The following is a 72,089-nucleotide window of genomic DNA, read 5'->3' on the forward strand; positions in this document are numbered from 1 at the left end:
TACAAGTTGTACAATCTTCCTGATGTGGCTACAGTTATACAGGTATAAAAATGCTTTAGAGTGGTATAACTTCTCCCATCTGGGAAGGGTACTAAATGTAACTAGCATAAGGCACCTTTATATCATGCTATAACTGTGGCCTCAATAGGGGTTGTACTGCTATAATTATACAATAAAAATAACACACCCTTAACAGACACAGTTATACTAATACAAAAACTATGTGAACACTGACTTAAAGGAATAGAAATAATGAATTAAACGTGAAAGAAGAAAAATGCAGGATCAGTAGCTCAGAACTTTTTATTAAGAAGACCAGCCAAAGAATGTGGCTGAAAAGCTTATTGGAATCAAAATCAGTAGACATCTCCAAGTCATAGATCAAAAAACACTGACTGGTGATGTCTAACTATTTACTTAAGAACTCCTCCAAATACTGGACCAAATCTCAAAGTCCTTACTTAATTTTGACTCAGTGGTTGCTGAAGTGAATGGGAGTTTTGCCTGAGTAAGAAACTGAATAAAGAATTGAGTAAGAACTTCAGGCTCTAGTCCTCTATTATCAGTGAGCAGCTTTTCCAGACCTTAGTAAAATGCATCTTATTGTATATGGCGGAGCAGAAGCAGCAGCAGCATTCACACCTGTTGAAGCAGAGAGAGGTCAATATAATGTAACAGCTCTCTCATGTTATGCTATTTCACTCTTGAGATTCTTTGGGGTGATTCATTAACAAGCAAAGTCTCCTATGACAACTTCAAGAATATCTTCCCAGCCCCCCATGCACAGTGTTGTATATCAGGCCAGAACAAACTCTGGCCTTGCAACTGTCTAATTTCATTTAATTGTTTTATAAATCAGGAGCAAAAAAATGCTTTGACTGCCTAATAAATGCAGGTATCTTTGTTATTCTTTCACAAAGTGTAGAGCATTCAATTTCATTTAAAATTTCATTTAATCAGCTCTTCTGGCAAACATAAAGGAAACATATTTATGAGATAGCCATCTGAGTTTTACTGTAGCATAATCATGGACTACATCATAATGTTTATTGAAGTGTTAGCTTTTGTTGTACATATTTCCCTACATGAGGTTTAATGAAAATCTTAATAATGTATTGAAAATGTTACCCCTGGGTTTAATTATGACATAAGCCACACAGAGTTTAGCCATAACAACAAATGACAAAACCCATATTTTCAATTTAAACATCCTTTCTTTAATTTCCACAATTAATTCTGCTTGAAAATTCCAAAGAATTTATTAGCAGGTGTGAAAATGTTAAAAACAGCTTGTTTAGCATGACTACCAGAGGGGAAAAAATGTAAAATTAATAGTATTTTTGACAATTACTTTGATTTTTTTTAAATGATGGTATTCTTAAAAAGACAATCTTCTGAAACAAATCTATGCAGCAGAAACTCTGCTTATCATAAAAAAATTGTTTTACATCAGGCTAGGGCATAATTTATTTCATTCCATGCCTTCAAGTATTCTATTGTACATTTACATTGGTGATCTGGATGCCAATTTAATTATCTAATGTCAGCCTTTGTAAGACTGATAAAACTATTAAAACTGAAATTCAGTGCCAGGCTAGAACGGTGCTACTAAAATGGAAAAATAGCCTTTTAGCTCTTTCAGGGCATTACTAAATTTTTTCCAATATACAAGGCGTTAGGTTGAAGTATTAAGGGATGGAAGCTCAGGACTGCACTATAAAGGTACAAAACTAAATATGTGGGCTGTGCCATCAAAAACCATTCTAAGCCAGATATTTTTTATTGTGCATAGGGCTTTGATGATAATTTGATTGACTGCTGCAGACATCTTCCTGAAAAAGAAAAAGAAATCTATTAAAATGTTACAGTTAAATAAAGGCCCCCAGCAAATTGCTCACTGCAGAGATGATGTTTACATGCGAAAGAAGCAGGAACATAAGAAGCTCTTTCAGACTAGTGGCATATGTTTTCTTCATAAAATGCATAATTCTGTTTTCCATTGTACATTTTAGTTATCATGTTTAGCCATACGAAACTCTCACTGATTTTTATCAGTTTGATTTAAAAACAGTGTTATTTCAACAGCCAGCTTTAGTAATAGGTTCTTCGGGAGCAGCTTGTATTTTGTTTAATCAGTTACACTGATTTCCCTTTGAATATAAAGACTGCACAGTTCAACTTCCAGTTGCAACAATGGCATCTTTGAGAAAAAGATTTTGCCTGGTTCGTTAAGGTCTCTTCTTTAATAAGTCACCCTTGGTTTAACAATACTGTTTTATTTCACTTCGAGTAGTTGCCGACAACATATGTGAACACCTTCTGCTTAATAATCTGTCCCACCTTCTATGTAGCTTGGTCACACTAGTTTTCTTCTCCAGTCCTGAAGAACTCTGTGAAGCTCGAAAGCTTGTCCTTTCCATGAACAGAATTTGTTCCGATGAAAGATATTACCTCACCCACCTTGCGTCTCTTCATAAATTAATGTCTTTTTGCTTTTAATAATGAAAACTCTAGTATGTGTTAAAAGAAAGAGTTAATCAGTTTGCAATGCCAAATGTATACATATTCTTTCTCTAATGATCTTTCTTTTAATTAATTGTCCAGGTCCAATATTGTATGTACACATTTAGGACCTTATGCTCACACCTTTGGGTAACATTTATGTAAGTAGTCATATTGAGTTTAGTTGGTAAGGAAGTATTGCTCAGTGTGAGTAGGGTTATGGAATCAGGTTCATGTTGAGTGTATGCATGTGTGTGGTGGAAAGAGTGTGGTCTACTGCTTAGTGCACAGTACTGGAAAACAAACTCTTAATACTGCTACTTAGCACATCTATGACTTTTATCTGTGAAATGCGGTATATGCTTTGATTAATTCATATTCACAACACTCTTCTGAAGGAAGTAGCTACTTAAGCACTATCCCATTTTAAAGATGGAGAAAAATGAGATACAAAAGGTTAAGTGGTAAGTTTAGCCACAAAAAGTCAATATCGGAGATGGTATGAGAACTCAGAAATGCCTGGCACCCATTCACGAATGCTATAACCAGCTTTTCCACGAACTTACTGTGGGAGAGACTGAGCTGTAAGGTTAGCATGTAGCACCGTTGTCCAAGGAAGATCTCATGCCTCAAAGGGACACAATTCCTCGTATTTTCTACCCTTGCTTCTAGGAGGAAGTGACTAGTGACTACAGCTGAATGAAATTTTTTCTACTGAAAAATGAGGGTTTGACAAAAAATGTCATTTTAAATGAAAATTTTCAATTATTCAACAGAAAATTTTGAAATGAAAACTTTTTTTGTTTAGTTTCAAATTGCACTATTTTCTTTTTTGTCTAAATCTCGTTTTCAATTTTTTGTTCTGGGTTTGTTTCCTCTTACTTTCTCCTTTCTTCACTTTACCTCCCTTTTTCCACTGGAAGAAGGTGGGCTGGGAAAGTTGAGAAATGTGAAAAAAACCCACTTTCTCTTCTCAACACTTTGGAAAAAGTTTGGGGAAAAAGTCTGATAAAGTATGGGAAAAACACTTTCTTGATGATTCTCCCCCCCGCCCTTTTTTTTTAAACTGGAATGTATATGAAGATTTTTTCTTTCCCCACAACTTTTTCAAGTGGTAAAAAAGTCTGAAAAAGTGTGGTTTTACCATTTTATTTTACTTGTTTATGCTTCACCTCCAGAACTTGAAGGCAAAACTAACTTTTTTAGATTTCATAAATTGTAATGAAACCAAATTTTTTATTAAAGTTGAAACAAACAAAAATGAAACTAAAATTACTGTTTCATTTTTTTTTTAAATTTGCTGTGAAAGTGAAAAATTTTCATTCAATTTTTTTCATGGAAAATTTCAAAATGAACGTGGAATGAAAAAATTTTCTCATGGGAAAAAGAAAACACAGTGGTCAATCATCTCTGGTTGTAGCATCATTTTACAAGCAGGTGCCTGTGCTTGGTCTTTTTATCCTTTGTTTAGACACAGGGTGACACACCTGGTGCAGGGTAGATCTTTCACCACCTATGTCCTGTATACCATTGTCAAAGAACTCTGGGAAGCTGGAGAGGAATTCTTCAGTGCAATCAAAGCGTTCACTTTCAATTTACACCTCAAATAAGTGATTTCAAATCTGTAGATTTGTCAAAAATGTGTGAATTGTTTTGTCTAACCCTAGAGAATAATAAGCTACTTTTCCCTTCTTGTATTTTAATGGATTGTCAGACTGTTATTATAGTCAATGTCACAAAAAGTTAGCTATAAAACATCTGGTAACTGCATGAAATTCATCCCTGTACAGAGGGAAGGATTAAAAGGAATTTAAGTACTAGTACAAGGCAGATGCAGCAATCTGTGCAGGGATGATTTTCATCCAAGGAGCATTAAGAATATACATAGAGGGAATATAAAGCAATGAATTTACTAAAGAAAAACCATTTTGGAAAATGCCAGAGAAGATCTAAATCAAAAATAATAGTAATCAAATGATGAAGCCAGAATATCAACTTTCTGAAGGATAAGCTATAAATATTTACCATGGTGACATGAATTATTGAATATTTCTGTTGGAGATAGCGTGGCACAAATAGTAAGTAGTGCATGGTCAGTGGGTTACCATTGTTTCCAATATAGATTTCCCACAGTTATTCCAAAGACTAATGTAGTATGTTCACAGGAATCTGTAAATAATCTACATCACTCCTATGTATTGTGTCTGTGTTTAATGTTGGGAAACATGTAATTTGTATCTACATATAGATATAGATGAATTATTTACTGTGCAGTTCAGTAGAGAAGTTAAGTAAAGAAGCAACAGGAAGTCTGTCATGAACAGTAGTATTCCAAAAAATGATACTGGGCAGAACAGAACCTGTGAATTGCTACTTCCTTGAATATTGGCTTAATGGGACAGTTAATCAATGTATACTTGCTGAGAATCTGGTCCAGTATTTTTAAATAAAGAAGTGAACAAATGGTCTTCATAGAGGTGGAAATAAATTCTTCTACAAAGATCTCTCTTTTTCAATGCTAATGATATGGGAATAAGAAAAGAACGGGCATACATAAATAGTTAGAGAAAAGCCTGCATGGTTTGAGGATGATTTTAATTTCATCTTTCCATGTTTATTCAGCATATCAATTTCACTCCCTCTCTCTAAACAAGTATATCTATTTAACTCATAATCTTTGCTTCAACTATCATCCTTGGTAATTTATACATTAATCTATTTATTAACTTTATAGTAAAACAATTCCATATTCAGTACAACTAAATTTCCTAGTTTTTAGATTATAGCTGCTTCCTCGGTACAAAGAGTTTTCCTTTAATGTAATGTATTCTCTATATCTCTAGCATGCATTTGATAGTGCATATCTAGAGGGTAAACTTAAAATCCCCACTTATCCAATGAGGAAAGATTAATATTTTTCCATTTGTAACTCACAGAAAAGTGTTGAGGCTTTATGTCAAGGCCTGAATGCAATCTCTGTCTTTGAAATAAGGTAATTTAATTTACATGTAAAACAGTTAATATATACTGAGATTCCCCCTGTTTAAATGGCAACCATATAGGAAAGAGGGTATGGGAATCAGGAACAGACCTGAGTGAACAGCTTTTTTGGTTCACTGGTAATGAAAAAAAAATTAATCAAAATTTCATGTTGTGTCATCCTGAAAATATTTTTCAAAATTTTCAGGAAATCAAAAAGTTGAAAAAAAAAATTTTGAGTTAAAGGAAACATTTCCTTAAACCCAATACAAAACATTTCATTGTGATTTCAAGCACTTTTTAAGATTTTTTATTTAAAAAAATATTATTATTAAAAGAAATTTCAAAATTAAGTACAATTTTGAATGGAAAAATTGAAATGTTTTGTTTGCAAAATGTTTTGATTTTTTCAGAATTTTTAAAAAGTTTTTTTTTCCTTTTGAAAAATAATCTGCTTTTTTTCCAAAAAAAATTTTGGTTGAAAAAACTTTGCCCAGCCATAGTCTGGAGACCTACTTTACACTCTCTTGTGACCTTCACTGTCTTGTGGCTTTCAATGAGTCACTTTGGGCTAGATATTTAAAGGTATTTAGTTGCCTAAAGATGTTGAGAGACAGTGGGATTTTCAAAAGTGCCTGGGCCCTTTTGAAAATCCCACCAGCACATATATGCATCTCTTACCTTTAAAGAGCTGGCCCTTCATTTCTCTTTCAAGAACTCCAGCTGAGAAATATACTGTATAGCAATAGAAACAATACTTATTTCCTTTGTAAAGCACCTTGTGATCCATGGATGAAAGTATGCAATATAAATGCAGTGATGAATATTAATAATATTATTCCTTTATCTATTAACTGTCTTTGTGATGGGGTACTCTGCCCCTTAAGGGCTTAGCAGTTGTGCCCAGGGCCTAGAGCCTTGCAGAGAGGGTGGGGCAAGGCTACCCTCTCACCCAACCAATTGGGGATGAACTAGGACAAGGGACCAGTATAAATGCTGCCTCCTTTCTACTAGTGGGACAGATACCAGCAGGAGAAGGTTGCCTAATCCTCTGACCCTAAGAGTAGCTGGGGGAAAAGAGGCCTGCTGAGGGAGAAGCTGGCTAAGGCCCTCTAGCTGGTTAAGGTACACCCTGCTCCAGGAAGAGAATTGGGGACTCCTGTACTCTGGAAGGGGACTGGAACTTTTAAGGCTCCTGGCTGGAAGGCTTGGCCATAGAAGACTCAGATGGAGTGACCAACAGGAGGCAATGACCAAGGGGAAGGCCCAGGAACCCCACACACAGTCACAAGAGGGTACTGGCTGGTGAGTTGCTTCTGTGCCCATGGGGCTTGTTTTTGGCTGGGCTCCTATGATAGTATTCCAGAGAAGCCTACCTGGAATCATCTCGTTGCCATTAGGATAAACCTTGGCCAGTGGAAAAATACCCTTTCTGTAGTAGAGTGAACAGCTGTGGTGTTCTCCATGTCTAATGGCGTATATTCTAATACTTTCACCTTTTTCTCTTCTCTCATCTTCTATTCCATTTTACTTGGTGGTTTTTTTAAAGCTGTACAGTAATCTAATGGTTTTCACAATTAATGATTATAGTGCATTCTGAGTTTGACATCCAAAGAAACAAAGAGCTGACATTTTGGATTTTCAGATCCATTTCCTCTATTACCCATACAAAAATTTTCCTAATTGCTTCTCAAAACAAACAATATATAATTTCCTGGCAAAAACTCCTTTGTTCTTATGTGGATATTGAAAAAACTGTAATATGTGCTTTTTTTCCACACAGAAACAAAACTGTAGACAGGATTTAAGGTTTTTCTTAATTCTGCTCTTAGTTCCAGTTGCAAATGAGTTATAATTTTTATGTCTTTTAAATACTCTATACCGTTTAAAAGAGAATCAGTTATCCAAATCCCGTAGGCACTGAGAAATCTCAGCCTAATAACATGACCCTTTTTTAATCACCGTCCATCAAAGCAGTTCACAACAATTGCTTGCTTAATCCTCACAATTTTCCCGATATGTCAGTAATGTAAGAATCAGCCCCATTTTAACCGATATGAAATCTGAGGTAAGGAGAAGATAGATGCCTTCACCAAGATCGCACAAGAAGACAGTGTCAGAGCTGGAATTAGAAGCTAAAAATGAAATCCTGGCCCCACTGAAGTCACTAGCATATCTCCCAGTGACTGATTACTAGACTTATGACTCAGCTACATTAAGGGATGGGATGTTAGAGGAAAAAAGCAGTAGATGTTTCTTGACTTTAGCAAAGCTTTTGACACGGTCTCCCACAGTATTCTTGTCAGCAAGTTAAGGAAGTATGGGCTGGATGAATGCACTACAAGGTGGGTAGAAAGCTGGCTAGATTGTCGGGCTCAACGGGTAGTGATCAATGGCTCCATATCTAGTTGGCAGCCGGTATCAAGTGGAGTACCCCAAGGGTCGGTCCTGGGGCCGGTTTTGTTCAATATCTTCATAAATGATCTGGAGGAGGGTGTGGATTGCACTCTCAGCAAATTTGCGGATGATACTAAACTGGGAGGAGTGGTAGATACGCTGGAGGGTAGGGATAGGATACAGAAAGACCTAGACAAATTGGAGGATTGGGCCAAAAGAAATCTGATGAGGTTCAATAAGGATAAGTGCAGGGTCCTGCACTTAGGACGGAAGAACCCAATGCACAGCTACAGACTAGGGACCAAATGGCTAGGCAGCAGTTCTGCGGAAAAGGACCTAGGGGTGACAGTGGACGAGAAGCTGGATATGAGTCAGCAGTGTGCCCTTGTTGCCAAGAAGGCCAATGGCATTTTGGGATGTATAAGTAGGGGCATAGCGAGCAGATCGAGGGATGTGATCGTTCCCCTCTATTCGACATTGGTGAGGCCTCATCTGGAGTACTGTGTCCAGTTTTGGGCCCCACACTTCAAGAAGGATGTGGATAAATTGGAGAGAGTCCAGCGAAGGGCAACAAAAATGATTAGGGGACTGGAACACATGAGTTATGAGGAGAGGCTGAGGGAGCTGGGCTTGTTTAGCCTGCAGAAGAGAAGAATGAGGGGGGATTTGATAGCTGCTTTCAACTACCTGAAAGGGGGTTCCAAAGAGGATGGCTCTAGACTGTTCTCAATGGTAGCAGATGACAGAACGAGGAGTAATGGTCTCAAGTTGCAGTGGGGAAGGTTTAGATTGGATATTAGGAAAAACTTTTTCACTAAGAGGGTGGTGAAACACTGGAATGCGTTACCTAGGGAGGTGGTAGAATCTCCTTCCTTAGAGGTTTTTAAGGTCAGGCTTGACAAAGCCCTGGCTGGGATGATTTAACTGGGAATTGGTCCTGCTTTGAGCAGGGGGTTGGACTAGATGACCTTCTGGGGTCCCTTCCAACCCTGATATTCTATGATTCTATGATTCTATGCACCTTTGTAGTCACATACCTTCCTGTTGTGCCAACAAACAGGCATTTGTCCATGCAAGACAGATATGTTAAAAAAAAAAAAGAGTGGTTAAGTGTGCAGTTATCCAGGGTGCATGTGCAAATGCATGTTTGGGCATACAAATTAATGCTTTTGCAGGTGCAAAACCCACACCCATTTTGCTTTCCTTGGAAAATTCAGACCAATGTGATTGCTAGTGCACTGAATCCTTAAGGCTTGACCTGAATCCTTTGGTCCTGTGAGTAAATTACTTTGCCTTCAGTGAGACTCATGGGAGCAAAGGCTGCAGATTTGGGCCCCTCAGCCTCTCTCTGACAGAAATAATTATTTAGTTATATAAAACAAACTATGACGAGTGGAATTACAGGTTGAGTGACACAGATATATTACCAGCATTAAGCATTTCTCTTGTAACATTTAGTGTGTTGAACATTTTGCTGAAGTCAATGGAGCTACAATGATTTACTCTAGCTGGAGATCTGGCTCATGGTCTGTTGTGAAGTCTCAGATTAACAGAACAGTAAGCATGAGCCTGCCGTTCAGCATTCTTTCCATTCAACTCCTTTGTTGTATGTCCTTCCACTTAGATCTGAGACCCTGGGAATTATCATCAAACCTTATTAGTATTGCTTTTGTAGCATGACATTTTTGATATACTAAAATGCAATAGCATTTAGTTGGTCTATATTTGACATCTGAATTGTATTAAGAAAATAAAATCATTATAAAACCAATATGGTGAGATTCCAGTACTCTAGCTCATGCCCTACAGAAGGCTGTTCATGTGCAACTGCACTCAAGGACAAAGAAAGGACACCACAAATTTCTATAAAGCTTCCTTTCAACACAGTCACACTACTGGAATTTGAGCAAACTCTTGTTTACTTTGTTCAATGCCACAATTAGTGAAAATCAAAGTGTCTGAGGATGCATTTTGTGATGTAAATTACTAGGTAATTAGCCTTAATGCACTCTGTTTAGAATCCCCAACTTACTGAGGGAGTTGAGAGTATTTATCAAATGCAACATTATATATGTCTGCAACACTGCTTAATTATAAATAAAACAAGTCTGTAATACAGTGTGAGGGATTTGGGATAGTGCTAACGGAAACTAGAGCAGGAGGGTGGGAGAAAGTGAAATATTTATCAGAGCAAAGAGATAGAGATTCATATCACAATGATGCAAATAAAAGGTTTAACAGAAGGCTGCTCTGCTGCCGTACTGATTTATTTCATTATGCCAATTCTCTTTCATGAGAGATTGTGAAGCAAAAGCTGTTTATATTGGTCTCAATAGCAGAGCTACCCTACCCTGTTCGTATAGAGGAAGTGGACAATATCCATCAGGGTCACATTTTTCTTATCTGAGACAATGAAACTAGTACTGTCACTAGGATTTTCACAGAGTGGCAGCTAATATGATTAGCTTTCAAGGCTGGATAGAGGAACCTGGATGCCAACAGCTAGTTGGCATTTGCAGAAAGGAACTGGGACTGTCTAGATTTTGCAAAGTAGAAGAAAGTGCAGACTGTACTCTTGGCTCACTGAGCATCATTGCTATAAAGATACCATGTACATGTGATGGGGAAGGCAAATATTAATTATGTTTTTAGCGATTTAGTTTGGAGCAATATTCCATGTATAGGGTGACCAGATGTCACGATTGTAGAGGGACAGTCCCGATTTTGGGGGCTTTTTCTTATACAGGCACCTATTACCCCCCCAACCGCTGTCCAGATTTTTCACACTTTCTATCTGGTCACCCTATCCATGTAGTAGGTCAAATGTGTGAAGCGGCATGAGGAAGAGAGTTTGAACTGGAACAGTGCTAGCATTGAGTGAGCGTGATATTAATGGGAGTTAGGTGCTAACCTGCAAAGGCACTTAAATCCTGTTAGGCACCTATCTGTATTTTCAGTAATTCTAATGTGTAAATCTGGCCCTTAGAGCTATTTCATTGGTTTGGGACAGGATGACTCAAAGCAAACCTCTTTCCCTTCAATAATCCCATACAATGCAGGAAAGGATTAGGCCTGTAGTAATCTGTACAAATATCTGTTTAAAGTTAAATTATGGACTTGGATAGACACATAGTAGGCAGGTTGGAAAGAGCATAAGGAACTCATTCTTTCTGTACCCATAACATAGCTCCTTGCATTCTCTGAACACTGTGTCAGGAGCCACAAGAACTACCAGTATCACTGAATGAGCAAGAAAGGGCCTCAACATCTATAGGTGGGCTCATCCCCTTTCTTCAAATGAGAAGACAGACACAGATTGAATGAGTTATCCAATGTCACGCAGCAAGTCATTGTCAGAGCCTGACTGCCATTCTCCTGCTCCTCCAACCAAGGGACCATATTGTCCACTGTTTTTATGAAAAAGCAAATCTTTTTCTGAATCAACTCAGTGAAGAATGGAAGTGTCGCCATTTTGCTTATAACTCTGGCTAGTAGCAAAATTAAGGCCCACGCCAAAATAATACTTGTAATAGGAGAAGGTTTTGTGTTGTGTTATTTTCACAGCAAGAAGCTGTTGTCCCTTGTGGCATTGCTAAAGCATTGTACTTGGTCAGAAAACCCACTTATATTCCCAAAGCCACACTGCTTTCCACGTGACTCTTCCTAAAGCAAGTATTGACAGAGTTGTACAGTTTGAAAGAAGAGGCAAGAGGAAAGGGCTCTGATGACACAAATGAAATGTGTCATTCAATCAAAGCATTAAAAATAATAATTTAAGATCTCTCTGTGCATGAGAAGACCTCTGAAGGGGTATCCTCCTCTCTATGGGCATAAATAACTCCCATTGACATTAATGTGATGGATTTGATTTATGTTGAGTATAGCTCTAGGGTTGGGGCTCACCCTAAGTAAAAGTGGTGAGGACTATAGAAGGAATGTAATTTGAGAGAGATGTTTTGAGTTTAGCACAAGTCTTGCTCTTGTATACCCTTTAAAGCAGACACGATGGCATATTAGCCAGCTACAAATTGACAGAGACCTGAGATTTATATGAATGCTTGTGTGTTAAAATAAGCACCGAATTTTCTGCATGCAATTGCCACACTTTTGCAGACCGAATGGTTGTGTACAGAATCATCGTAACTACATATAAATGCAGGAATGGATATGAATGTGAAAATGTAAGAAAAAATGCCTTTAACTAAACAGGCTCTTTATCTCTTTGGTTGGCAGATTTGTCTGGTGTGTCACCAGCATGACAACATATTTAAAAATACTGTAAAAGACTGTACTAAATTCCCCACTCATTTACACATCCACAAAACTTTCTCCATAAGGAAACAAAAGCATTCAGGGTAAATGTAGGGATAGCCCTAGGACTTGGGCTTGCCTATTGAACTGCTTTTGGTTATATATGGGGAGGAGTCTCAATTAAGTTCTCTATTCCACATTTAGTTCTATTTGTGGGTAGAATTAAATGTCATGTAGTAAGGCATGGATGTGCTTGTGATTGAGGACCAATTAGTTGGAGGCGGATCAATGTCCTTGTCCTCAGTGGGAGTTGGGAGTATGATGAGTTGGACCCCTCTTCTGGGATGCCAACTGATGTACTGGATTTCACTGAGCCTCCCCTGCTTAATCAACCTGGGCTCCCTCTCCCTGCTTTGCTGAATTAGACTCTCTGGCCTCTTGCAGCACACACACACAGGTAAGGCCACACCCCACTGCAGGAACAGCCTGAAGTCAGCTCTGTGTGAGGACTCACGTGCACACCCCTTTGGGTGAGATAACCCAAAATAATATTGTCTTGTGCTGTACAGAAAAATCTGTAGAAGAGAGATGTGAAGAGAGATGTGCACACTTCTTGCCCCCCAAGTTAGAAGTTGCATTAACTGGGTTTTATTACAAAAAATAAGTTTATTGACTACTAAAGGTGGATTTTAGGTGAATATAAGAGATAACAGACCGAACAAAGCAGATTACTGACCAAATAAAGCAAAATAAGCAAGCTAAGCTCAATATACTTAAGAAACAGGTTACAAAATATAAATTCTCACCCTAAATGTCATTTTAGGCAGGTTGAAAGTTTCTGTGGTTCAGAGTTCCAGTTATATTCCTTTTCAGACTGGACCCCTGTCTCCGTATGGACTCCCTCTTGCCTGCCCTTCAGGTGGCTTTTGCAGTCTTTCTTCTTGGGCAGATAGGCCATGGAGAGGAGGAGTCCTGTTTGCCTTCCTCCCCACCCTTAAATAGGATTTACATATGGCGGAAATCCTTTGTTTCCCAAACTTGACTCCCCTTCCCTTCCAGTGGAAAGTTACAAAAGTCCCAGTAATGTTTTGTATCTGGTGACAAGATCACCTGACTCTGTAGTATCACAGCGTCCATGAGTCAGTGGCAGTATGGAGCAAGAAGGCCAAGCTTTTCAAAGTCCATTGTCCTCACAGATGGGCCATCAGCCCTGTCTGGCTTTTCCATTGTTGTACCTGAAGTATGAGCAGTGGGTGTCACCCAAAGTAGCATAGTTGAAATACAGATACATAGTCAATATTCCTAACTTCAGATACAGAAACGATACAGGCATACAAATTGGATAATCACATTCAGTAAATTATAACCTTTCCAATGATATCTTACAAGACCCATCTTGCATAAAGTACATCTCAGTTATGTCATATTCATATCATAAGTATATTTTCATAAAGAACACAGGGTGAAATGTCACAGGGAGGTTTGGTCCAGGGTTCATATTTCAAGAGGAAGGGATGGAATCCCCGTGATTGGGAAGTGAATATTGTCATTAGCCACTGGAGAGCATAAGCAAATGCCTGGGGGTTCTCCGCAACCCTGGATAAATGTCCCCCTTTGTCAGTGGGAGAGGATTTGTGAATGTGTTACTGAGCAGGAGATGTGTATTTACTGCATATTTACTTGAGGTTTTGCTGGAGATGTTAAGGGCAGTTAATTTTTGTGAGAAATGCAGTGTTACCATACATCTGTGTGTAGAGATATATTTAAAGTAATGGAGAGTGACTCACTAAGATATGGCATTTCTTGAAAAAAATCTTTGCTTTGGGTTTGTTTTCCTCTTCTCTCATTTATACTGATGTAAGCCAAGAGTAACCTCACTAAACTCAAATGAGCCACACCTATATAAAATTGCTGTAAGTGAAAGACAAATCAGACCTTATGAGTCTTGTAGTGTATTGTGCTTAATCCCTTGTTGCGTAAATTCTGAAGGCCAGATCCTCAGCTGGTATTAACTGATATAATCCAGTAACGTTACATTTATTTGTACCAGATGAGGATTTGGCTCTGACTCTGCTTTATGGACTTTTAATTTCTTCTTGGCTACTGGTATGTCTACAGATTCCTCAAAATTCCTCACCATCCACGGAAACTGACCAAATACTAGATCCTGTTCATACTATTAGCTCCTTAAAAGGATCTCTTAATGGCAGAACATACCTCAAAGAAATCAAGTTTGATCTTGTGCACTGGCAATTAAAAAGCGTTTCCTCCTTCAAACCTGCAAAGATCAAGCTCTCTCACTTAAGTGAGAGCATTAACCTCTTTTCATTTACAGAAGTATCAATTTAAAACATAGTGGCTGTTCCTCAGTTGCTTCCATTTAACAATATTAGTAACAGGCTCAGCCAAAAGAGGGATAAATGCCATACGAGTAGCCAGCAGATCCCATAACTCTTGTCTATTCACTATTTCATCAGTGAATTAATCCAAGATGGGAAAATCCCCATACTTCTTCTATATCCAAAACATACATTTCCTTGTAAGAGGAATTTCAGAGGGAAACAAAATGCGGCCTAGTGGCCAGAACATCTGGGATCCATTCCAAGCTCTATCATTGAATTACCGTGTGACCTAGAGCCAGTCACTTTACCCAAGTATTCCTTATTTTACTTACCTGTAAAATGATGAGGCCAACATTTTCAAAAGGGGTCCACTCACTTTTGGTGCCTTGACTTTTGGGTGGCCAAATCTGAGAAATCTAGGGTACGATAGGATTGTTGAGCACTCACAGATCCAACTGAAGGCACTGCAGATGGTCAGCAACTCTGAAAATCAGACATCTTAGTTCAGGCACTCGAAAATTAGTGGACAGGCTCATTTGAAAATATGTTTATTTACAAGTAGAGCTGAGTAGCTTAATTAGCACCAGATCATGAATGGTTCTTTTGCAGGAGTTTTGGAGAACACAAGAAGAGTCCTCTGTTGCTCACCCCAGGCAAGGGTCAGCCACAATTACACTCCTTGTGCCTGATGGAGCCCAGAACTGCTCCCTCTCTGTGCCTATGGAGGAATACACTTCCACAGTGGATAGTGAACACTGCATCCTATCTTTCTCCTTGAGGCACAATCTCTCCTTGATCTTCTCCTGAGGCAGCTAGGCTTGATGCCACTCCAGTGCAGCCTTAAAGAACCTTATTTCATATAAAGATACAACTGACGTGTAAAGAATAGTAGAACCCCCTTTTTTTTAACAAAGATTTATCTATAAAGATTAATCTCTTTTCAACTGCTGAAATCATCTTGCTGACACCAAATGTGACTTCAGGCCTTCAGCGAACGTTGAACTGCTTATACAGGTTTAAAAACACTGAGATTTGGCAGCAAAGAAAAATCGGGCACATTGTATACATTATATCATCACTGAATGATTAATTAATTAACCTATGAACTGTACCTACTGTAATTGAGATGTTCAATTGTATGAATTTTTATTTTATCTTTTCAGTTCCCAGTTAGTTCATCAAATAGGGGTTCTACTGTACTATCATTTACCCTTTTACCCCATGTAGAAAACTTATATAATTGAAAGTGCTACATAATGATCAATTGGACGTATTGTTCTTAGACTTAAAGGACCAGATCCTCAGCTGGTGTAAAAATCAGTGTCACACCAACAGACCTATGCCAATTTACATCAGCTGAGGAGCTGGTCCCAAGTTTTCCCAATCATAGCTTATTATTGCTGTTTCGCATACTTTAAATGAGCAGATTTTCCCCCAATGCCCACAAAATATACATGGTTAAGAATTTGCATGTTCATGAACCTTATTTCAACATGAACTTTAATAATTCATTGAAAATATTTTCTATAATTAGTAATATGCAATCTAATGTAAAAGGTTAACATCCTTCATGCAACAGAAGAAGGAACACAGTGAGTATGAAAAAGAAGATGAATCACACAGAAAGAAGAAGCTGCAAAACACTGAAAATAAAACATACACATTTCTCTGTGAATGATCAATGTCTAGAGTTTGCTATAATTATAATTTAATTATGAACCCAATTTTGCAACAATTTTTAAAGTACATAGTTATCATTTAAGTACTTTCCATGTAATTATCTGCTGTTGAACTCGCTCATTATGTAGCAATTACTGCATAAATTACCCTGTTGTTTAAGATTTTTTTTTCCATTTCACAGTGACTTGTAATCCAATAACACAAATTGTTTGACCTGCTTTTAGTGGCCTCAATATTGCATTCTGACTTCCAAGAGATGGTGGCTAACTCTTGGATATAAAGAAGGTGGCTAGATGAGCATCTCTGCTGCTTTTTCTAACATTCAAGAAGACTGGCAAACAGTGAAATTTCAGAAATTTTCATGCCACTTCCATCTTGACCCACCTCCTTTCTCCCTCCTAATTTTTTTGCCTAAAAGAAACAAAATCTAGAGTTCCACTCATCCAAGGACTCTCTCCATAGTCTTCAAGTCAAATTCTAACCTTATTAAGCTGAGGGGAATCATGGACACAAGACACTGAAACCTAGAGGCAGATCCTCAGTTGATGTATATTGTCATATCTTCGTTGATTTCAATGGAGTGGTGATAATTTACGTTAGCTGAGGAGCTGCTTCCTAATTCACGGAAAGGTATTATATTCATTCCTGACTGTGAACTAAAATATGATAGCCTACAGGTTTAATAACTGAGCCCTGAATTGAGCAGATGAACATTCCGTTGTAGGAAATATTACCTTCTTGTGGAGTAGAGACTTTATAGCTCATGATGTATGTGAATAAATTGAGCAATTGTCTTGTCAAGCTTGAACGAAATAGAAGTATTGCAAATGTTAGGCCTCAAACATACATACACTTCAAAATGTAAGCCTTGCAAAAACAAAGCTTAAGCTTGTGGTCAGTACATGCTGCAACCAGATAACAATTTATGCTGACTCCTATGTACTTATCAACCCCAAATTACCCACATTCAAGATCTAATTGGCCACAGAAAATAAATAGGCCTCAATTATGCAAACAAATAACAATTGACATAAAAATTAAATACGCATCAATTATGCAACTAGGGCAACCACACAAACAAGGTGGCCCACCCTGATTGGTTGGTCTGTTCTAAAACACGGCCGTCAGACCAGATAAAAAGAACAAAGGCACGGGACTGCCTGTGTGTTTTCGGTAAACCTGACCCACACCCCCTGAACCGAAGGGACGTGCACTTCTAGACTGTCTGTACCTGGCCAGTGCGGAAAGCAGCCGACTGAAGGGTAACGTATTTTCAGATGGATGCAAGGTAAGTCTATGGAGTAAAGAAGTCTGGTCGCTCAAGCCAAATTGATCATAGTTGTATCGATACTGTAGCATAAAATCAATAGTAAGTGGCTGATGCATAATAGCTTTGCATGTATTTGTGCTTGTCTTTTAAGTAGTCTGAGCGGCTGCATGTAGTGCTGTCGTTCATCAGCTTTATGTTGCCTTTGAAATAGTTTTAACCAGGAATATAGAGCTGGTGAATAATAGCTTTACTTATGCTTGTCTTTGGGGCTTTTATTATGACCTGCCAGGACCAGCATATGTAGAGTCAGAAACCCGCAAATGGTCCACAATATTACATGTACTTGCACTTGTGTTCAATATAATCTGCCTTTTGTATTAATTCTTATTCAGTGCTAGTCTTTGGTTTTCCTTTTCTTGTTTTGTTTATGCTGTTATAATAGTCGAAAATCATTAAAAGCCTTTCTTGAGGAATATTTAATAGTTCTTACTTATTTTATACGGACACCACTTAACCTCATTACATCTGTGTTGGGTGGTGGGAAGTAGCGAACACCCCGGGGTGAAATAGGGCCCTGAGGCGTGCCTCCTTCTTCCTTTATCTCCACAATGTAGTGGAATCTGTCTTTAGAAAATGACTCCAGGTCAGCCAAACTTCCTTCAGCATGAAATAGGGCCTCTGTAGGGATAGTGTTTCATGAGGGCTGCCCATGCTTGCATAACTGTCTTCCCCATTATATGGTGGCTAGAGAGCACTTTTTTGATTTTATATGATTTGGGCAAAACAAAGAACATGTATTCTTCTCATAGTGCTTTCCAGATCATTTTATACATTTTTCCATATATATGGCAATAGTATAGATCTTCTTTTGAAAACTGCCTGCAGTGGCATTGGAACAATTTTTATAGTGGAGGTGCCAAAAGCCATTGAACAAAACTGTAAACCCTGTACATGGTGGAAACTGCTTCAAGCAAGGGAGTGCTACCGCGACCCCCAACACCCCTAGTTCCAGCAACCCTGTCTGCCTGGGGGGTATCCTTAGAAGAAAAGGAGGGAGACTGGATTTGATAGTGAACTTGGAACATTTCAAGTTTTACAAAATGTGGGCCGGTCTATTCAAGTTTCAGAACCATTTCTTGGTGGTGAGTCAATGAATTTCTGCATGCAAGTTTGAAACATAGCCAAGTAGTTGTGGCCTGTATGTGCCACATTGTGGATTATGAGAGCTGAAGTAAAATTCCAAAGCTGAGAGGAGCACCGTAAGTTGCAGAAAGTTCTGTAGAAAATCCCTTTGTCCCTTTTACACCTTCAAATATCCTGAAGTGAGCGCAGGTGGACAGTTCCTTTCAGTCCTTGGAGGGGTCTCCCAGCCATCTCCTCAGTCCTGAGGGGTGGCCCAGTAAATTTGTTACCCCTTACATTTCCAAATCAATTATCTTTGTGAGCCTGGAACAAGGCTAGTGAGGGGGAAAGCTTTGAAAGACTGGACTCCCATGTAGCACCTGGCACTCCGATTCCCCTTTTTTTTTAATTATGACGCAAGCTGATCTAACAGTATTACACAAATAAACTAAAAGCAATTGATTTAACAGCTACATTTGCAGCGGATGGAAGATAGCTCAGATTGACATGAGAAAACTGATGAAATTATTAGAGGGGCCAAAGTGAAACTCAATGTTTGATTTGCCCTACTGTTTTAGAAGAGCAGCAGAAAACTCACTCATCCAGCTACCTGGGTAGGAGTTAGAGTCACTCTTACACAATCTTAGATCTGCATAAATAGGACTGTTGATGATTGATGATGATGATGATAAATGTAGTTCCTGTATTACTTAGCCAAAAAACCCAACAAATTTTGGGCCTGATTCTTCTCCCACTTTCACTTGTTTTATACTGGCCATTGACTTCATGGACTGGAGTTACTCCTAAATCCTAAATTGGAATAATCAAGAGGGGAACCAGGTCCTTTGGCTTTAGATTATAAGCCACACACATTGAATACACTTTCATTTAACAGAGCTGAAATGCAGTTCCTGAGGAAGCACTGTTGAGGAAAAATCTTAATTGGTATGGTTCTCCATCTTGTTTTACAAAACAACAACTAGGACTCCATTTTAGCCCCCCTCCCCTTTCATGGAGAGCTTCCCGCCCCTCCTCCCCTGTCTTTTTCAAATTAGAGCGGGCAAAGCCATGGAGCAGTTAGGATCACATGACTGAATAATCTGCCTAGCAACCGCAGACTATTTAGGTGGCAGCCTCAGTCCTCCTTGGAGCTGTCCATCCGAGTGACAGTCAGTGTCTGCCATATTGCTAGCCTTTGAAAGGAGTCCTAGCTAGGCCAGGATTGTAATATATGATACCAGGTTACCTCTGTGTTATGCAGCGCAAACACCCGTTTCCACTTCCATCAGCAAGTCCGCGCACTACCACTCAGGACAACGCATAGGAGATGGAAGACAGAAGAAAGAAGAGGACAAGCCACTTACCTGGTGGTCATCGCGTCCTGTGTTCCAGCATTCCAGTGTTCCTGTGATCCAGCATTCCAGTTTCATTGGTTCTGTCCAGGATTCCAGAACCATCCTCGTTGCATGGTCAGGGATTGTTCCAAGCAACAGTCAGGGGTTCATCTCTTGGACAAGAAGAGAGATGGTACTATAGTTTCTTTTTATTGTCTTTCAATCATCCCAATGTGTCAGGTTTGTGGTCTCTGGACTTCAAATCCTTCCATTCACTTTTAACAACCGAGCCTTTCCTGTTATTAGTTGTATTTGTGTATGTTAATTCATAACAAGGGTTCTGTTTAAGACGTAGCAAAAACTGTCCTGCCACTTGAAATATGTTGTATTAATTAGCTCGTTTCACTGTAAATCAGTGGCATACAGAACCTTAGATAACAGGTAATTTGACGCTTGTAAATAAACATGGACTCCTTTGTGCCATCAGAGCTAGAAAACATGTGGTTATTAAGCTGCGTCTATATTTGGAAAGCCAGATTAACTCCCAAATATTTCTTATTGTACTTATATATTAAGCATGGCCATACTAAAAACCCTAATGTTACAAAAATGGAGGCCTGGTCCTGAACTCCTTTCACCCACATTAGTCAGACAAACTTCCTCTGAAATTAAAGAGTACCCAGATCCTCAAGGATATTTAGGTGCCTAATTCCCATTGACCTCAGTGGGTACCTTAATGCCTTTGACGATCTGGGCCCAAGTCTCATCACAAGTCAGTGGGACCTTAGATCTTAAGTGCCTGAGTCACTTTTGTAATAGGATTTAAGATTTCAAATTCCTTCAGCAATTTTTGGAAATCCATAGTGTTCTCCACTGTTTTAAAAGCCCATACATGTAATGGTTTAATAGCTAACCTTCTGTGTGTGTCCCTGTTATGCCCAAACATTGCCTTCTCTGGACTGGTAATTTATTTATGGAATATTCCACCATCATGGAAAGTAATGGTTGCTGGTAGAATTAATTTAGACAATGCAGATATAACAAGGATTTACAATTAACAGGAAGAACATGGAAAGTTCCTCTTTCCATGGATATACATTTAAATGCATATCTGGAAAGGTCTAAGTCAAATATACTGTAGGGAACATAGTACAAGTGCTACAGATGCTCAAACTAACATTACATATATCGCATAACAGTCCTACAGTGCCCTCAGATTAGATTAGATTAGGTGAATTGAGGGACTGATTTTTATATAGTGTAGCCATGCAATTCATAAAATGCATGTGTAATTGCTTTCCTAAACTGACTGAGCAATTCCCATGGCTGTGCATCCCAATCAGGTAATTATAGATGTAAATATACGTTTGCATATTCAGTTACCCAATTTTCATGCACAATTACTGTAATTGCCCATGCAAGTTAGGCACACATCATCCCCGCTCTTGCCAAAAACTTAAGATAGAGCCCAATTATTTTTAAATGACAAACTTATTTTTGTGTTTCTGTTTTAATTCATGGAGTCGTTTTGTCAGCTAATAAAAGTGTCAGTGAACCGTTATGCAAAAAAAAATAAAATAAAAAAAAATCTTCAGCCTAATGTGGAAGGCTCTTAATTAATATGTACCCAAACAGTAGGAGATTTTTACACATTTCTAATTTTACCAAGTGAGGTTTTATGGGTAGAGCAAATGATTAACATACTCTTTAAGGGGGTCTAGCATTCTCAGAATGTGAAATGCATAACTCATGTTAGTGTTAATGGAAATAACGTGCATGCATGCATAGGAGAATAAACCCATTAAATGCTGTTAATCTGTATTAAAACTTCGAAAAATTCGAATAATTCTTGGAATAATAACAATGTTGGCAGCTTCCCTTGCTATAATGGTTTGGGATGCATCAGAAGCCAGAAATTTATCTTGGTATATAACAATTTTTCTGGGCTAATGTTCTATTTTTTATGGGCTAGATCCTCAGATGGTGTAAACTGACACAATTCTAGTGACTCTGACTTTAAGGACAGAAGGGACCATCATGATCATGTACTCTGGCCTCCTGCACATTGCAGGCCACAGAACTTCCACCACCCACTCCTGCAATAGGCCCAGAGCCTCTGGCAGAGTTACGGAAGTCCTCAGATTTAAAGACTTGATGTTACAGAGAATCCACTATTTGTGTTATTATGGACTTGTATGGAGCTGGTTCACTCCTGCTGCTGATCCACCTCTGTATATTTAAGAGAGAGGACTAAATATGGTTGTGAACTATTGCATTAATATGTCAGCTTCACTTCATTATTTAGAGCTGGTAAAAAACAAAGTATGTAAGATTTTCAAGAAAATCATGTCCTTTTTCATTCATAACTTTGAAATTGTTATTGATTATGTCTGTACAGGATTCTAGGTACTCAGAAATAGCTTCTAAACCTTTGAAAGTGGCTGACATCTAGGATTTTATCCTTTGGAGCAGTGGCTTCCTATGGCCAATATTTGGAGCTTTTTAACTTTCATTTAACTGGAAATAGCCTATGTAATCCAAAACTACCATCATGAACCCAAGATCAGCAGCACCAGGGCTCTAACAGTTATTGCAACTGAAGGATGCGTACGAGACTGGACTGTCAATCTATGCCATTGCAAGAAGGCAGGGGAGGAATAGTAGAAATTACCTTTAAAAAGATTAGATCTCCCCCATTCTCTCCATAGCTGAGGAAGCCTCAAAATAAGGTGGATGCATTTTAGTCACACACACTCCCCGTGTTTCCTTTTTGCACCGTGGAAGATCTCTAGGGGACAGGAAGGGTTGCAATCGGAGGGAATTATATAGATACCCTGGCCAGGGACATGTGATAGCTCAAGAAGGAGTCCATACTATGCTTCAGTGTTTCCTGGCGGATTCTGTGCCAGTTATCACACCACATTGGTACCCTGTGCAAAGCCCACTTGCTCAAGCTTTGAACACAACATGCAGATGTCACCCAGAGAGAAAAAAATCTTGCTCTTCCTAAATGTCAGTGACATCTGGAAGCAACTATTGCAATTGAAGCAGGAGCTTTCCAGGGTAAATGGTTCGAATCAGCCTAACTGCAGCCTGTCAAATTGAAAGCTCATTTCCTTCCAGGTATCTTCATATTCTGTAACATATCAACCATCAAATCTCTGACTGAGGTTCAAATCAGACTGAGACTCTGTCAAGGGCAGAAGAATAAACTGAGCTCTGGACTAACTTTCTCTTCAGCATCCATGTTTTTATTGCCAATGCTTTATGTAACCACTTCTTCTTATAATCCAGTTCTGGGCTCAGAGACCACCAGTCTTTGAGGTCAAATAGAAATTGCACATGGATGCAGAATTTAGTTCTGTATGTTGGGGCTATAAGATTGGTCTGACTTTGCTGTTAAGGGGGCAAAAACAGTATTAATGAGTTTAAAAAAATGATTAATGGAAAAGATTGCTTCAGACTCTTATGTCAAAGTGTGGTGCTTAATGTTTGCTTTTGTCTTCCTCTTTTCCTCACCTCCAACTAGGCCATTACTGTGATTCTAGGCCTCTCACAGTACAACATGAGAATACTTTGCTATCATCCAATTATTCTGAGGCCTCTATTACTATCCTGCATTATATGCTTGCTTGGTAAGTTATAACACACTTGGGAACGACAGATTGACAGTTTTATGTGCATCCTGAATTAAAATGTGGCTCCATTTCACTGGGCTACTAGGAGAAGAAACAAGCTGGACTATCCACTGAACCTGAGAGCCACAATGTCATGTTTTATACAATCATCTTATTTCTCTCTTCTTCCTCTTTCAAAAGAATAAATATTTTAAAAAAACAGTCAGTACTTTATTGAATTCTCATCACTTATTTAATAGCTCAAATCAAATGCTTTCCTATGCTGCTTTATCATTATACTAAACATGGAAATATGTTGTCAGTAAAAATATGCTACACATTTTTAGTTCCTTTCTATTAAATGTGTCATTATCTAGTGTAATTTTTAATAATTTGGGGTGATTCATATATTTCCTGAGTCACTGAAATCCACACCATCTAATTTTTGTCAGTAGACAGCACAAGCATGTGTTTTGTTCTGTTAAGGCTAGTTAGTGATATGTATCATACTATTTTCATAAGCTTATTTTAAAATTCTTTATTAATGGGCTCAGTAACCCTAGTTTCAAAGCAAGTTCCTAGCAAGAATGCCAGGTGAGGAAGCACAGCACAAGCTGCTTTTCCAGTTCAGGTAAAGAAGCACCACTGAGTCCTAGTCTACATTGGTGGTGGTGGTGGGGAGGATCAGTCTAAGTTACGCAACTTCAGCTATGTGAATTACGTAGCTGAAGTCGATGTACTTAGATCGACTTACCGTGGTGTCTCCACTGCGGTGAATCGACTGCTGCTGCTCCCGCATCGACTCTGCCCGCGCCTCTCGCGGCGCTGGAGTACAGGAGTCGACGGGAGAATGCTTGGGGATCAATTTATCACGTCTAGACTAGACGCGATAAAACGACCTCTGCTGGATCGATCACTGCCCACCGATCTGGCGGGTAGTGGAGACATACCCTCAGACTGAGGCTATGTCTACACTACAGACTTTACAGCGGCACAGCTGTACTACTGTGTATAGCTGCTCTATGGTGGCGGGAGAGAGCTCTCCCGTTGGCATAATTAAATCACCCCCAATGAGCAGTGGTAACTATGTTGGTGGGAGAGCATCTCCTGCTGACATAGCGCTGTCCACACCGGTGCTTTTGTTGGGGAAACTTATGTCGGTCAGCACTGACAAAAGTGCTCGTGTAGACATAGCCTAAGAACTCCTTGCAGCTCAATTGTGATTGTGTGTTCTAAAGACAGAGAAATAATACTTCTATGGAATTAGTGACAAGTGGGCATTAATCATTGGTCTACTCTTATGAGCACTTGTATGAGTCGTGTGAAACCCTGGATCCATTGAAGTCAACAGGAGTTTTGCCTTTGATTTCTGCATAGCCAGGATTTCACCCTTAATCTACTAAGTAAATTGACCTACTGAAAAAGTGTGGGTAAGGTTATTGAATACCTAAAGAAATTTCCTCCCCAAAAGACTGTGATGCATCTCATTTAGTTTGGAATCAGTAGTGAGCAAGTGGTAGATTCTTACTGCGGCTATGTAAGTCTTGTGTTGCTTCACCTCTGTGAGTGGGATCCCCCCTACAAGCTCTGCAGCTACTACTTGACTTCATCTCCAGGCATTCTAAATGTTGGGTCATTGCCAAAGCTGCACCAGCATCACCATCCCTGTGGCAGATGCTTTTCTCCTAGTTCACCTCTGAACTGTCTCCCCAGAAGTTTTAAATTGGAAGACAGCCCAACACCACCTTCTGTCTTGGCTGGTAAGTTTACCTTTAAGTCCTTTGGTTTTGTTTTACTTTTGACTCTGCTGAGCTCTAGTTTCCTTCACTCCAACCTCTGGACACAAGATGGAATCTTCAGAAGCTAGATAACTGGCCCACACCCAAAGTCACAGAAACCAGCAGTCAGAGACCATAAATACCCTCTCGATAATGTTGAATATTTATCAGAAAGCAGCTTCTCTGTTGTTGCACGTATTTGTATAAAATCTATGTATTTCTGCAAAACTTTCTGCATTTTTACCAGCTGTGGCACACCTCTTTAAGGACAAGAAGGAATAAAAAAAATGGTTATTTTAAAGTATATTGAACCTAAGGAGCTGTGATGGATTTTATGCAAGGAGAGTCTAAAATTTTTTTTTTTACTTCAATGCTCAGAATTTTATTTTAAAATAAAAACACCTTTACTTGTGTAAACAAACGTAAGGCATGATTCACTGTCATGAATAGGAATCTTTCTGCTATATTTAATGGGAGTTGACTGCGCCCCCAGTCTACGTATTCCTCTAGCTTAAAGCTAGTGTAACAAACATTATCAGATTTAAAAGATTAGACATTAAAATTATTATGTTTATCATGCGTCAGTGTAAGAATGTTAACATAACATTCATTAATCTAATATTTTCATACAACGTGTATATTTTTAAATTAATCTCATTAATATTCTGTCTCTGACTAGGTGAATATAGAGAGAAATGTTCATACGGTTTTGTGTAAATGAACCTTGAATTTGCTTTGTTGGTGTTCATATTTGCTTATTTGCATATATTTGGACAGGTAAGTTTTAATCAGCAAGACTATCCTGAACAGTCACACTAATACATATTTTATGAATACTTTCATTGGAAGTGCTCTCATACATTTGTCCAATATTTACAAATACTTGTGAATAATTTGCAAACAAAAATGAGACTCCACTTCTTATAATGCTCAGGTCATTCAATTGGGAAGGAGAAAGAATATTATGCGATCTAGTTCATCAGTTTCGAGGCACAAATAATGGATAATTAATGTTCATACTTACATGTTTGCAAGCAATTTGTTGGGTAAAATTTGTTTGCACAAATTATCCATTGAACAATTATAACAAACCAGCTGAGAAAAATCATAACATGGAAACAGAACTAAGAGCTAGATATAGGAGGTAGATTATTAACAATTAATTTAGCCTACTCTGTCCAAGACCAAAGCACTAAACTTTTAATTTTATTTTTTTCCCTGGGATCACATTGCATTGCAATGAATTTCTCCAGTCGAGATTTCTAACTCATAGGCCTTTATTTAACTGAGGCAAAGGGATATGGAATTAAAGTACGTCAACGGTAGGTTTTTTTTTCAGATGGAGAGAAATAGCTCTTCAACAGGAAAAGCAATTTTTAACTGTGAAAATTGCTTTTTTTTGCAACTGAAGATGATGAGAACATGTCTAGTGAAATGCTGAGCGTTTTTGCATGTGGTACTGTTGAAAAGCAGGAACATTGCAAATTAAACACTAGATACAGATATTGTGTTACAATGACTTTGCCTAGCAAATAATTAAGGGCCAGATTCTAATTCCCTTATTTATGATGAAAAAGATCTTCATTCATGAGTAGTCCCATTGACTTCAAAGAGATTATTTGGGGAATAAGGTGCTACTTGCTGGGAACAAAGATAAAAAAAACCCTCAACCTAACAGTTTAAATTTAAGAAAAAAATGCACAGACTCCTGTCACCCATCGGTCCTTTCTTCATTCTTCCTGTTTTGAAGCTGAACTGGACAGAACTATCTGGAACTCCTTCAGCTGCTGCGTTTGCTAAAATAGAAAGCAGGTTAAACAGCAAAAGCTACTTTTCTTTTTCACTTTTCCAAATTTTTTGTGAAATTTTTCACAATACGCTAGAGATTAAACTTTGTCAGCAATACTTCAGTGTGAATCAAAAATTCTGTGTCTGGTTGGCGTTTAATTCCCTCAGGGGAGTGTGGTACTTAACATTATGTCCCAGGTACTGCTCTGACAGGTACTGAGCCGGGAAGGCCGAGATTTACTATACTTTGACAAACCAGTGCTGCAGTATGAAATCCAAGCAACCCTCGCTCACCCTCCATGGCATTCCCCCATGACCCTTTGTGGGTAAGTGAGGGCAAAGCTTTCACTTCTTTTCTTTACCCGTTCTGTGGATAAATGCCCTGATTCAGCAACGCACTTAAGAATGTGATTAAGTCCAATTAGTTTCAGTGGGATTAGGCACATGTTTAAATACTTTCAGAATAAGAGTGGTCTCAGTCACATGTGGATTCTCCACTCCACAGCTGCCAAGCCAATATCTCTTCAAAGAGCACCAAATTCGCCAGTGATTTCCTGTCTGCATACAACGTGTTCACTCCTCAGTGAACATACTTAGTTCAGCTCTGGTTTGGGCAACACAGTCCACTGTATGGAAGTTGGTGGGTTACCACCCCCACACTAGCCCTGCAAGGGAGATAAGTATTATGCTTCTTTTATGGATGGGTAAACTGAGACACAGGGAGGCAGACCCAGGGATGGGACCATTGGAGTCCTTTGTTCAAAGCATAAGACCACAATCTATTCCAGAGACTCTATTAAGATTCAGAATGTTCTTGGGGGATAGCAGTTCCGGAAGACAGTTATTTTGAAAGTGATATAAGAAAACATCTCATGTACCTCACAGGTGGGCACAGGCCCAGATAGCAAAATATTGACCGAACCATCGATGGGCACACAAAAGGTTCAGAAAAGGGCAACAAAAATTATTAGGGGTATGGAACAGCTTCCGTATGAGGAGTGGTTAATAAGACTGGGACTATTCAGCTTGGAAAGAGACGACTCAGTGGGGATATGCCAGAGATCTATAAAATCATGACTGGTGTGGAGAAAGTAAATAAGTAAGTGTTATTTACTCCTTCTCATAACACAAGAACTAGGGGGTCACCAAATGAAATTAATGGACAGCAGCTTTAAAACAAACAAAAGGAGGTATTTTTTCCACACCATGCATGGTCAACCTGTGGAACTCCTTGCCAGAGGATGTTGTGAAGGCCAAAACTATAACTGGGTTCAAAAAAGAACTAATAAGTTCATGGAGGATAGGTCCAACAATGACTATTAGCCAGGATCGGCAGGGATGGTGTTCCTAGCCTCTGTTTGCCAGAAGCTGGGAATGGGTGAGAGGGGATGGATCACTTGATGATTACCTGTTCTGTTCATTCCCTCTGGAGCACCTAGCAGTGGCCAATGTCAGAAGATAGGATACTGGGCTAGATTGACCTTTAGTCTGACCCAGTATGGTCATTCTTAAGTTCTTAAGCACTCCTAACTCTCAGGGGTAGAGAGTCTTTCGCCAGGGTGCAGCAGTACTTCACATTCTCACTAGGGTATTAACCTTGAAATTCTTCTTTTCAAAGCATTACTTGGATTTTGTAGTTATTTGGTTCCTTATTCAAAGGCTGACCTAAACGTGTATGAACATTGTTTTGGTTTCCAGGCTAGAAGATTCAGAAGTGTAGTACAGTATATGCTTGGCAGGGGTAGCAGAAGTATAATAATGTTTTCCCTCAATATACAGAAGGTGATATTTGATTTCAGTGCATACCTTCAGTTGGAGATATATCTGGGTGTGATCCACACTACGATATCCAAGTCAGTGCCCCTAATCCTCCCAGAAGGGTTGTGTGTCTTCTTCAAAGGTTGTTTTATTCTCTTTTCTAGTATTTTTTTTCTTTAATTTTCTGTCCTATCCATTTTTATTTCTATTAAGCTTTGAAAAGCCTTTCTTAATATCATATTCGGGCTGATAATTAGTTTTAAGGTATTCTTTGGTCTGTAACAGCTTTTTATTATGGTATAATTAAAAATAATTAAAATATTGCTATCCCCTCATTTCTTAGAAGCCTATAATCCATCTTCTGCAGATGATTGAGATGTGGTGTTTGAATACTGATTTGTTCTTTCTGGTTCTTGTGATTCTTGAATAAAAGATTTTTTTCCAAGACAAAAAGTAAATCACAATTAGGTTCACTTCGTCAAAGATATATAAGTTTAATATACTTTTTTTTACTATCACTATTCATGCTTCAGGGCATAAAGTGATCATTGGCTGTGGTCAAGAAGAATATTTTTGTTTCACCATGAGGACATTCTTCTCTCATACATGACTAAGTGCACGAGGATTGTTATGCTGTTGTTGGTTGACCAGGCCTTCCCCAGACAACCAGGTACTGGCTATATAGACCAGATTACTGGATTTTACAAGTTATTGGTCTACTCTATATAGTGGTTCTAATGTTCCTTTGTGTGTCTGTATATACTATCTAGCCAAACATATGCAGTAAATATCACCAAGTACCTGATCCAAAGCCCATTCATGTCAACAGAAAGACTGCCATTAATTTCAATGTGTTAGTACCTTCATGTGCCGCCCTGGGATGAAATACTGCTCACGTTCCTCAAGTGATCAGTTTCAATGGGATTTTTACATCACTGGGACTCCTCACATGAGTAATGCAAAATGGATTTGGTTCTTAGATAATGAGAACCTTCTAATACTGAGCAGAATGTGAAGGAGGTGAAGTGCCTGAAAACCTTGAAGGTTCTGGAGTTTTATTGCAATCTACTAGCATTCAGGGGTAGAACTGAGTGAATAATCGACTTGGTTTGGTAGCAGTTCTGGAAAACTGAAAAAACAATTAGTTCAGGTTGAACCAAATCTGAATTTTTTCCAATTTTTTGGTGAATCAAAAAAGTCCATTTTGCTTCAGAGTATGAATTCAAACCTGGGAATCCCAATGAGCGCCTTAAGTACTGGGCTAAAGGCTATAAGAGGGAGGGAGGGAAAGCAACATCGCCACCCTCCTCCTCCTCTTCCGACTGTTTTGTGAATTTCTAAATTTTCACCATTTCGTGAATTTTGCATCAAATTTGCAAATAGTTTCACGGCAACAGAAACTGATTTTTTTGTTGTTGAATAAACCATTCATCTGAAATTTAACCCAGCTCTAGGACTAAGAAAGTTAAAGAAACATGGCAGGGGAGGGGGAAAGAGAATCAGGGTAGAAAATAGAGAACTAGTGAAAAGAAGAACAAGGAATAAACATCTTCAGTGGCTTGCATAGCAAATAAAATGATTTATTTCAACTGTCGAAACAGTTGTGGTTTTTCTGTACTGATGAAACAGCAGCAAAGCATAATTCATTTCCTTCATAATAAACTTTAAAAAAGAATAAGTTACCTGCACTTCAATTTTGTTCCTTTCATCTTACAAATAAATTGTCAGACGCTCACTTTTTCTCTGTTATGCATCCTTTTTTTCTGCTTTAAACTCTGAGGGATAGATTCTGTTCTCAAGATGAGCCACAGATGTGCATTAGAAGGAGAATCTGGCTCTTACAATCCATTTAAAAACAAAAGCACTTGTATTCCATCTTCTTGAAGAGCCATAGAAACTCAAGGCCTACTCTGAGCAAATAGTAAGGATACTTGTTTGCAAAGAATTCTTCCTTCACTTCTGGGATGACCTTCTTCTGAATTTGGCAGAATGAGCTCTCCCATCCCTTCTAGAAAAGCTTTTTTGCTCTCACAACAACCTTTAGCCAAAGTCTCCTGCAAAAATATAACCCACATTTTTTAATAATGTGTTAATCCTTTTTTTTGAAAGTTGAAATCTGTATGCAATGGTTTTTGTTGTTGAAGATGGGTTGTTCTGATTCTCGAGGTGCGGAAATACCTTTTGCATACTCAGCGACACTCTGAATGTCTGCCAGAAATTAAAGAAGGTCCTGCAAAGATCATGTGCTACAAAGAACTGTTTCTGAAGCTGGAGAGAGTTTCTCCTCCATGGCCCATTCAGACAGCTAACCCGAACTACCTGATTTGTTAGCATTAGGGACTTTCAGTTGTGCACACATCTTCAGGAGCCCAGTGTCTGCTATACAGAGATGTGACCATAGAATATGGATAGTTCTTTTCTGTTTGAATTTTACATGCAAATTTATTACAATATTACACCCCAGCTCCTGGCTGACTTTTTTGATGTGTGTGCATTTTTCCAAGGACAGAGATTTTTGTGCCAAGAGGCATAGTTGGCAGCAGGCAAGAAGCCTACTCTCTGCAGAGCTGGCAACGAATTAGATAAAGATCATAGCCTCCGCAGAGCCAGAAGTCAGTTCAAAGAGACAAGGACTGCTCTCCCTGGGAAGCTGACACCAGATGAAAAAGGCACATCGTCACTAGCTATGCACATGTTGAAAGACGGTGGTCTGACAGTTTTAGGCTTGGTGGCCTGACTTGAAGAAGTTGTGATCCTTCCATTCCAGGTAGGAAGGTTGAGCTGGTGGTTAATACACAGGAGTGAGAGCCAGATGACCTCAGTTTTCTTTTTGGCTCTGCCACATGCTATCTATATAACCCAGGGCAAATCAATTAGGAACTGATTATTCATACAAACTCGGGGACTTAATGTCTGTGATACTCATAAATCAGATAAATTTGCATGCAAGTGGATCTGATTAGCCATTGATTTGCACCTATTTGTGAATACACAAAGGTTGGGTGGTGGCCTGGATGATTCAAGTGAATAAAATATGGATTTGACATTTAGTACATGTAAGTGACCCATTCTAAGTATATAATACTTAAATAATCCAAGCAGGAAGCAGGAACAAAACCACTGGTCTGATTCAATACCTATTGAAAATAATGGAAAAACTCCTATCAAATTCAGTGGGCACTGAATTAGGATCAATCAGATTTAGGTGACCCGTTTCAAAGCTTGAATTCTGGTATTGCTCAAAAATGTCCTTTGTAATATACTTTGAATATTAGCAGTTACTCAATATATTTGAAAAAAAATCATGCAGTCATGCAGAAAACAAAAAACCATACCCCCCCGCCTCCCCCAAAAGCCATAATGAAACAAACCAGACAACCGCTTGCTGAATTTAGTATTCTCTAGATGCTATTTGGCTACCTCTAAGATTAATACATCAGGCACAAAACAACTCAAACAAAAATTTGCTCAGACTAACTTTGTATAAATTCCGGTTCTCTGTATAAAGTTCTTATTTGAAGGTTAACACTTAATATCTTTGGGAAGGGAGGGTGTATTGCAGAGGCCTGTGTGCATCTCCGGTGTTTTCCTGTTGTGCAGTGAGAATGCGATGTTGGTAGTAGGTATCAGCCACCTGGCACAAATCTAATTACATTCTGCATCTGTGAAATGCTTATTGTGTATGTGTAGTTAAAAACTAGTTATAATTAACGTGATATGTTCCATATAAGTGATTTGCAGCCAAAGTCAAGGGATTTATGTGTGTTTAAAATATTGGTGGTTTTATGTTTTTATAATGTTTGCTATTTATTCTGGGACTCAGGGCCAGATTTGCAAAGGTACAAAGGCATCTAAAGATCCAGATAGACATGTAATGGGACTTAAGAACATTAGGTCCCTAAGGTCCAATGATTTCAGTGGAAATTAGGCACCTAAGCATCTTGGGTACTTTTAAAAATCCCAGTAGGTGCCTATCTACAGCTTTAGATGCCTAGATACCTTTGAAAACCAGGCCCTCAGTCCTGATGGCTTGATGTCTGACTCAGGCTAGATGAATTTTGTCTGAGTAAGGAAATCTGGACTTGATCTATAAGAATCATGCATCTAAGGGCCATATTTTCAAGAGAGTTCAGCTCCTACTTAGGCACTTAAATGATGTAGCTGGAGTTTCAAAAGGGTAGTCATGGGCTGAGCCTTTTGAAAATCTGTCCCTAAAGTTATATACAATGGGTTTGATCCTCCTCTTGCATATACTGGTCTATATCAGTAGTTAGTGGTGGATACCAATGGAGTGACGATCTCTAGCTCTGGGTACATGACCCATATCCATAGCAATCAATGAAAGTTTAGCAGGGCAGAGTGAGGAAACAATTTCTATGAACTATTTAGCCCTATGAGAATTAAGGTGAAATAGTAGCATGACCATGGCTCTACTAAGCCAATCAGTCCTTATGCTTATGGCCCAAGCATGTCAGCATATCCTTTGAAATATCAAGAGGCAGCATGATCCATTGGACAGGGACTAGGACTAGGGATATTTCTACATGGCAGTCAGAGGTGTGACTGCAGCAGCCTGGGAGTCAACACTGAACAAGCCACGCAAGTAAATACCCCGGGTCTCAGGTGGGCTTGTACAGCCTGTGCTGCCATGGTTTCACTGCTATTGTTATCTGAGCTAGCTAGATTAAAGCTAGGTCAGATATGTCCACTTGTGCGGTAGTCACACCTCTGACTGCAGTATAGACACACCATAGGACTCAGAAGGTAGGTTCTGTTCCCAACTGTTTTACTGTGTGACTTTGGGAAAATCACTCCACCTCTTTGTCTGATTTCCCCCTTTTACCTTTTGTCTTTAGATTAAGTTTTTTGCAGCAAGGAATGTCTCTTGGTATATGTCTGTCCAGCTGCTAATGTGACAGTTATGGTAAGTTCCTGCAGTATCTCTGGGAGATGTTGTTGAATGAAGTTTAAGTATCTTTGGAGTCCATTGTATTAAATGCAAAAGTTATGCAGTATTGTGGGCCTGGATGATCAGTGAACTACATTAAACAATGTAGTAGAGAAGAATTAACTTTTGCAACAATACACATGAGGTAGATTGCCTGGGAAATATCCACCGCCCCCCCGCCCACCAACTCCAGTTATGCAAAAACACAGTCCTTTGAAACTAGATCCCGAGGAGAGGGCAATTGTCTGCTGATTACCTGTTCCTAGGTCCCATGCTCAAAGGCCCAAGCTGTATAAAGGAAGGAATCACAGATTTATGGGGGTTCTTGTTCTAAGGGTATGTCTTTACTACCCACCGGATCGGCGGGCAGTGACCAATCCAGTGGGGGTTGATTTATCGCGTCTAGACTGGCACTCCCCAAGCACTCTCCCATTGACTCCTGTACTCCAGTGCTGTGAGAGGCGCAGGCAGAGTCGACGGGCGAGTGGCAGCAGTTCACTCACCGCAGTGGAGACACCACGGTAAGTCGATCTAAGTACGTCAACTTCAGCTACGTTATTGAAATAGCTGAAGTTGTGTAACTTAGATTGATCCCCCCAGTGTAGACCAGGGCTGAGCAAAAACTGTTCTGAACTTATGACCACTGGCAAACCACTTGGTGTAGTTTGAAGGCCTGATCATCTGCCAGAGCCTTTGTTGGAGTTGGTGTGATCTCTGGTAAGCTTATCAGAATGTATGTAGGTTCTTTTTTGTTTTGTTTTACTATGTTTTCTCTGTAATGCTTTCACCTTGAGAATAAATGTACTTGCTTAGAAAGAGCTGTGTGGTGACTCAACTGTGGTTAATTACACTCTTTATAGTGTTTGGAAAGAATGCAAAGCAGGCCTACTTAGGCAGTTTGACTTGCTGGGGCATGTAGGCAGGGAACTTAGCAGCCTGGAAAAATGGTGGTCAGAAGGGAGAGAGATGCAGGTCTTCACCCCAGAGAAGTGACTGCTAAGGAGGTGGGAGACTAGAGCAGGTGCCCTTGCTGGATCATGGAGGGGAAATACAAGTGCAGTTGCCCTGAACTGTGACATATAGCACAAATGAATGCTGATCTTGGTGGGGGCCTCTAAGCACTACTCTGATACTTATAAGGAATAACAATCCAATCTTATTTTTGCTGATTTCCTCAAATCTGCCTTGCTGGGACAATGACAGAATTTAATATGAATCCAAATTACAATTCATCAGGCCTAGCAAAGCATCACAATTTCACTGAATGCCCATAGCATGTGGCCACTGCCAGAGATATGACACCAGATTAGACAGGCCATTAGTCTGCTCCAGTGTGGCATTTCCTACATTCAGTCTAAGATCAGTCTATGCTGAATGGGAGCCATTAAAAAGTCATAAATTGCAGTATCTCCTGTTCTAGGTGTAGGAATGTACACATTTACCATGTGCCCAGGGAAATGAATGCTGAGTTTTTGATGGTACATATTGTATCTGTCTTATATTCCTTTTTTGCAAACTAAATATTTTATAGAATTATATTTGTGGCAACATGAAAGGAGACGGTTACCTGTTACTTTTTCATTGTTTCCCTGCCTTGGGCATCTGTCTTTGCAGATGACAGCAGTTACACAAAGAACTCATCCCAGTAACCTGAAGGACTCTGGATGCCATTACAGATTAACATTTGCACTTTGCCTATACCCTGCATGAAGAGAACTGCAAACTCATCATTAAGAAGAGATATGCAAATCCTTTTTAGGCTTCCAAAGAACCATTTAATTGTCTATTTTTCATCCTCAGATTTTTCCCAGCAGCTTCATTAGCTCACACAAAAAAATGTCAATTCATTTCATATTTAAATATAGGACCAATTTGAAATAATATATGTTTACTCTGGGAGCATCTTCATCTGTTATTGTTTTATGAGCAATGTCCAGAAGAAAGAACTTTTCTCTTATTTGCATTATTCGGTAACTATTTGAACTATTTGAACTGACTGAAGATTTGTATTCCCTACATTAACAATAATGGTATCTTTTTTATTTTTATTTTTGTACATCAGGAAACATTTGCGAACAAATAAATATAGGAAACAAAGTGTCAAAATCCTGCAGAACCTATGGATTAAATTTTCCAAAGCTCCTAAATGACTGAGTCTAAATTCCATTGATTTTCAATGGCACTTAAGCTACTAATTTAGATCTTTCTGAAAGAAAATTTACCCTATACCTATTCCTTTTGCCTTAATATTGCCAAATGTGAAGTCTGAATATTTTATGGAACAGATCCTCAACTGGTGTAAATTGGTGTAGCTCCATAACCTCAATGGAATTATACTTGTTTACATCAGCTGAAAACCTGGCCTCTTTTTCTCCTACTGATATGCCATGCTGTTTTATCATTTATATACTGAATTCCTTACTAATCAAATCCACAAACTACAGAGCTTGTGATGGAATATAAATAAGACAAGTTAATTTCCAAGTAAGACACACACACACACACACACACACACACACACACGCAAAATCTTCATACAATTTAAGTTAGTAGGCAATCATAAAAGAAGTGTGCTTACTTATGTATATGCGGTAGCGTCTCATAAATTGACTCTTTAGTGATAGACAATGTGTTTAGTCATTTAAAGAGAATGCTCTTAATTATTTCAGTCTTTACTGTCATATTAGCAGAGTGATCAAGAGGGTCTGATTCAGCTGTCAGTTAGAACTCTGGTTTTGTACTATCATACTAATGAAAATCTAAAACTGTATGACCAAATTTTCAGCTGTGCCTGTTGCCCAGGGCATTGACTGTACCTGCAAAAGTGTGCAAACTTTTCTACCCATAATATGTGGTTTTCTTGAGCAAACTGGGTGTACAAATGGTCAGGCAGTAAATTATGGATGCATATTGGGAAGTTGGGTTCAATTGATCCATGGGGGTAAGGGGGGGATTCACAAAAGTATTTAGGCCCCAACCTCCCTGGTGATTTCAGTGAAACCAATGGGACTTTGGTGCCTAAATATCTTTGTGAATCCTACCCATAGGGAGCTAGCAACTGGTTCCATGCTAACCCCCTGGGGTGAAGTAAATGGGCAGAATTACATGAGGGAGCTTGTTGTCAACAACACGGTATGCCTGATTTTACCCAATGTTATGTGATCCTGTTCCAAAACCCAATGAAGTTAGTGGAAGTCCCTGCACTGACTTCAGCAGACGTTAGATCAGGCCCTTTATCTTCCACTGCCATAAGATCTTAATTCACTTTTCCTCTGACTTTACAAGGAAAAAAGAGCTGACACAGTCACAGTGTGTGTATCATTGTGCTTCTTACTGTAGTCGTGCCTTCCCTTCCCAATTCCAGATGCGACTGTCCTCTAACGTAATTTTCCATCTTACATGAATTCACCAAAAAGCAAATTAAACACAATTACTTATATTGCTGATGAGTTTCATAGAAGTTATGGATTTTTCTAAGGTTCAGACTAGACAATAAATGAACACAGAGACAATGGTCTCCATCTGAATTCTAGCTTGTACTAAACTAATAAAAGCAAATTCCAACTCCTTTACTATTTTGATCAGATAATGTCAATGGAAGTGATTCATATGACTGGGTAATGGTCTTCCATCCCCACTGCAAGATTAATGCCTGAGGAAAGTCCAAGCATTTATAGGCAATATATATTGTGATGAAGACTGGTGTTTATTCTCAAGTAGGGGAGGGAAAAGGTATATTTTCCAGGCTCTGTGCTCAGTTATATTACCAGTATTATACAGGTACCTAGTGATTTATTAAAAAAAAGGCCAGAAGGAACCTGGCAGACAATGAGGAGGCTTGTGTTCTTTGTGCTTTAGGATGAAATTAATTTTGGTGTAAAGAGCCTGCAAAAGGCCCTTTGCACCACTTAAGCCCTGCTTTTAAGAACTTAAATAGAGCTTAATTTTAATTGATCAGTTAGGGTCTCTGTGTGACAGTGATGCCACTCTTAAGAAGGGTTTCTCAAGACCTTCTCCAAAGTCCATTGAAATCAAACGAAAAACTCCCCTGAAGAAACTCTTATGGGTGAGGGAATGGAGAACTGATTCGTATATCTTCCCATTTAAGCAAAGCCGATTTCTCATGACAAAACTACTGGGTAAACAAATGTATAACACGTGCATTTGCTGCAAGCATTTATACTCTGTTTCTGACAATTGTACTGTTAATATTGATAGGCTACTGAGACGTTCACCCTATCAAACTGGAGTCGAAGGCTAGAGATAAACACCTTGTCAGGGAGATTAGAAATATCCTTCCCGCAATAAGAAGTTTTGAAATACTTGGCACCTCCAAACCATTGCTCTTGCTCAGTATTTTAATGGGCCTCAGGAATACATAATGTGAAGCAAGGATAAATGAGCAGCATCTGAGAGCAGGGCCACATTGGCATCATGGAAATAACTCCAAGCCTCTTTCAGTTGCATGGGAGAATTTTAACAAAGGGGTTTGACAAACTCTGACAGCTCCATTAAGCATATTATTGACCCTCTCAAGTGAGGTGAAGCTCATGTACCTCTGTCCACTGTTGTTTACCATCTTTTAATTGGAGCTGGCTACTTTCCAAAGGAAGGCGAAGCTTCATCAACCAAACTCCCACATTTAGACACACATGAAAGATTCAGAGCTAGGTTATTGTGCTGGTCATATGTTACTGTCCACTAGCAATCTACCAAAGGCATCTTTGCAATTTACCAAAGGCATCATGATAGCTGGCAGTGAGACTTGAAGGAGGACAAGGTACTGGCTTTACAGAATAGCTGAAGGAGGACTATCTATTATCAAGGAGAGGCATAGAAAAAGGTGCCAATGCTCTTATGGGAAATGTGGACCAGTGCATGATGGAGGCTGGCAACATTTGCAGAGTGGACTAATAAACGGAATATAGCATAATGGAATCCTAGTCATATGATCCCACACTACAGTAAGTGCTAAATCATTGCTGAGAGGTAGGGACCTCCCCAACTCTGTGTGAATTACAAAAAGTGTGTGGTTTAGTGACATTGAAGATTACTCTGTTCTATGATAGGTCAGCATTTAGGTCCTGGTTCAGCAAGATAATTATGTAGGCACTTAAAGTTACACCTGATTATGTGCTTTCCTGAATGAGACCCTAACCTTCTGTTGTCCAGTAACCTTTATGTGAGCTAAAGGTCTTTTTTGTATTTGGAAATTCTATCATTTTCTTGCTCTCCTGATGTGCTACAGTAGAAACCATGTTAACTGTTTCCCCTCTTTACTGCTCTGGCTTTAATCTTCAGGGCTGTGTTCCTTGATTCCATTACCTCCGCCCTCCTAGACAATGTCCTTACCCTTGACTGTAGACACCTGTTAAAAACTTTCTACAAAAATAGCTTTGCAGGAGAAAACTTGCAACGGTGTCCATAAATATCGACATCTAGCAGAGACAGACGTGAGTGCTTCTTACTGACAATCGAGGCAGAAGCAGCACAGTTTTGCACCAAATCTGAGGAGCAAACACTTGACCCAAATTGTGTGACTGTTACTAGGTGGACTACTTATCAGAATCATACGTTTAGTTCAGCATCAGGGAAGTGTTTTTTTCCAGCACTGGCACGTGTTGCAATTCAGAACTCATCACTGATAATACAGTCACTGCATTTTACTAGTTGATCTTACTCAAGATGGCTGCAGCATATTATGCTGTCTACGCTATGGCTAAAGCGAAGACAGAAGGATATTCCTTGTTAATTTCTTTTATTAGTTCAGCAATCACTTTTGACAATATACGTTCTTATTATCCAAGTTTCATAAGCTCCTGTTTGGAAGATATTCAGCAATAAAGCAAGAAATTTGATCTCTTTTCTCATGAATGATGGAAGAATTCTTAGATTTATTGCCTAAAATTTCCACTTTATTAAGCTGTCAAGTTTTGCTTGGTGGCATACTACAGAGTGAAATACTAAATTTGATTTAAAGGTTACAGGAGATATGTGGCACCTACGATCTGCCTTTGAATTGTTTTTGTAACACTAAATAGAGTTTACAAGGAGAGAAAATTGGAACTGGTCAGCATAAGTCATTCCAATCACTGTGTCTTTCAACACAGAGCTTTACTTTTAACCACACTAAAAGATAAAGGCAATGGACAGATTTCTGTGTTACTCTGGGATTTATGAAACTCTGATCAAAATTCTGTGACTCTAATTGGAACAACTATGTGGTGTGTTTTGGGGGGAGGAATCACAAAACACAGGGAAAAAAGGTTTCTGTTTTCAACATTAATACCGCAATCATAATTATAGAAAATCCTAATTCCAAGAGAGGTTCTAATTTGTATCTATCAAAAGGCTAACTAATCTTGCAAGAATGAGCGCTGACCACTGTCCTAAAAGACCTTATTACTTATCTTGAGATCTCTACATCTTTTAATTTACAGCCTAAATAAGGCCCCAGAAGAAATTACTTTCATTTAAAAATAATTTTACAACTCTGAAGCAAAATGTATGATCATTTTAATTAAATATACAGTATATGACAAGGGCCAAGATATAAATTTCCATGAGACCGAAGACTAATTTAATTCTCACATTTAATACATAAAACTCTTGACACATGAAAACTCTTAATATCCTCATTTGCTTCTTAGCAGGGTCCCTTATCTTGTACTTTTCATTAGTCACACAGATAAAAGAAAACAATTATAAAACTAACTGTTAGGTCTATATGAGATATTGGATGGCAACGGAATTCAGCATTATATTAAGTTGGATTCTGTAATTCAGAAGTAAGGAAAATTAGGCAATTTCTTGCTGTCTCATTAAAAATTGGAAGTTCATTCATTAACACTCCCTATTCTCAAGTGGTGTAGAATTTTGCTTTTCACTTCTTGCTTAGGAATTTAAAACAGAGAGGCTCACCTCTTGATTAAGAATTCAGGAAACGAGCTGAACCTTCTTAAGATTAACTGTTTTATATGATACACTGGCATATGTAGACAACAATTATTTTTAAAAAGCTATTGCTAAGCAAACTGAAACAAGTGAAAATATTGATAATTTCAGCAGAAAGATTTTGATTATAGGAAGCATTCCTCTTTATATGTTAAACATGTCCTAAAAAATTTTCTTTCATGGTACGTCCAGCTCCTGAAAGTGAGGCAGTGAAGGACAAAGGAATTAGATTCCCTATGTGATAGTAAACTGCTCTGCCACTTATGGTGGGAAATAAATTTTCATTTAATCTAATATTATAGCAGGCCTGAGTAGCACCCATCACAGTAAAGTTGATTTCAGCAATTTTTCTCTCATTTTCTTGATGTATTCAAATAAGTCAAATTTGGAATGAACTTTTAATGCTTAGAGGCTGACAAAACTGTGACTTTCTTTTGCAAAATGATTCAGCTGGTTTTGTTTCACTTGAGGATTCGCACAATGCCCTTTAACTGAAGGTTAATCTGAACTATGCCTTAATCTGAAAATTCAGTTTAGTGGTTCTCAATACAGTCATGATTGAGTTCAAGGAATTTAAAAGCTTTGCTGGCAAAGCCAGCTAAAATTGTAAACTCCCCAAACTGAATATATTTAAATTTCGTTTTTTGTTTTCTATATTTTTTAAAAAAAGAACAGCTAGGGCGATTAAATAGAAGAATCAGTGCTAATGTGAGTATATGGCTGAGAAATGAAGCACTTGAAAATGCAGACATTCTATAGTGAAGGACTTGAGCCTGCAAATTTTTACATGTAAAACTCTTACCTCAACTACAGTAGGACTGCTTGCATGAGTAAGTACTACTTGTGTAAGTAAGGGTTTGCAGGAGGGGGCAAAGTTGTTGCTTCTCCAGTGTTAATTTATTGTGTTTCGCATATATGGGGTGAAATTCTATTCACAGTTTATACTAGTCAAAAGCCAAAGACTGCAAAGTCTCCTGATTTACTGTGATCTAATGCAGGAAAAAACCTGCAAACAAACAAACTTGATGCACAAAAAGTGTGGGCTGTCCATAGTCCCTGAATCAAATATTTCCTATCTCACATCCCACTAAAGACCAAAATCAATCCTATGGTTGCCTGAATAAATACTGACTGCAGGTAGCAGCCATGTCTTGACTTAGGGATACAGTATACAGTTCAATACTAGGAAAACAGCTATTACAGTGTAAAAAATATTTAATGTACCTCCTCTGTGGGTGTCATTGTGGTGTAAAGAGTTCACCCTAGTCAGTCAGCTGTGATAGAAGCGGCTGTCTCTGCATGTTCTGTATCCAAGTCTGCAGACCTTTTAGCAGGGTTACAAATATCTGCAGTTCAGCACTATTTATGGGTATGGCCTGCTAATCATTACCTATCGGTACAAACATTTCAGCTTTAGTACTTGTCAGATAAGCTACTTGAAAACTAACAACGCAAGGTTTCAGTGAGAGCTGTCAGGTGCAAAAGAAAGTTTAAATAAAGTGCTGGAAATCTTTAATGCAACTTGAAAGTGACGGATATTTCAGGGAATGTCAAGGGTAAGGTACAGCTGGAGAATGGGAAAATAGTGACTATGTAAAGCTGCCCTGAGGCCATTTATAAATCATTACGGTTCCTCTGAACAAAGAGGCACTCTGACTAGAACTGACCTCAGCTGTTTTGATTTCCAATAGAAATGGGCCTGAAACAATATCGGGCAACCCAATATCTCTGAGGTTTGGAGAAGTTCAGATCCCACTCAGAATGCCACATCTCAGCCTCCTCTCCATAACTGTCTAAATAAGAGGTCATTTGAAAATGCTCATGTACCATGGCGATGTGTGTTGAATAAGAATCTCAATAAAATGGATGAGAATGGAACAAAACCACCGGATCCAAACATCCCTGAACTGTGAGATAGTTGGGTTTAGACCCTAATTTTTCAGAGAAGATTTGGTTTTAGTTTGCTGGGGCGTGAATCTTTTGTTAGTATTTTGCTTTGCGTAGATTTCTACCCGCTGAGCTTTGCAAACTCAAAACAAAACCCAGTACGAACTAACAAGTTTATCTGGGTTGGGGCCAAAATCATATCAAACCACCAAAGCGCTAACTACTCTACAGAAATCTTTGCAAGGAAGCTGATTTGAAGAACAGAATTAAAGACAATTTTATTCTTCTTGGTTTCTCCCCCTATTGTGGAGAGGACATGTTCTAAAGCCTGGACAGTGACCAAGGCCCAATATTCCATATGGCAATTGTTCAAAACTCACTGAATCTTCTTGGTGAACTTGGGTTGAGCTCTGAATTTTCAGTGACACCCCCAAAGCAAATGAGTTTCATGATGGCACTTTGCACAGCTTTGCTGAATAGAACAGATACTGCAAATATGCATCTCTGTTGATTATTCAGTCACTTGGGATTGCCCTCGGGAACAGCAAAGATGGCATATGACAAATAGGGGGCACGCTCTCTGGATACTTCTAAATAGTTCTATGGACCTGATTCTGCAAGACACTGAGTGTCCTCAACTTCCATTGACTTCAGGAGACTCGGAGGATGCTCTGTATCTTGCAGAATATAAATGATAAATTAGCTGATTCAGGATCTTTACCCAAAAGAGTGGGCCAAAATGGGAAATATTAAGGCAGCACAGAAAAATGGCAAGATTTTCTCAATAGCAATACTCTCAATAGTACTGGAAGAAACAGATACAGGGGCTGACAAAGTCTCGTTATTTTGATGTATTGCTGCATTCCTGTCTAACAATAAAACAAAATGTGTTAAATTAGGTCTGAGATGAAGTACTGAGTTTCTAGTACTAAAATGTTTCAATTATTCATACTGAGATCCGGAAACTAGCAAAGAGATAAACATTGTTGTTCATACACTGACAAAAGTGTGCCAACTGTTAGAAACGTGTTTCTATTTCCGAATAATCCAATTAACATTAGGATGTGTGTAAAGTTATTAACACATTGCTCTGAATAAACTAAGTTATCAAACTTCTCTTTCACACATCACACTCAGCTAAATATATAATCAATTTTAGATCCCTCATGTAATATTCCCTTAAAGAAAGATAGTCACCTGGGAACTAACTGACAACTTTTTCTATCTGTGTAATGAATCTATTTGGATAGCCAGGAAAGCATAGAGCCTGTAGATTCCCAGATACAACTGAGAGAATATTGCACTATAGTTTGTTACAATACATTGGAGATGGTGTCTAAATAGATGTAATGTTTGGATCTGTCAAAGGTAGATGGTTTCTGAGTTCAACTTTTTGGGGGTAGAAGCACAGCTTTGTGTGTAAATCCAGATCTGTATTTGGGATTTTGAAACTCTTTTACCGTTAAGTAAGGAAGTAAGTAAGTAAGTAAGTGTGTGTGAGAGAGCAAGCTTTGGATCTAAGGCTTCGGTTTGGAGCCATCTCTAGAAAATAATGAAAATATTTGCAATAGACTTGATATTAGTTAATCCTGAGCCGAGCATGCATGCAAGCCACTGCCATCAGAACCACTCCCACAGCGTATAGCCAAGTAACCACAGTATTAAACAGGATTCTGATGATCTTCAGTAAAAAAAAAAACCAAACCATAGCCTGGGGCCTTCTAGCTCCTATCAATATCAATGGAAAGATTTCCATTCACTTTGCTAGAGCTGGATCAGGCTCCATGAGAGCCAATGAACTCTTAAGAAACAAGATCCTGTTATCCAGAAATAAAGGTCTAGAGAAGAGAGAGGCTGACAGTATATGACAAGTAAGCACTACTTATTCTAAAATGCAATAGTTCTCAAAACTTTTTATGAGATTGTCTGATGTTCTCACAGCACAAAGGACCCAAATAAGACTGTGAAGCAAACACAGTTAGTGATTGATTCAAGGATTAAAAGTTCAGCTCTGTTGAAAAATCATTCACCTGTCTATAGCTATATTTATTTACTATTGATTAACATTAATTGCGTAAGACTCTGACCACTGCAATATCTGTCTGATTTTTGTCTGTCATGAAAACTACTGGCTTATCCATCCAGACATTGCAAACTTTTTCAAAGATCATAGCTCTGTTGCTGCACAGATTATCTAATTATATAGTATTCACCTGTAAAGAAAAATGCCTCAGGCATCAGAACTATACACATAAAAGCAATAATTAACATTATGATAGCGTTTTTATAATCTGTAAAGAGAGAACTAAGACACACATTCAAAAATTAGAATGTTAGAACCAAAGCCCTTTGCAAATAGCACCTGTAATTTAATGTTAGCCGTGTTTGATTTGTCATCTACATTTTGATACATTTAATGAAAAGAGTGGGACTTCTCCTGGAAACGGAGTGCTGATATTTATTTAAGTCACAGTTTGCATAGCATATTTAGGGTAGTCCAAGAACCTCAATGACTTCTTAAGAATTCTAGAAAAAAAACTGGAGTATTTTGAACTGCCCTATGAATACCACAAAGGAGCCCTAGTCTTAGCAAAGGACAAGGACCTTATTATTTCTCTTTGCATGAGCATTGTACAGACTGCAAGCTAATCTTTAATGCAAGGGGTTAGATCAGAGGAGTCAGGAGTAGGATCTCCCCAGCAAGTGCACTCCGAGACTTCAGGAAATTCTCAGCCCCTATGATTATTCTAGCAGCTGTTACACGAGGGAGGGGTATGTTTTGCCTCTGATCTTTGGCATGAAGGACTGCTGTTTGGCTGTTTTCCTGAATCCCCCTAAAATTCCTGATGGGTATGGGGCAGTGACACCTACCTGGTACCCATCCCCAACGCTGAAGGTCAGGGACCAGCTCTTTGGTTTCCCGTGTCCCTCGGATGGAGGCAGAAGGAACGTTAGGTTTTTGACTGCAAAACAAATCTGTAGTTGCCTAGGACTTCTTGGTTGTCATCATAGACCCTTAGTACTTTATGGTGATATCAGGGACAGAACTCAGACACTCCTGCTCCAAAAGCACAGGTCAACTTGCGCTAAGGGAAACTGTCCATCAGCTCTTGGCAGTACAGTGACTATGACAGAGAATTAAACAATTCTGGTTAACCAGTAGAGCCAAATAGTGCACATACTAGCCAGTTTCTTACAACTGAGAATAACTATTTAATATAGTGCTGTGTGCTTTTACTTGCCATTTTCAAATGCAAACAGCCCCTGTCTACGAAACCCAGCTAGAACAGCAACTACAAACTAGACCGAACCCTATCAAATTATTAAAACAATGAAATAATATATATCATAGTCTCAAAATGACTTACACAAATCTTTGTTCACCAACAGTGATATTTGTTAACAGCAAAATTAACTTTTGTTACATTCCTTCTCTGACTACATTTGCCAGAGTTCATTTTTGAAGCTCTCCAGATCAACCAGAACAGATAAATTAGATTAACTTAGGTTCACTGGCCAAGACAAAAACATAACTCTGAGGCTTATATTAAGGCATGATTTGAAGAACTTCATATAACCTACCATAACTGGAGGATAATAATAAAAGAAAAGAAATATAAAAAAACCCACCCTCTTAAATTCTTACAGAGCAGGCACTGTCTGCTGCATGTGAAAAAGACGGCACTCGAACCTCAGATACACAGCATGGACCAATCTTTACCTGGAAAAATACATCCCCAAATGAAAGGCTGGGCCTTCTGCCCTTACTCATGGGAGTAGCCTGACTGACATTACTGGGACGATACCCTTGAGTGAAGGGCACAGATTAGCTGAAAGTCTTTGAGCCTCTTGGGGTGACATTTGTAAATTTTGTTCACATGGCTTAAAGTGAGCACAAAAGACAAACACACGTGACCTAAAATAAGTATGTCAACGCCTCAACAACAGGAAGAGTAAGCAGAATGAAGAGAATAACAGACGACAGTAAAGTCAAACCTAAGCTGTCTTTAATTATGGGTCCAATCTTATAAAATTTGCACCCATTTCAGGCCCATTGATGACAATGATAAATGTGAGTGATAAGGACTATGCATACAGGTAACAGTTTGCCAACTGGTGCTATACCTTACTGCCCCCAAATATACAAAAAGCAGATCCTGCTCTTATTCGTATCAATAATTCTTCGGCGTCCTTAACTTGTGCTGTATAGCGCGATACATTTAACTGCATATTTTACAATAACACTGGGGTAATGCTTGATTTACAGAACAGGTACAACTTGGGCAGAAACAGTACAAGTTCAAAACCATGTGCTGCACTGCTTTGGAGGGGAGGAGGTAGGTGAGGGGCCATCCTGATTTAGTGGACTATTATGACATTTAATGCCACAACCAATGTTATGGTAAGTGTCCAAAGGGGTTCTGTCAAAAGCCTCTGCCCTACTTGGGACTGACTCCCTGTGGTTGGACAGGGAACAAGTCTTGGAATGGCATCAGGTGGAGTCAAGGAGCAGCCACTTGTCTGGGTACGTCTCACTTGGAGCCGAAGCTGTAATTTCCAGCTCAGTACACACGTAACATGCGCTGATTGAGCTAGCATGCTAAAAATAGTAGCATGGAGGCAGTGGCAGGACCTGTGGGATGGGCTAGCCGTCCAAGCAAGTACCAAGGGTCTTGGATGGGATTGTGCTCTGGGCAGGCAGATTGTGCTCTGGGCACCCCCCGGCCCCACCCCTTCTGCCCAAGCCCCTCCTTGTGGCTGGAGCCCTGAGGCCCCCCTCAGAGGAGTCCTGGGCTAGCTGGAACCACCTCAGCCACACCATGGCTCCCCCTCTGAGACCCAAAGCCACCCCACAGGAAAAGCTATTCTCTCTTCCCGAAGAACCTGAGCTTTTGATATGCACCTTGCAGGCTCTGCAGCAGCTGAGGAGATGGTATGTGCTATTCAGCTTCCTGGGTTCATCAGTAATCTCCCTGGAGGGAAATTACTGATGAACCCAGGAAGCTGAATAGCACATACCATCTCCTCACCCGCCCCGGAACCTGCATGGGACATAATAATAAGCAAAAACTTCCCCCGTGCAAACCTCCAAAACCTGCAACCAGGTACGGAGGCTTAGCCTCCCCGGCCTATTATACCCACTGCCTTTGTGTGGCTACACTTCCAGTCGTAGCGTGTTCTATAGCTCAGTCAAAGCTAGCACACATACATCTATCCACAGTGGAAGTTACACCTCCAGCTCGAAGTGCAGACATGTCCGCCATTACTGGTGATACTTCAGCCAGGAAACACAGTAGAAGTTAACGATGTTAGGAGCAGTATTAGCTTCTGTGCTTCACTGTCCTTTCCCTGTGGGGACGGAAAAGGGCTTGGCATAGCAGGGACAGAGAACAGCAGCAATAGAAGCCTGACTCCTGAGTGCTGGAGCTCTTTCCCATGAAATACTCGGCTTTGTGGGGTGTTAAGGACTGCCCCTTTTGCCCCCAGGGAACCACATCCCATTTCGGCCAGGAAGATGTAGTCAGTAGAAACTGTTAGCAAGGAGAACATACTGCAGAATCCTCTTCCTCCTGCGGAGGTTACCATGGGGAGGAACGTCCCTCTGTATTTTGTCAAACTATGCCACATTTCACATTGATGGTTCTAGCTGTCTCTGTGCCACTGAGAGAGTTTAATACAGTACCAAAGTGCCCTAACCTTGGGCTCATTGTGAAAAAACAACTATTTTGATAGAGAGAGAGATAATTCATTTTCTCTGGCAGGCCTGTCTATAAGGAGCAGGTAATGTGTTTTAACATAGTGACTTTCTTTGGAAATTTTCCTTGACATGTTTGAGCTGGTTTATGAACAGGAAAGGTTAGAATCCTTGGCAGAAATTTAAATTGCATTAATGTTCTCTTAACAATACTGCAGATGAACTTTATATAAGAAGCCAAAAACAGGTATTTATGGAGGACATTGGTGACAGGGCTGCTGTGAAAATAGAGAAGAGGAAAAAAAAATCACCAAACAGAAAAGAAATGAACCAAAGAAATCAGAAATGGAAAATACCTTTTACATACTCTGGCGGAGAGATTAAGTATGGCATTACTAATGAAGACTTGGAGCAGAAATATACCCATATTTTCCAGTGCTCTGCCTGGGCATTAATCAAAAGCTTTGGAATAGGACAAAAGAGCAATTTAAAGTGCAAAACAGCCAAGAGGAAAATTAATCCAACTGCAACCAGGCTTTAGGAAATTTTGCAGTTGCTCCAACATTTTTATAATGTTCCAAAGTTTTACCAAATGAAAGTTACTGAGCAATCTCTGTGGATGAAATGCAATGCTGTTCAGAAAGCCAGCACACAACCCTTTCATCACTGTAGTCCTAGCTGGCAGGTTGAAATGGGGCCAAGGCCTTTTTGTGGCCCATCATGAAGGACTTAATTTCACTCTGTGTGCAGTTTCTATGATATTTCTTCCTGCCCTATTAACACAAAATGTGACTGTGAAAACCTTCTATAAGCAGCATGAAAGCTCTACCCAAAGCATGACTCTCCAATGTGTGAAGTCAACATTTAGCACTGAATCCTTAATTTTTTTGCCAGGTTGCTGGAAGCATAAATATTGCAGCATTGCTAAAATCTCATGATTTTATCAACAGTCTTATAATACTTAGTGTTTGTCTTAAAGCACCAGCTCCCAGGGTCATGCTATTTTGACCAGTAGTAGAGCCAGGGATTTGAGCAGTGGGGGGACGGGTCTGTAAGGGGTATGTGTGTTGGAATGTGATGTGTCATTGATGGTGCCACCTTCAGTTATATCTATTGGCTTCAATTATACCTATGCAGTTAAAGGGCATCTGGAGTTGTCCCCCCTCCCCCCTGCCCATAATTAGCTCTGTCACTGATTTTAAGAGAATCTCAGTTTTCATTTTTAAAAAATTAAGCAAGGTTTTAGCTGTTGTGGTTATGGAATAAAAAACATGACCTGAGTGCTGAGAAACCAGAAGTAAAATATTAAGAACACCTAAATGATTGGTTTTTTTTTAACAAACATGATTAACATGATTTCTGAATGCTTGGGATTCGCAATACTGATAAATAGCTTATTTGGGGGGAAAACTGAAATGGGATCTAATCCAGTTGGAGAAACTTTAAAAGGCCTTGACAACACAGAGCCATACCGGAGTGGCTGGTTACTCAGTATTATTAGCTTTGGAATATTGAGGTGGGTGCTGGTAGGCAGAGGTGATGCATGGGCGGGGCATACAGGGTCATGTGCCTCCCCAGAGTGGCAGCTTGGCTTGTACTGAGCATGCTCACATGGATTGAGCATGCTCAGTAACATCTGCTGAAGCCACTGCCCTCACTCTGCCCCCCACCCCATTAGCTGGTACAAGTTGTCTCTGCTGGTAGGCTAGATATTTTTAAATCACTAGTGAATGGACCACACCCTGAAAAGTTTCCCATTAAAAAACATTAGGAGTTTCTCCAAAGTGCTTGGGCTTGGCTTGATTCTGCCGGCACATACTGCCGTGTGTAGTGCTCACCACTCTGAGCAGCACCCACTATCTTCAAAGGGCAAGTGTTTGTTCAAATGTCTGCCATTGCTTTGCAGCCTGGCTGCCTTCCATATATTCAGCCATCTTCTTACTTGTTTTTTTCCCTGCTGCCGAATGTAAATAGGAAGAAAACTTCAAAAACCCTTTGGGGATGTTTATAGAATGACTGTGGATTAGGTTGTGACTCAGCAACATCTCTGAGGGGCGGTGCATTAACTGCACAAAGCCAGGAGTAGCCCCAGGGTGGCTTGTGTGTATCTCTGAAGCAACTCTGTGCAGCAATTCCTCCCTGCTTCCTCATGGTTGGGGGCGAAGCAAAGGAGGAGTTTACTGCTGGCCTGGATCCACAGTAAACCACAGCACACCCTGCATTAGTTCAGGTACTCTGACCAGTGAATAGAGGACGGCAGGCAGAGCCATGAATCTTCCTATTCCTCATCTCAACCTTTCCCACCCACCCACTTACTGGGATCCAGGTAGCCGACATAGTGGTTTCAATGGGGCTCTCTCTCTCCGTTACTCCTTTGCATGGGCAGCTAATACAAGTCACAGTGCAGCTCTTTCCTGGGAAAGATACAGAACAGTGGTTCTCAACCAGGGGTCTGGGGCCTCCTGGGGGGCTGCAAGCAGGTTTCAAGGGGGCTGCCAAGCAGGGCTGGCGTTAGACTTGCTGGGGCCCAGGGCAGAAAGCCAAAGCTCCGCCACATGGGGCTGAAGCGCAGGGGACATACCCCGCCATCTGGCACTGAAGCTGAAGCCTGAGCAACTTAGCTTCATGGGCCCCCCTGTGGCATGGGGCCTGTGCAATTGCCCTGCTTGCTGCCCCCTAATGCTGGCCCTGGCTTTTATATGCAGAAAACCAGTTGTTGTAGCACAGGTGGGCCATGGATTTTTATAGCATGTTGGAGGGGTGGGGGAGGGGCTCAGAAAGTAAAAGATTGAGAACCCCTGATATAGAAGACAAGAGCCAGGATGCTGTTTACAATCAGTTTTCTTCCCCCCTGTTAAGAAGTAATTCACTCCTGCTCTTTTCTCAGGACACATCCACTGGCTCCTCCAGACTCATGGGCAAACCTTGCTACAGCCCTGGGTTTCATTTTGTACAAAATTTAGGAATAATTTGCTTTTTAAAACTAAGCTCCAATTTGTCTTGTCTTTTTCAGTAACTCTAGGAACCTGCAGAGGGAATTTTCAACCAAAGTCTTTAGCGCTTCAGCACGTCATGAGAGGCCAAAAACTCCAACAACAAATACTCTAACAGGCCTTAGCCTCCTTACTCTTGGGCACTATTTGCTCCCACAAAAAATGCATCCATAATTTTGAACCCACAGTGGAGTTGCAGTGGAAAAATCTCAATAGGAACAAGTCTAGCTTCAGCAATCAGGTAGCTAGTTGGATAAATCCTAAAATTTGTGCCTGCAATGAATTGCAAACAAAAATGTTGTGGATACATTTTTTGGAGGCAAAAATCATGAGCTGAGTCTTTGAAAACTGTTCCCATAAAAGCCTTTTCTAAGCACTGAGACACTGATGAGCCGCTCCATAAGTGCAACTCCAGTCTCAGTTGTTCTTGCAGCTGTTGCACTCTCTCTTGTGTAGGGCATAATGTCTGGTGGGACAAAGACACCAAACTAGCCCTCACAGTCCTCACTCACAAAACCTGCAGGATCATATGGTCTCCATGCAGATCACAGTTCTGTGGGACACATTTCTTCAAACCTTCCCTTTTTTCTGCATCAGAACCACACCAGTTCTGCCAGGTCAGTACCCTCTGCAGCCATGCAGCTGGGAACAGGATTAATTTCATTTGAAAGCATTCACTGAAGGGAAAAGGCCTTACCTTCCACAAGATATTGGAACAAGGTAAGCATGGAATTGCATTTATTTTCTTTAGTTCCCAAGGGATGTGCCCAAACTGAAAAACCATATCCAGAGCCCAAATTCACATCTTTTTGGCATCACTGCACTGAAATAAATGGCAAAGCAGAACGTTAAATCTACACCCCTACTGTACCTGGGGATAACTGGATTTGAACCCAGAGATGAAGGTGTGGTTTAGGCCCGTGTCTAGTTCCCAGGCATGGAATTTTGATCAGCTTTGCATTTCATTGTGAATTTCTGTGGTACTGACAGACCCAGAGACATTTTGCGATGTGAGACATTAAAGCTGGGTTGGAGTGGATGATAATTGTTTAGAGCAGACAAATGTGGACTGCGTGCCGAGACTATAAAGCAACAGCTGCACTTTAATTAAAACTTATGCCCTATATATCTTTGACTGTTTGAGTGTTTCTTTGTTTTTAATGAAATTTTTAGATAAAGGGAGCTTTTTAAATTACGCTTCTAGCTGGTGGTGCTCTCCTTTCTTATTCATTTTTTGCTATCATGACTTTTTTCAATTTACATTAACAGATTAGGCCATATCAGAGCTCACGAGTTTATTAAGGGTGACGGCAGCAAAACACAATACTATTTCTTGATCTACTCAGTAACTGTAGCGTTAGTCACAGTGTGTACCGCACAGACACAGAGTTTTCCTGACCTATAGGGATATTAAGCATATTTGACAAACAATAGTGAATGAAGCCTCAACACATGCCCATCAATCAAATGCCTCAATATTTACATAAATTAATATTATTATTCTCATTCTGTGGATTGGGGGAACTGCTACAAAGAGCAGGGCTTGTGGAAATTGATCAGAATAGCCATTGTGAAATAAGCTTATTCCACAATACTATATAGCTGTTCTGGTTCATTTCTTTATGTAAACAAGCCCTTAGATTTTTAAAAGGACTGAGCGTGACCACAGCTCCAGTGGAAGTCAATGGGAAGTGCTTTCCACTAGTAGGTCTAGAAAGAAAAACCTGAAGCACCGAGTCAATTGACTGAGGTTTGCAGTATTCAGGCTGCGGAGATACAAATGCAGTGTAGATATATTTGGGCTCAGGCTGGAGCCCAGGCTTTGAAACCCACCGATGGGGGAGGATCTTGGAATCTGGACTCCAGCCCGAGATGGAATGTCTACAGTGCTATTTTTAGACTTGGAGCCTGAGTGCCACTTGCCTGAGTCAACTGACCTGGGCTCCGAGACTCAGAGCCATGGGTTTTACTTTCAGTATAGACCAACTCTCACTTGCAAGCATGGAAGTCTGGAGAAAGAGGAAACCAAAATAAAAGTATGAAGGGGGGGAGGGGGCAAGAAATGCAAAAGAAGCAAAATGAAAAGGGCAAAAATTTACATCCATTTTCTTTCTTGTGGTAATTAAAGTAAAAGATTCCTTTGTTTACCTTTGTGCAAACTATCATGCAGGCCAAATTTTCTGATTTCACATGTGGGAAGTTATAAAATTCTAGTCATTTTACCTTGCAAAGCAGATAAACTTGGTTTGCTTTAGGCCTTCAAGAGCCAGGCAGGAAAAATGAAATGAAGGTCAGGAAGATTTATTCCTTAGAGCCCTGAGCATGGGTGGATAAATTCACTCTTTCCTGTTCAAATTCAAATATCTTGCAAACTGCTTGCTGCAACTTTAATCTTCATGCAAAATAACTGCTGAGTATAAACAGTGCTTACATCAATCTTTCTATAAATGTAAGCAAAACAGTCTATAGAAGTATGAATAAAGATTTGATTAAGAAGTGACAGCAGAAATTTGTGATAATGAAGGGATGAACAGTGTTGGTTTGGAGACTTGCCAGCTACTTGCAATTAATTTTGTTAGCAAGTCACCAGGATACCTGCTGGCTTAGAAACTGAGTGGGCATTTTGCTACCCAGGCTCGGTGGGATCTGTGAAGAATGTGGGAGAGATCTATAATATTTTTTATAATTATTAGGTGAGCCTGTGTGTGTTTGATGGTTATTGTGTTGCTTACTAAAGGATAACTAAGGATTAAGTCAGTATTAGGTGGTTTTTGCACACCTGCTTCATTCTGTGTCTGATTCCAACTGGCTGTGCAAAATAAAAAGAGCTATACAGCACCCTACTCAGACTCTCTGGTCTGAGAAGCTCAGCCCTTAAAGGCACAGTCCTCAATATCAAAACCATTGCTTAACTGCCAATAGAGAGGTCAAGGCCCTCCTGCCAGACTGCTTCAGAGTCAGAGACCCTAAGGATCCAGGGTCCATGGCAGACTGCCCTGAAATCAGGTCTCCATTTCCTTTCATGGAAAATTTAAAAGTTTGTTTTTGTTCTGAATCAGACCAAAAATCAAATTCTGAAACATTGGAATCCTCTGAAAGATGGAATCACTTTTCTCTGCACTGCTCTGCTTCTACTAATTGAGCTAAAGGAGAAAGCTTTAGTTTTCAGATGTAGAGGGTGAGCAGCATTAGAACTTTTAAAGTGCACGAGTAATGACCCTCGATGCTGGGTCATTAGCAGGAATAGCACAGGCCTCTACAACTTGAGCTGAAAGGGCAAGTCCATTAGTTGGTAATAGCAGAAGGCGTCTATCTACATCTGCCTGGGCAAACAACTAGAAAGGGATATTGATGCACTTTTCCAGTGTATTACACACAGAGATATTTGCACCTACACATTGTGAACACGTGAACATACATGCAGTAGTGTTACCCTGAAAAATGGATTCTTGAGTGTTCCAGATGACCAGACTTTTGCCCTCTTAAGATGAATACACTAAAGGACACGGGTATAACTGTCTGAAAAAGTAATTGACACAGCCAGTATTCTTTTCCAAAACAAAGTATCTTGTTACTAATGTAGCTAATAATCCTCAATACAGAATATTCTAAAACAATCCTAAACAAGGCACAAAATCCCTCACACAAATCCCTTATTGCAAATTTAAAGAGCATTCAAACTATAACAGCATACAGTCTAAATAATGCTGAGCAAAGCACTTTGCTACAAATGGCCAGTTTGTAACAAATCGCTGACAGCAGTTCTTAAATTTGTTCTAAATCAGTGGTCACCCAACAGTGGGGCATGCCCTCCTAGAGGGGTGCAGAGGAACATTGGCGGGTGGAGGGGTACATGGTGGGGCCTGGACCAATCCCAACTGTGGGGGGGGGGAGAGGAGAAAGTGTGTTGGAAGTGAGCACCACACAGTCCCCACTCTAACCCCTGCCCAGCTCTGACCCCAGCCACATCTCCACTCTGCCCCCTGCTGCACTCCCAGCTCCAGCTCTTGGCCCAGTTCGGCCCCGGGGCTCCGCTCTCCTTCCCTAGACCAGCTCCCTCTGTAGCCCCAGCTCTCCCCCATTCCCTGTTCTGCCCTCAGCTCTGCCTTCAGTCCAAGCTCCTTTGCTGAGCCAACTGTGCTGTAATGGGTGGTGGGGGTGTGTGTGTGTGGCGTGAACAGATTCCAGTACTGGTAAGGAGGGGGACGTTCAACAGGAAAAGTTTGGGTACCACTGCTCTAAATTTTATACAGAAAGTTGCAATTAATAACAGTATTTTATTCATTCTTATTAACACTCTCCCCCCCACCCGTATATACTACCCTACACTATGTGCTAGATGATAGGTAAAAACTAACAGGCTTACTTTATAAAACCTTTTAGAGTTGCTACTGTTTGTTGCTGAAGTGGTTTTTTCCAAGTGTTCTCCCTAGGATTCTAAAACTGACACACACTCTCTCTCCCCAGAATTTTGTAGTTGTTGTTACTATTGCTATTATCCCTGTTTGGTTATCTCTCTTTCAGCAGCTTCTTTTGCTCTATTGAGTTTTAAGAGCAGCCAGTACCTAACAGGCTTTGTTACACCTTCTGTATGAGAAGACTTTGAAGTGCATGTGCAAATCTAAAACTGGTCCAATATTTTTTCTGTAACAGACAAATGACATGCTGTGCTTTTATATAAAGATCTTTGAGTGAAAGTGCTGACGCTGGTGGTAGTAAGATGGAAAGTTTTAGCTCTTTGTATGACTCTGAGCATGAAGAAAGGCAAGAGAAAAGGTGTATAAAAGTAATTGAATAAAAGGAAACCAAATGAATCATTTAATAAAGGGTTGATTAAACCTGAAAAGTTGTTACACCTCACGTTTTTCATTAGCAGGCATATTTAGATGATTTCATTTTTTCTTGATCCTCCTTCAGAGGCAGTGTGTAATTTCATTAAGAGGCCCACTCCAACTTCTACTGAATTCAGCGAGAGTCCTCGCATTGCCTTAAATGGTAATCAGAGCCAATCCGTATAGAAGTAGTAATTCTTTTTGATGAAACCTCACTAGAATTTTGTAAATCCTGTATCAATCACTCTACTATGATAGGCCCTGCAGAGAGTTTGGGATATGTTTAACTTTACGCATATGTCTAGTCCCATTGAGCTCAATGAGGTTACTCAGGTTCATCTTTGCAGGACTGGGGCCCTGGTTGGAAACTGGCTCCAATAATTTGTCTAGGTTTTACCTTCTCTTCGCAAAAGTTAGGTATAACCACTTTATTGAGGTGTCTTGCAGGGAATCAGTTAAAGATAGTGATAACTTCTGGCTTATCAGGACAATATTAGCAATTAATGGGGATGTATTTGGTCAGTCCCAAGTGATTAAATGATTCTAAATACATTTGAAATTCTAATCTATGATCTTTAACTACAAAAGTTACCACATAAAGTTCAAAGTGCAATAAATAAAGACAGCGAATATCATTTTATTTTTTCTATCATTTCATTTTAGTTGTTCAACTAGAATAGGACATTAGCACATCCTCTGGAGTTTTCTAAAGTAGCTATTTTGGATTTTACTGAGTAGCTGAAAACTAATGAAGTGATATTCCAAATTTTTGCAGTGGTTTCATTCTAATAAAACTGCCCAAAATTCCAGACTTAGATTTTACTCATATTTGTACAGCCAGTTATTGTGATGGCATGCACACGTGCAGGAACTGTAGTGGTAAGAAAACTTTTGCATGTACATATGCAAATACCAAATTCTGAAAATTCAGATGCAGTTGTTTATATGAAACTTATCTGAACTCTTTCAGATTTTTTCAGATTTTTGAGTCTGCAAAACTTAACAGGAAATCTTTTGAGAACAGCTCAGTTGTGAGTGTGTTTATGGTACAGTACTCCCTGACAGATATAGCACATCAACAACCTCTCTCATGGTATCTGCAGTCCCAGGTGGAACCAGAAAGAGGTGAAAAGGAAATAGCAAATCCGAAAAAGTTAAGTCTAAAATCTAGTGTTCAGACTGAGATTTGGGTCAGTTTTTATTTTATCTACACTGTCCTATACAACTCTAATAATACAATGGAATACATATTGGAAATACATAGTCTTGTTTAGACTAAAACAGTTCCACCAAGGCAACAATGCATTTTATCTGCTACTGCCTTGGCACAAGCCACTTCATCTATCAGTGCCCTACTCTCCCTATCTGTAAGATGGGGATAACGATATTCTTCTTTGTAAATGCTTTGAGATCTCTGGCTGAAGTGCTAAGCATTATTTTTATTATACAAGTACATTAACTTTTATGACAAAAGTTGATTAAGTCCAGTGCTAGGCAAGAGCATAATCATTTGAAGGAATAGCTTTTCAGTATACTATGCCATGTGTATGGAAATAAAAAATATCCCATCAGTAAGTTCTTTATATAAGCATTCCAGTGTTCCGGAATGGAATAATTTGTCTAATGAAGGCAGAGTCTATGGTCCATACCAAAATATGTTCCATTATACAGCAGAACGATGGAAAAACATTTCTCACAAAGGACTCAGCATATGGAAAGAATCATATTTTAGTGCAACAAAGACCACCCGTTTAGCAAATTTCCATTTTATCTCTATTTAAGTAGTGGTTGAATTTCTTAGTTTTCCTAAAAGATTTTCAACAGAAAGTGTTTTACTTTTCCACAGGTTTATAGCATTATTTGTGACATTGTTCCGCTACTTGGCTACTCAGCCTGTATTTGGAAATAAAGTGAATATGTTGTAATTCCAGGAACTGAAACTCTATTGATGGATCTAGGGATGATTCCTGAAATGGAACTGTAAATATCTGCAGCAATTAGTACAGAAACTAATCTAAATGCAGCTAGAGATGACAGGATTGAAACATTAACCACTGAGATCCTGCAGTCATTTCAATCAGCTACGAAAAAGTAAAGTATATTTAATGTGGAGCAAGCAAAGGGAAGAATCAAAACGATCTTTCCAGCTTGTAACAAATATTGCAAGATGTGAAGATACCCTATGTTTTGTTTTTTAAATAAATCTTGACTGCACTGCTCAGCCCATTTAAGGTTAGAGGCTGTCTAGTAAGAGCTAAAATACTTTTTCCTCTTAAAGCCTGGGATGCAGTTTTTATGGTAAAATATTATCTGCTATATGGGGTCCCATCAACACCTTGCCCAGTGCATACACTCTTGTCTTTACTAATGCCAGCAGTGAAGTCAGGTAAATAGGACTCCTTTCATTGGGAGCTGAAGTCAAAAGCACTTTGCCTACAGGGCCGGCTCTAGGTTTTTTGCCGCCCTAAGCAAAAAATTTGCTGCCCCAAGCTCCGAGAGCGCAACTGTCCAAGCAAAAGAAAAAGGGTGGCCAGAATGCCGCCCAAGCAAAACAAAAAAAAGAGGATGGCCAGAATGCCACCCCTGGAATTGTGCCGCCCCAACCACGTGCTTGCTTTGCTGGTGTCTAAAGCCGGTCCTGCTCGCCTGATTGGCACTTCCATCTCCTGCTCTTGACCCAATGTTCAGTATGTCTTATTTTCTGAACCACCTGCACACAGTCCAAAATAATATGAACTATTTAATTTTATTGATTAAAACAAGCCTAAGAGGGGAATACATTAAATGTGTGGCTAATTAAAGCCAGTGAATGAAATCCTAGCCCCACTGAACATAATAGGAGTTTTGCCATTGATTTCGATGGGGACATTATTTTATCCATGGTGATTAACTTTAAGCACTCATGTTTGAACATTTTGGGCCCAGTATTTGTGAATAAAGCTACCATCATTCAACTCCTGATAAAATGAACAACTCAGAGTAAAGACTCATTATTAAACAAAAATGCACAGTGATGGAATAACTGTATATGAAATAAGATACAGTTATAACTGTACTATTTTAAAAACATGAAAGTGCATCATTTTCTTTATAAAAACACTTGGAATCTTTCTTTGCCTCTTTTGGGAACATTAAACTCAGACAACTCTGCTAAAATATTAAATTTTCCACAGATTTATGGTTACTAGTAAATAAATATATTAAGGGGGGAAGGTACCTAAACTGAGGTATTATTGGCATTGAGGGACCAACATTATTTTCAGACTCCATATCAGTATCTCAGTTGAAATTTTCTTTTGCATGTTTACCGTCTTTTTAGTGGACAATATCTATCCATGACTATTTTTGTTATTTCCTTATATCTTTTTTCTTGAAAAATTCTATAATTTAGTATTTTCCCTAAAAGATTGGTTTGAAGAGTTCTCTTTCCCCTTTTTTGTGATGCAGCACCAAATCATGCTCATGCACATAGTGAAAAAATAAAAAAGAACCAAAGTTTGTCAATAGATCAGAGATCCTCCAGGGAGATATTTTTATATTTTTCTTTGTGTTATTTAACATATTTGCATAAATTCTCATTATAGCATTATGTTTCTGTTACTCTTTTAGTAATTGTCTTCCAATGTTTGCTCCCCCAAACAAACAACTGTATTATTTGTAATTTTATGATCAATACAGAATTGTTTTTAAAAAATCCTTAATCAAAATGAAACTGCAAAAATTCAAAGGGAACTCTTCTGGTGCTACAGTGAATGACTAGAGAGTTTGGATGTGGAAGAAAACAAATAGGAACATTGGATCTGCCCTCCAGATCAGAGCTTTGGTTCCCCAGCCCTACTATCCTGCCTTTGGATACCTGATGGTTCAGAAGAAGGCAGGTCCCATAGACCATATCTGGCCAGTTGTAGGCAAGTCTGGCAGAATTATTATTAAACATTTATATTGTAACAGCACCTTCAAGATTCAAACAGGTCAGGATCCCTTTAGATTAGACACTGTATAACCATAGCCAATCAGAAAATAGGTGCATTTAGCAGGGCTAATTGGGAAATATTGTTAGTGGGGGAGTGGGTTTCCTCCCCAACACCTATGGAAATCATCTCAAGCCCTGATTTTCAGACATGCATACACAAAGGCATACACACACTGTCCCAGTGGGGGGGGGACATATAAACTTGCCAATTGCATTAAGTAAATAAATAAGATTTGCAGATTGCACACATCAGTATTTGCACTATTCAAAGATACAGGAATGTATAAAGGAATTTAGTAGCTATTGGGGAGATCATGTCTTAGGTAAAATTGACAGGTTTTCCAGTAACTCCACAAATGGCCTGTTAGACATACAGTTAGTTGCATCATAGTAAATTACATGATTGTTCATGTATGGCTGCAAAATGCACTACACATTTGGGCCCACAATTCTGGAAATCTGCGTCTTGTTTAATCTAATATAGCTAATATCACTACAGGTGATGTTATTGATCATCTAACTATCCTGTTTATTGGTCACATTTGAAGACCTCTGTGTAAGCTCCAAAGCTTATCTGTTTCACCAACAGAACTTGGTCCAATAAAAGATATTACCTCACCCACCTTGTCTCTCCGCTATAGCTATCGTGTCATTTTAAAACCCAGCCACAGTATTTGAGTAGCTGAGCTCATGCAGGCTGACCACAGGATGGGAGAGAAGAGGAGAAAACCATGACACCAGGTTGACATATTTACATATGGAAGTTACCTGCTAGGTCACCATTTTAAATGAAATTTGTTCTCATTGGTTTCTCCCAGTTAAAATATTATTTAATTATTTTAAAGAACGAACCTACCACACTTTTGAAAACAATGGCACATATAGCTTGGCAATAGAGAAAAAAATCTCCCATTGCTCTCTGTAACACAGAATATGTAACAATTAAATGCTTTACACCCTGGAGATTAGAATGCATTAGTCATTTATTTGTGAATAAATTAGTTAATAGCCGTTTAGATTAATTTGTGCCCTTAGTCACACCACTTGATGTGCATATGCAATTGTGGCAGCTATGCATATAAATTAGGCATGCAATTAAGAATGTGTATTGTGTTTCTCAAGCAATTAAGACTTTGCACAGTTTAGTGGTTAGAGAGCCACGCTAGGAGCCAGGTGATCTGAGGTCTATTCCTGTTTTACCAAAGGTTGCAAAATAGCTCCATGGCAGGTACTTAGAGCCAAATTTTCAAAGATATTAGGTAGGTACCCAGTGGGAATTTCGAAAGGCCTTTAGCAGGTTAGGAACTTAACTCCAATTAAAATCCATCAGCATTAGGCAACGAACCTAGGCATCTCACTAGGCACCTACCTGAATCTTTAAGCTCCTAAATTCCTTTGAAAATCTGGCCCTTAAACTCACTATACCTCAGTTTACCCACCTGTAAATGGGACTCATAATATTTCTTCACTTTGCATAGAGCTTTGAGACTTATGGCTGAAAAGTACCATATTATAATTATCCCTATTATTAAGGGAGAAACCTGTCACTGTTAAACCTGACACATAGAACTACCTGACTGATTACTTTCACTGTTAATTTGGTAGTTCTATAATTTATATGTGACTGATTCAGCAATAGATGTAACATCTGATACTTGTAAAAGATTTCCTGGATATAACCTACATCATTTTAATGCAAAACTTGAAGCTATAGTCTCTCTCCTTCTTGTGTAATGACCAATCAAGCCAATGTGTGTCCTAATTCTATATGGCAGAGTTGCACTGCACCATTATGCAATTGAAAAGTGGTGCCATGCTATTTTAATTCTTATTATTCTAAAATATGACCTACATGTAGGCTAAACCAGGGCAGGTTAAGACCTCGTAGAGGAAGAAATTTATATAGTAGAGGAAAAGAAATTTGGAAAGAAACAAAAAAATTGCAAATGCCTACAAAAGTGACTGTATCTTGATAAACTACCATTTAAAAAAACTGCTCTCTCGATTTCTGTAGAGGGTTTTTGTACGTTATTTGGAAGATACAACACCAGCTGCTGAAGCTGCAACCCATTCATTAGGCTTTTCCCACTCCATACTCTTTATTCTAATATTAAAATGTTAAAAAAGGGAACCAGGAGTATTTTGAAAATGCTTTATCTTTCAGGAATGTTCTTGGTAGTGAATTTGATTTAGTGATAAAAAGACAATATGTTCCAGGGTCTCGTCTTGTTTTGTTGCTTTGTGTACTGCTACAGTGTTTTAAAATATTTTTATTGCAGGCTCTGTGCTCAATTTAGGTTTTAAAGTAAACATTAGGCTCTACACCTACTAAAACAAAGCTTGTAGTGGCAGTAGAGAGTTTCATATTCCACAAATGTTATGAGATCTTAGCTAAAAGAAAAGCACATTTTCATAGCCTTAAAGCTTGTTCTTTAAAATCAACTTTTTGGGGTAGCCAGGAATGGTGCTAAAGCCCAGTACATCATAATAAAACTTCACCTACATTGCTTCAATAATTCCCTACAGTCCAAACGTTTTCTAAAACGTTTGAATAATAAAGTGCTGTTGAAATGCCATCCAGATTTGCCAAACAATAGGAATAAGATTAAAAAACCTCACATTCCCTCTTTTTAGTTTTGCAGAATACAAATATTTTAAATGTTGAAAGAGACAAAATACTGTAAGGAATGAAGAAAAAAACAAAATACTTGTTGCAACCCACTTCAGAATTAATTTCCTGCCAACTGCTCTTTTACTTTAACAATCTGGTATTTACACGAAATTATAATTCCCTTGAAGTGGAAGTATGTTACAGATCTTGGTTGCACATTCATCACTTCACATTCTGTCCTATCCCACTGCTGCTTAACTGAAAAATCAGTTCACTCTTATCCTGTGTTCCAGATTATTATTTCCTTCCTAGGCTACTGAAATTGTAAACCAACGGGTTAACTTAATTTCTAATGGGCAGATTGTGGCCTGACCATGTGTCCACATGCACACAAGAATGTAAGGAGTACAAATGCAGTAGATGCAAGAGCACAGAATAGCCCTTAGAATTTAAACTCTTTGGGGCAGGAAGCCTGTCTTCATATATGTTTGCACCCTGAACAGGGTTTCTGGGCAGTGCTATGATATAAATATTAAATAATAATAATAATAATTAATAATAATACTGCTGTTCAGCCTCTAACCTTGTTTAACAGCAAAAAACAGTTCATCACATAAAACAATCTGATAAGCTTCACACTTTTCCTCTAAATGGACTTAGGTCAGGTGGGAATTCTTCACATTGGGTTGGTGAAATAAAAGGTCTTTATGTATACCTTTAAATGGAGCCATTAACCTTCCATCATTCATATCCTATAATATGCATATACATGGAATATTTAAGCGCTTTAAGAGGAACAATTAATGGAAATCAATGCCTTCCTTTCAGTTTTATCCATAATTTCACCCCAATAAGCCTAAAATTGTTGACTGGGAACCAGTGTGATGTTTTCTTTATTGCATTTTCTTTCTGACTATTTAGAGAGATTCCACTTCAAAATATGCTGGAGAGGAAGGGTAGCTAGCAAATCCCTGGGTTTCAAATCTTGCATAGACAGTGGAATGGTGCATGCATTCATTCCTCTGTGGATATTTCTGTGAAAAATTCATGCCATTCAGTGCAACCTGCTAAACTCCAAAGGCAAAAACCTTCATAGAGTGACTTTGAATGATGCACCAATATTCCACACAAAGATGGACTATAAGCCATCAGGAACAGTATCCCCGATAATGTCATGGCAAACCTGGTGGCTGAACTTTGTGACTTTGTCCTCACCCATAACTATTTCACATTTGGGGACAATGTATACCTTCAAATCAGTGGCACTGCTATGGGTACCCGCATGGCCCCACAGAGTTCCAATATACAGGTGGGTAAACTGAGGTATAGTGAGTTTAAGGGCCAGATTTTCAAAGGAATCTAGGAGTTTAAAGATTCAGTTTGTTAGTCTGTAAGGTGTCACAAGTCCTCCTTTTCTTTTTGTGGATACAGACTAACATGGCTGCTACTCTGAAACCAATTTAAAAGAAGTATCCCAAGTGCCATTATGAAAGTTATATAAAATAACTAGAACCAAACCAAAGCTTTCCACTCTCCTACAGACCTGAATCCCTAGCAAGCCCCTCCCTCTGCAGAAGCCCAACTAAATGTAGGCATATAGCAGCCTGCCTCGAAGGTAACAGCAGAACTAGATGAAGAAACATTCCATGGGAAGGGGAATGTTTTGGGAAATTGAGAATGTGTAGAGGGTCTGAAAAATATCCAATCTGGGAGCCTTAAGAGGTTCATTAAAATCAGTGGGCCAGACAAAGAGACCCCAGTGATGCACAGTCTATTGTTCATTATTTATATTTAAACTTGGAAGAATTAGATTTTTATCGGTAAATGTTGGTAAGCATCGTTTTCACTGTATGTTTGCGGTGTTGTTGTAGCTGTGTTGGTCTCAGGATATGAGAAAGACAAGGTAGGTCAGGTAATATCTTTTATTGGACCAACTTCTGTTGGTGGAAAGGAAAAGCTTTCAAGCTTCACAGAGTTCTTTTGGGTCTGAAGAATGTCGCTAGAGTATCTAAGCTAAATACAAGGTGGGACAGATTGTTAAGCATAAGGGGTAGGAGACCACTTAAAATTGCGTGAACAATTAAGAGTTAGCAAAGCAGTAGGGTGTTACAATTTGTTGTAATGAGCCATAAAACCAGTGTCTCTGTTAAGACCATGATTTTTAGTCTCCAGTAGAATTATGAATTTAAGTTCAGTTCCCGGGCTCATCTTCTGAAGGTGTTATGAAGGCTTCCTTTGAGGATGAGGACTGAGATATCAGATATGGAGTAATCTCTTTGTGAAAAGCGTTTGCCCATGGGTGATAGGATGTTTTTGTCTGTTAGCATTTTTTCTGTGTGGGTTCATTCAAAAGTGTAGCGATCATCTGATTTCACCTACACAGTTGTTGTTGGGATATTTGATGCACAGGATGAAGTACACTACATGCTGTGATAGCCATATGTAGGATCCATGGATCTTGAAATGTGTGTTGTGGGGAGCATTGATCATTGTAGCAGTGGAGATTTATCTTCAGGTTTTGCATCTGTTGTTCTGGCAGGGTCTGATGCCACTTTGAGTTGGTGTGTCCTGGTCTGTGGGCAGTTTGGATGATGAGCTTGGAGAGGTTGGCGGGTTGTTTGAAGGTCAGAAGGGTGTGTTTGGGAAAGATTTCCTTCAGGATCTGACCTCTCAAGTATGTGCTGTAATTGTTTGAGGATACCACATATAGGTTCTAGTGTAGTAGGTGATGATTAGGGGTATGCTGTCAGTGGGGTTTTATTTATCTGTATTGAAGCAGGTTCTCCTGGGGTATTTGAATGGGCTGGTCCATTTCACCATACACACAAAAAGCAGTGAAGAATGTTTCCACTGATGATCATCAAAATTTACAGATTGCAAAGTATGACATGCTGCTTGAGAACTTAGTTTTATTTAAGGATATTTCCTTTGTATTCTTTGAGATTTGATGCTGACAAATTGTGTTTTAATGGTTATAAAGATTTCACTTTTTGAATCTGAATGTCAACAATCATTAAATAATTATTTACACCCCCATAGCTTCCCGCAACTGTGAAAATTTAAAATATATAAATATCGGGGGATGGAGGACTTAAAAATAACATTGATATTATCTTTTGAAATGATAAAAAAAAATTCTGCCCAATCTATTTATATAGCTGTAGCACCAAGAAACCCCAGCTGTGTTTGGGTCCCATTGTGCTCAGCACCTTTTATGCATATAGTGAGAATCAGTCTTGCCCCAAAAGAGCTTGCATAGATAACACACAAATGATGGGTGAGAAGAAGGACTGTTAGTCTCATTTTACAGAAAGGACATTGAGACACAAGGGAATTAAATAGCTTGCTCAGGGTCACAGAGGACGTCTGTGCCAAGTGGGAAATTGAAGCAATGTCTCTTGAGCTCCAACCCACTGCTTTAATCACAAGACCATCCTTCCTCTCACAGAAAAGTCCATTGTGGGGGGGCCGACAAATAGGATGGCACAGAAGAAACTCGGAATGGCATAAACTGGGATCACAGTATGATCAGAGTGGCTGGTAGGATACACTCATTCACTTACTCTCCTCAGCAGTCTGTCCCAGCTGTGGAGCTGCCTTAGTAAGCTACAGGTACCCTCAATAGGTTGATGATGGAAACATTAGGTGAACTGCCCAAGGAATGGAATCTCCAAGAATGTAGCTGTCGTGGCATCAGCCAGAGAATCTAGAGGTGGCTCTATCCCATTGCTGAAGCCAGGATTAAGCACATTACCCTACTGCTTTTTTGTCACAGACTTATAAAAAGCTGCCTTTCATGCCCTTGGGTCATCATTTAAAAATAATGAAACAAAAATCTCCACATAGAAATATACTAGGTGGCTTCTAGGCTAGCTTTACACTGAGAACTTAATTGGGAAATGACAGTCTGTTCATGAGTTTTCAGGGAGTCTAGAGAGGTGTGTTGGCTGCAGTATGAATCTCTGGTGAACAACTTGCTGTCAATCTAGTCCTTTGATTTTTATTTCCTTTTATTTTTCTTGCCACACTATGAACACTTAGATATTATAGACTTTTTGTGGGTCTCTGTGTATGATGTTTTTTTTTACCTTGAAGTGTTTTCACACATACACTTATATAAAAGAAACACATAACATTCTTTTCTTAATGTCAGCAGTGCACAAATGTGTATGCAATTGCCTGTCTGATTTGCACATGCAACTATCACTATTGCACTTGCAAATTGGATATGCAAAAGAACCATTTGTGAAATACAGTTCCATACATGTTCTATTGTGTTCTCTCTTTTTAATTTTTCTGATATATTTCAGTTTAAAATAGAACAAGGACTGAGATATGCCCACTTCCTCAGTCTCTAGGTCAGAGAGGCTATATTAGTTTATATTTTCCCATTATTATAGGAGGGGACATATTTGACCAAGCCAAGCTCAGGACAAGACTGGATAGGACAGTGGGGAGAAAGTTAACATTTGTTGCAGCTGCCTGATCCTGGAGCCACTTCAGGCTCACGCACAACTCAGAGCAGCCTTAGGGTGGCTCTAATTTATATTCAGCTGCCTATGTTCTGAATCAGTCATTTCAGCAGCCAGTGATCACTGGAGCCCAGTGATGCTAATATTTCTCCTACAGCAAGGACCAAATGAAGTGTATCATGCAGCTACTATGTTGGCTATATGCCACCCAGAAATCCCTCTATATAGGGGAGCTGTCAAAGCTGGTGAATCTGGCTATAAGATCTCTTTGTGGACTGGCACAAAGGGCTATATTGGGGCCAATGATCTGGATTACTCTGTTCAAATCTATTGAGAAGGAATGTGAATGCTTCATGAAAACTACATTTGAGCTATGTGAGTGTTTCTCAGCTAAGGGGTCACGATCTCCAGAGGGCTCATAAAAGGTCATCTGGAGTGTCGTGAGGCATTGAAAATTTTGTTACAATCTAAAACAAAGAAAAAGTTGCTCTCCCCACCTCCTGCACACTCTAGCCCTTCAAGATCAAGTATTTTCAGTCAACCTCCTGAACACACATCCACATATAAATATATAGGCTTATCAGTGTTATCAATGATACATTTTTATGTTTAGGTTTATAGTAAATGTAAAGGGAGTTATGAATGTTTTTGGTTTTGAATAAGGGGGTCAGTAATCTGAAAGAGCGGAGAAATACTCAACTATTGCAAACCACTGTGGGGCAAGGTGGGGGCAGGACTTCAGTTATGGGCTAGATTGACTGAAGTTATAACATAGGACAGTGGTCTCTAGATTAGGTCATATACATCCATATTAATCTATTTCAGTTTAATAACCTGACTGTTGTGAATGATGATCTATCAACAGTTCTCTTAACACTATAAATTGTGTGCTGCAGAGTCAGTTATCAGAGTAGCCGCCATGTTAGTCTGTATCCGCAAAAAGAACAGGAGTACTTGTGGCACCTTAGAGACAAACAAATTTATTTGAGCATAAGCTTTCGTGAGCTAGAGCTCACTTTTTTTCAGGAGGAAAGAACATGTGAGGATTTCCTTAATTGCCTTAAGAGAGGATAGTGTAAACCCTAATGAACCTTTGGAGGTCATGTCCATTCAGTTAGGGCAAACTTATAACTTGTACATTGGACTCAGAGTTTCCACATTTAATTTTGCCATTCTATGTTGTCAGCTTCTTACCTTGATGTTTCAGCCAGTTACATGCAGGCAGAAGTTTTCACTACACATTTTTTGACCTTGTCCAATTGGCCTTTGTGATTTCAAATTCTATCTTCTGCTGTTCCCCCAGGTGTAATTTCTGGACATGAGTGCCAATGAGTGGGATCTCACGAAGGCAGACTTCCTACAGAAAGACAGGCCACTTACAATGTTATACAGGCTTTACATATAAATCACAATTACTGATATTTATCTCTAGCCAGCTAAATTATGAATGGGCCCAATGCCACTGAAACAGATGGTCTTTGAAGAAAGTCTCCAGGAAACTATATATGTTTATCAAGTGTGCTTTGATAGTGCACATCCTAGCCAGGAATCTCCAAGTGGCTATCATCCTTTGCCTACATATCCATCCTTAATTAGGGACATATGCCATTTCAGCTTGATACTAGACTGGATTAATTTTTAAAAATAATAATTAAAATAATGATGTGGATTTATAATGCAGGCTTTTAGTTGCTTTCAAATTATCGAAGGAAGAAAATATAATGAGGGCTCAGTCCCCATTTGGCCTCATGTGGGAGCCTGAAATGGGATAAAATAGAACCCTCTTGTAGCTTTCTCTACTTTTTTACACATGATAGAGGTGTACAATATTTATTATGGAAAATCCTACTGCCAGTGATAAGGAAAGCAGAGCAGCACTGTTTTGTGCCAAGGACCGGACTGCTCAGGATTGAAATGGCATATGCTTCCTTTCTCTCTGGGTAGTGGCTTGAATATGGCCCAGGATATTAATGGCCATGGAGTTTTAGTTTCCATCTGCCACTGCTCATCAGAGTAGGTGAAATGAATTGGTGATGCCAATCCATTTCATGATGGATGGTTGCAGAGATCACAGAAAACCATCATTACAGTTGCTGTCATTCTTGGTAATCATAGATGCTTGACAACGAACTGAATGGGCTATGGAGGCTGGAGCAGGATTCAGGGACAGCAGTATGGTCAGGCTTGCTCTCCTGCTCCTCTCCTGTGTGGAATGAAAGCCTTTAAAAATAAATTGAAAAAAATCTTTCAATCTTGTGTGATGAGACAGCTTGGGGCCCAGCATTCTGCCTTTGGAGTTGGCTGGTCTGGAAATCAGTTTTGCTCCAGAGGTTTTATTCTTAATGTTGGTTTATTTACAATATTTACAGGGTTTCTTTAAACAAACAAAAAATAGATTTCCTAGCTTCCATTGCCTCTTCTCATGCTGGCTACCAGTCGCCAGCCCCACCTTACATCCCGCTCTGGGCCCAGCTACACTAGGAACTGAGGCCCCTCTTCTCAAACAGAAGTAACCACAAGATTTCACTTATAGAGAGAAAACAGCTGTTTACCTAGGAGCGGCCTTTTCCCTTTGCTGCACACAACACATCTGCAGCTAGTTTCTCCTCTCTCCTACTTGAAGAGCTTTATAAAGGTCACAGGAGGCTGCCCTTAACTGGACTCCAGTGTCCATAATTAACCTGAGGTGACCTCTTTTCACTTTGTAGGAAAAAGGGCTTGTAAGCATTCTATGATTGAAATACCTTCCTTTAACCACTTTTCAGAACTGTCACACCAGACTTTATCACACTCTCTACACTAAATTGACTACTAAAATTAACTTTATGGCCACTTTAAAAGACTTCTTAACCACATAATGGTGAAGTGATTCCAATTTATATCTGTGATGATTATTTCAGATTATTGTATCTGTGATGATCATTTATGATTATTATTTATTAATTATGATATATTGCAATATATACACACGTTATGGCCACAGAAGTAGTTTTTCACATGATGCTTGCACAGTTGCACATCCATCTTGTAGGAGCACTTACAGCGGCAGACATATATTGGACAATTGTGAACACAAATAACTAATTAGGCATATTAGTGGTCACAATTAGCTAATTTGCATGTGCTGTGAGGTGTGCAATTATATGCGTATCTTTTTGAAAATCTAGCCTCAAGAATGTGCCATATTTTTCAAAAATATAGGACAGAACTAAAATCAGATTTTTGCAGGACAGCAGTATGCACTCACATCCTTATCCTAGCACACAAACCCAATAACTATGCTAATGACGGACATCTCTGGGAAAGCGTGTAAATGGGTAAGGATCCTTGCTTCCTGCCCGTTGCAGCAGAGTGGCAGAAGAGCTATGCTGCAATTACAGTCTCAGGGATGCAGTTACCCCAGTGGCTGTTACACCTCTTGGTGGGGCAATACCTTGCCTCACTCCCAAATTCACCCTTCGTGATGGCATGGATAGGAGCCACCATAATCTGGCATGACCTCATCAACCTGATTGGCCACTACACTTGCACCTATTCTTTGTTGCCTTATAAATAAGAGCAGGATTTGTCCTTCAGTGTAGGTGTTCCAGATCCTTGAGTTTATTACAGTGTAGATTTTCAGCCAAGTCAAGAGGAAATCCAATTAGGAAAGTAATAGTATTTTATTAAAACACATTCAATAATAAAGGAACACACTTTATACATAGTCAGCATGTATAATTCTCTTCACAGGGAAAATCCAGGAACCCTAACTTGATATTAAAACTGGAGAGAAAATAAATCTGCAATGATATCAAATTATTTAACATCTAGATCACAACAACGTTTTGCAGGTAGCGAAGTTATTGTGGAGTGAATGGTGCCAAGGTAGCTTTAAAACAGCTTTCATTAATCCTCTAAAATTGGTGGTTGTGGCTGAATTGGTATTTTATCTCCCAAATGGCTGATAAAATTTTTTAAAAAGGCAAGAAACTCAGAAAGAATTACCAATTGTATCTTTTTCATAGGATGAAGGGATTCCATTAAAACCTCTTCCTCTTCTCCAGCCATCTATTATAACCCCCAATTTGGGGTTATAATATTTGGCTCACTTACCTCTCCAATGTTTTCAGTTTGTGCGTTTTTTAATGTTTAGATTCCAGTTGGGACTGGAGGTAGAAGTGCTGCCAATACACTTAGGGAATGGTCAGACCAATCTAGCTGAGAGCAGGAATTATAGTAATAGAAAATCATCTACGAGAGCCTGGTCCCATGAGATTTCCAACCTGTTTATACAGTTCCAAGATTGCATGATAGTTCACATAATGGAAAATTTGGTAGCACACTCACCAGTCTGATAAAAACATTATCCAATCTTTTGTTTGTCTCTTACATACTTTCTTGGAAAGTTTCCCTCCTGAACCTCTCTCCCTGTGTTCTCCAGGAGCTGATCCAAACTGAATGCGGACTTTGAAACTTGGGGGTTTGCCCAGTTGCTGCTGAACCAGCACATAATGAGATGGAGAATGGCAGCAGCAGTAAGATGTCACATCACTATAATAACAATTTCAAGGGTAGTTCAGTTTGCACTGCAATGGTATCACCCCTGCTAGAATTCTGGCACTGAGATAATTTGTTGTGATGAGCATTATCAGTCTTTAATTCACAGGTGAAAAGAACTCTAACGTAAACAACAACAAAAACACTAAGCCTGCTAATTCTTTTCCTTTCTTCATCCAAAGGCACCTGGCTCCTATTCACTTCAACCCAAGAGACCTATAGATATGTCTCATTTCCATAATGATACCTTTAGGAATGAGCAACTTCAAATCCTTCTTCACCTTGAGGTCTTTAATACTTACCCAAGACAGCCTTTATCTGATGGATAAATTACCATTATCTCAGTACTTACTGCTTGGTAAAAAAC

At 39.3% G+C, this 72,089-nt stretch overlaps 1 protein-coding gene across 5 annotated transcripts; it reads right to left on the reverse strand.

Annotated features, from left to right (window-relative positions):
- Positions 1 to 12,809: 12,809 nt before the first annotated feature.
- LOC144929243 (uncharacterized) lies at positions 12,810 to 42,022 on the reverse strand. 5 transcript variants are annotated; one of them, XM_078848350.1, is made up of 6 exons: positions 41,945 to 42,022; positions 19,908 to 20,050; positions 17,383 to 17,501; positions 16,886 to 16,953; positions 14,804 to 14,954; positions 12,810 to 13,364 (listed from the first exon to the last, which is right to left on the reverse strand). In XM_078848350.1, exons 2-6 carry the CDS (start codon positions 19,998 to 20,000, stop codon positions 13,334 to 13,336), a joined length of 462 nt encoding a protein of 153 aa, XP_078704476.1. In that variant the 5' UTR covers positions 20,001 to 20,050; positions 41,945 to 42,022; the 3' UTR covers positions 12,810 to 13,333. The 5 variants fall into 5 exon arrangements, 4 of the variants coding, with proteins under 4 accessions (XP_078704476.1, XP_078704477.1, XP_078704475.1 ...); XM_078848351.1 differs by lacking the exon at positions 41,945 to 42,022 and adding an exon at positions 25,265 to 26,330 and having other exon boundaries at positions 19,908 to 20,048; XM_078848349.1 differs by lacking the exon at positions 41,945 to 42,022 and adding an exon at positions 22,549 to 26,330 and having other exon boundaries at positions 19,908 to 20,048.
- Between the last annotated feature and the right edge of the window lie 30,067 nt (positions 42,023 to 72,089).

This window comes from Lepidochelys kempii, chromosome 13 (assembly GCF_965140285.1).
Source record: "Lepidochelys kempii isolate rLepKem1 chromosome 13, rLepKem1.hap1, whole genome shotgun sequence".
NCBI lineage: Eukaryota > Metazoa > Chordata > Testudines > Cheloniidae > Lepidochelys > Lepidochelys kempii.

What these genes read in the sequence shown, in the direction of transcription:
- LOC144929243 (XM_078848350.1), bottom strand. Translation starts at nt 20,000, where the DNA reads ATGGTTCTGGAATCCTGGACAGAACCAATGAAACTGGAATGCTGGATC. An exon ending in AGTCTCTACTCCACAAGAAG is followed by an intron (nt 14,955 to 16,885) that starts GTAATATTTCCT and finishes TCTGATTTTCAG; the next exon opens with AGTTGCTGACCATCTGCAGT. An exon ending in TTGGCCTCATCATTTTACAG is followed by an intron (nt 13,365 to 14,803) that starts GTAAGTAAAATA and finishes CTCATACTTCAG; the next exon opens with GTACAACAATGGAAAAGCCA.